The sequence below is a fragment of the Rhinopithecus roxellana genome, chromosome 16, assembly GCF_007565055.1.
Source record: "Rhinopithecus roxellana isolate Shanxi Qingling chromosome 16, ASM756505v1, whole genome shotgun sequence".
Lineage (NCBI taxonomy): Eukaryota > Metazoa > Chordata > Mammalia > Primates > Cercopithecidae > Rhinopithecus > Rhinopithecus roxellana.
In genome coordinates this window covers 97845452-97917540 of record NC_044564.1, presented here as the reverse complement: position 1 = coordinate 97917540, position 72089 = coordinate 97845452, and the positions used below count along the sequence as shown (strand labels likewise).

At 44.0% G+C, this 72089-nt stretch overlaps 1 long non-coding RNA gene and 1 pseudogene across 1 annotated transcript; both read right to left on the bottom strand.

Moving 5' to 3' along the window:
* Window positions 1-17080: 17080 nt before the first annotated feature.
* Window positions 17081-17740, bottom strand: LOC104664367 (annotated as a pseudogene).
* Window positions 17741-32182: 14442 nt separating this feature from the next.
* LOC115893862 lies at window positions 32183-40919 on the bottom strand. The gene is made up of 2 exons (XR_004053885.1): window positions 40526-40919; window positions 32183-32363 (listed from the first exon to the last, which is right to left on the bottom strand). It is a non-coding gene; the product is annotated as an uncharacterized LOC115893862 (long non-coding RNA).
* Between the last annotated feature and the right edge of the window lie 31170 nt (window positions 40920-72089).

The window sequence follows — 72089 nt, the reverse complement described above, 5'->3', positions numbered from 1 at the left end:
GGAAATGGAGGTTGCAGTGAGCTGAGATCACACCACTGCACTCCAGCCTGGGCAACAAGAGCAAAACACCGTCTCAAATAAATAAATAAAAATAAGGAAGATAAGAAATACAGAAGAGTGAGCAAAAGGGACAGACTGGGCATACAGTTCTGTCTCTAAATCTCCTGTTGTCAGAAAAATATATATATATATTTAAATAAATGTATACTATCTATAACAGTTGTAGAAAGCAAGAAAGAGAATCCTCAGTGGACCAGTAACTTTGGAGTTCCTGAAAGATGGAAAGTAGACAGTCTTGGATTGACAGAGGGGCTCACAGTGTCTCCGCCACAGGAGAGATCCACTGTGCAAGGCGGGGCCGGCTCCAGGAGTGCTCCAAGCTCAGAGTCAGCAGAACCCAGGAATACTCAGACCAGTGAGAGAGCCTGGGGCAGTCATGACAGTTAGCAGTTGAGAGGGTTTAGAGCAGCCAAGCTGGCCAGCCCCTCACTGCCCAACTGCCCCCAGCACCGCCACCCCACCCATCACTCACGCTGAACACCCAGCAGAAGTGGAGCTTGCCCACTAGCCGGAGGTGTGTAAGGGAATATTTAAGTCTGAGAGTCAGAACATGCCCTAAAGGAGCGGCCCCCAACCTTTTTGGCACCAAGGACCGGTTTCATGGAAGACAGCTTTTCCATGGAGGGGGTAGGGGGAAGGAATGATTTTGGGATGAAACTGTTCCACCTCAGATCGTCAGGCATTAGATTCTCATAAGGACCGTGCAACCTAGATCCTTGCATGCTCAGTTCACAGTAGGGTTTGTGCTGTTACGGGAATCTAATGCCACCGCTGACCTAATGGGAGGTGGAGCTCAGGTGGTAATGCTCATTCGCCCGCCACTCACCTCCCGTTGTGCAGGCCAGTTAGGACAGGCCACAAACCAGTACAGGTCCCTTGGCCTGGGAGTTAGGGACTCCTGCCCTAGAGTATCTAGTGGCACACTAGGAAATAAGAAAAACATCAAGTTCCATCACAGACCACTAGGAGCATGCCTTCATGGTGAGTATCAGAGGCAAACCCTTGTGGTCAACATCATCCTTCAGAGGCAGTCAGATAGGAATTCCCAAAGCAAAGGTGAGCAGAAAACCAAGAATGCCCAAGTATTTGAGCAAAGTCGACCCCAAAAGAGAAGCATGAGACTTAGCAAAGAGAAGACCTGAGACCCAAGGGAAAATACTTCAAGAGCAAACACAAACCAAAGAAGACCTTAAAGTGTGCAGTTACTATTCCGAGGGAGATGGGAGAAGATAACATATTCATGACTTGAGGACAGGCTGTTACTAAAATGAATCACTAAAAGATCTTGGAAATTTAAAATAATTGTTCAAATTTAAAACTCAGTAGGCTGGCTGAATAGTAGCATAAATACAGCTAAAGAGAAAACTGGAATCAATTTAAAGATATGCAGCCCCTATGCCTCTTTTAGGTGTTTGCTTAGAGAAGCTCTTATGTGTATACGGAAATATGTATAAAAGTGTTCACTGCAGAACTGTTTGAAATAGCAAAAAATTGGAAGCAACCTATCATTCAACAGAGAACGGATAAATAAATCATGGTTTGATCCCATTACAGAATCCTACACAACAGGTAAAATGAATTACCTAGAGCAACATATATCCACAGGGATACATTTTAAAAATATGATGCCTAGTAGGGGGAAATAGGCAATTGCAGAATGACAGATTTTACTTTTTTTTTTTTTTTTTTTTTTGGAGATGGAGTCTTGCTCTGCTGTCTGTTGCCCAGGCTGGAGTGCAGTGGCACGCTTTTGGCTCACTGCAACCTCCGCCTCCTGAGTTCAAGCGATTCTCCTGCCTCAGCCTCCCCAGTAGCTGGGACTACAGATGCATACCACCACACCCGGCTAACTTTTGTAGTTTTAATAGAGATGGGGTTTCACCTTGTTGGCCAGCCTGGTGTCAAACTCCTGACCTCAGGATATCCGTCTGCCTTGGGCTCCCAAAATGCTGGGATCACAGGCATGAGCCACTGTGCCCAGCCCACTATCTACCTTTTTTGTTGTAGTCAGTATAACATGGATGATTATACTTCAATTAAATTTACATTAAAAACCATATATGGAGCCAGGAGCAGTGATGCACCTCTAGTCCCAGCTACTCAGGAGGCTAAGACAGGAGGATCACTTAAGCCCAGAAATTCAAAACCAGCCTGGCAACATAGAAAGACCTGTCTCAAAACAAAAACAAAGATCGGGCGCGGTGGCTCACACCTGTAATCCCAGGCCTTTGGTAGGCCAAGGCAGGCAGATCACCTGAGGTCAGGAATTTGAGACCAGCCTGGCCAACATGTCAAAAACCCATCTCTACTAAAATACAAAAATTGGCTCAGCGTGGTAGCCTGCTCCTGTAATCCCAGCTACTTGGGAGGCTGAAGTGGGAGAATTGTTTGAACCTGGGAGATGGAGGTTGCAGTGAGCTGAGATTGCGCCACTGCACTCCAGCCTGGTTGATAAAGCAAGATTCCATCTCAAAAACAAAAACAAAAACATATATGGAGAGTGCATACCCAAAATATATAAAGAATCTTTACACTGTTGTAAGATGAAGATGGGCAAAAGATTTGAACAGAAATTTCATAAAAGAAGATACATGAATGACAATAATTACATGAAAAGATACTCCACTAGTCCTTAGAGAAATGAAATTAAAATAACAACAAAGTACCACTACACACTAAACTGAAAAATACTGGCAATACCAAGTGTTGGTGAGGATATGGAGCAACTGGAACTCTCATAGATTGCTGGTGGAAATGCAAAATGGCACAGCCACTTTGGAAAAGAGTATGTTATCATCTTATAAAGTTAAACATAAACTTACCCTGTAACACAGCAATTCTACTTCCAAGTATTTACCCAAGAGAAATTAAAATATATGTCCACACAAAGATTGATACACAGATATTTGGCCAGGCACGGTGGCTCATGCTTGTAATCCCAGCACTTTGGGAGGCCAAGGCAGTCAGATCACTTGAGGTCAGGAGTTTGAGACCAGCCTAGCCAACATGGCGAAACCCCATCTCTACTAAAAATACAAAAAAATTAGCCAGATGTGGTGGTGTGAGCCTGTAATCCCAGCTACTTGGGAGGCTGAGGCACAGGAATTGCTTGAGCTCAGGAGGCAGAGGTTGTAGTGCGCCGAGATCACACCACTGCACTCCAGCCTGGGTGAGAGAATAACACTCCATCTTAAAAAAAAAAAAAAAAAAGATACACACAGATATTCATAGTTATATTATTCAGAATAGCCCCAAACTGGAAGCAACTCAAATGTTTGTCAACTAGTAAATGGATAAATTAATCATATTATCCATACTTGGGAATACTACTCAGCAATAAAAAGTATGAACCATTCACAACACATGCAAAAACATGGCTGAATCTCAGAAATATTATGGCAAGTGAAAGAAATCAAACATAAAAGATTGTACTGCATTATTCCATTTACAGAAAATGCCAGAAAAGGCAAAAATATAGTGACAGCACTTGTTGTCTAGGGCCAGGGAAGGGGCAGAGGATCAACTGCAAAGGCACAGTAGGAAACTTTTTTGGGTGGCAGAATTGTTTTATATTTTGATTGTGCTGGTGGTTACAGAATTTCACACAATGACCAAAGTCATCATATGGTACCCTTAAAAAACAAGTGAGTTCTATCGTATACAAATAATACTTAATTTGTAATAAGTGCATCCTATCCTATACAACGATAGAATTCACTTATTTTAAGTGTACCATATGATAAAAAAGGTAATTAGAAATCACAAAGACCAGGTTGGGCATGGAGGCTCACGCCTGTAATCCCAGTACTTTGGGAGGCTGAGGCGGGTAGAACACTACGTCAGGAGTTCAAGAACAGCCTGGCCAACATGGTGAAACCCCATCTCTAATAAAAAATACAAAAATTGGCCGGGCGCGGTGGCAGGTGCTTGTAATCTCAGCTACTCAGGAGGCTGAGGCAGGAAAATTGCTTGAACTTGGAAGGCAGAGGTTGCACTGAGCCGAGATTGTGCCACTGCACCCCAGCCTAGGTGACAGAGTGAGACTCCGTCTCAGAAAAGAAAGAAAGAAAGAAAGAAAGAAAGAAAGAAAGAAAGAAAGAAAGAAAGAAAGAAAGAAAGAAAGAAAGAAAGAAAGAAAGAAAGAAAGAAAGAAAGAAAGAAAGAAAGAAAGATATTTGAAGAGAAAATGACTGAGAATTTTTCAAAACTGCAAAATGGGAGTAACAAAAAAATACAGGAAGTTCAGCAAATCCAGGAGGTTAAAAATAAGGAAAACCACATCTAAAGGCATTATAGATAAATTATTGAAAACAAAAGATAGAGATTATTTTAAAATAGAAAGAGACACAGGTAGGAAAAAGACACATTACCCATCTTCAAAGACAGTAAGATATAAAGCTGACTTTTCAATGGAAATCACAGAAGACAGAACACAGCATAACGAAATTGTTAAAGTATAGAAGGGAAAATTCTAGCAACATAGCATGCTACACACAGCAAAATACTCTTCAAAACTGATGGTGATGTCCTCTTAATGTTTCTCAAAAAATTAAAAAAAAATACTGAAGGTGAAACAATATTTCAAATAAACAAAAGTTGAAAAATTTATTGCCAGAAGCTTCACAGAGTAAAGAAGACTTCTTCAGATTAGGAAAATGAGTCCAGAGGGATGTACAGAACTTCAGGAAAGAATGAAGAAAAATAGATGAATATCAGGGTAAATATTTTTAAACTGTTTGTAACAAGGATTCAAATGTGTTGTGAGGTTTATACATAGATGAAAGTAAAATATATGATAACAATATCACAAAGATCACAAGGAGGTAAACAGAGTTAAATTACTTACTTCAGGAAACTGCATCATTTAGGAAATGGTAAAAGGACTAAGTTAATACCTACAGATGTGGGACAATGTCAAATGGTCTAATATACCTATAATTGGTAACCCAGAAGTAGAAGAGAGAGAAGAAACAGGTCAGAAGAAATATTTGAAGAGACAACGGCTGAGAATTTCCCTAAAATTAATGAAAGGCAACAAATAACAAATCACAGATCCAAGGAGCTCAGATAATGCCAAGGAGGATAATTTTTTAAAGAGAGAGTTACATCATATTCAAACTCCTGAAAATTTAAGAGAAAATTCTTGAATCTTACATGCAGCCAGAAATAAAAGGCACATTACATTCAAAGGTACAAAGATTGGAACTACAGCAGATTTCTCAGTAGAAACTACACAAGTTCAGAAGTTCTTAGAGTAACATCATTAAAGTATAGAAAGATGATATACCTGTCAACCTAGAATTTTCTACCTAGTAAGAATATCTTTCAAAAAACTTAGGAGAAATGAGAACTTTCTAGACAAAGACTGAGAATATTTATTACTGGCAAATCCTCACTGAAGACATGTTAAAAGAACTTTTTTAGGTAGAAGGAGTAAGATATCTGAGATGGTTTGGATACTTTTTCCCTCCAAATCTCGTGTTGAGATATAATCCCCAAGGTTGGAGGTGGGCCTGCTGAGAGGTGTTTGGATTGTCGGGGAGGATCCCTAATGAATGGCTTAGCACCACCCCTTTGGTGATGAGTGAGTTTTCTCTCTGGCAGTTCATGTGAAGTCTGATTGTTTAAAAATGTGGCACCTCCCTCTTCTCCCTCTTGATCCCTCTCTCATCACGTGATTTGCCTGCTCCCTCTTTGCCTTCTGCCATGATTGTAAGCTTACTGAGGGCCTCCCCAGAAGCAGATGCTGGCACTATCCCTCCTGTACAGCCTGCAGCACTGTGAGCCAATTAAATCTATTTTCTTTATACATTATCTAGCCTCAGGTGTTCTTTAACAGCAATGCAAAATGGACTAACACAATACCATCTAGCACCTTGGATCTGTACTAAGAAATGAAGTGATGGAAATAGCCTAAATTAAATTAAATATAAAATTCAATGTATCGTGGGTTTTTAGCATATGTAAAAGTAAAATGTATGTTAAAATAGCACAAAGGATGGGAGAGAGAAATCAGAAGTATACCTTTGTATGATCCTTACACTACACATGAAACAGTATAATATTATTTGAAAGTAGACTGATACCAATCATATGTGTATATTATAAACCACAGGGCAACTACCAAAATATTTTTAAAGATGTATAAATAATAAGCCACTAGTGAGCATCATAAAAAAAATCAATCCAAAAGAAGGGGGAGAAAAGAAGCAGAACAGATGGAACAAATAAAAAACAGCAAGCAAGATGCTATATTTCACTTTGGCCATTTCAATGATTTTATTAAGGCACATAGTCTAAATGCACCAAATAAAGAAAAATATTGTCAGTTTGGATTTAAAAAAAATAGCAAGACCCAACTATATTCTGTCTACAAGAAACCCACTTTAAATATAAAAGCATAGACAGGGTAAAAATAAAAGAGTTAGAAAAGATAGACCTTCCAAACACAAATTAAAAGAAAATTAGAGTGGCTGTATTAATATTAGACAAAATAGACATCAGAACAAGGACTATTACTGTGGATAAAGAAGGAAATTACATAACAATAAAGGAGTCAATTCACCAAGAAGATGTAATAACACGTAACAGCAGAGGTTCAAAAATACATGAAGCAAAATTTGACAGACTTGAAAGGAGAAATTTAAGTCCACAATTATACTTGAATTCAACATTTTCCTCTAGTAATAAAAATAATAAGTAGACAAAACCCAGAAAAATTATAGATAAAACATTGTGAAACTTCACCTAATTAAATTTTAAAGAATACCCTGCCCAGCAACAGAAGAATACAGTATCTGTTCAGGGGTACACATGAGACATTAATCAAGATAGACCATATTCTGGGCCAAAAAATAACTTAAAAAATTTAAAATAATTGAGTTTACACAAAGTGTGTTATCATATATAATGGAATTGAACTGAAGATCAATAATAGGCTAGAAAAAATAAAATAAAATACAAAAAAGAAAAGATCAGTAACAGAAAGATCCATTGGAAAATGGTTGGAAATGAAACCATATGTTTATAGATGACCCCTGGGTCAAAGAATAAGTCACAAGGGAAATAAGAAAATATTTTAAATTGAATGAAAATGAAAATACAACATAACAAAATGAAAATGAAAATACAATATATCAAAATGTATTGGATGCAGCTAAAGCAGTATTTAGAGAAAATGTATAGCATCAAATATTTATATCAGAAAAGAAGAAAGTTTCAAATCAATTATCTAAGTTCCTAAGTCAATAAACCAGAAAGAGGATCAAATTAAACACAAATCAAATAGAAGAAAAGAAATGATAAAGATATGAGCAGAAGTCAATGAAATTGAGAGTAGAAGAGTAATCAAATGAAACTTAGCTTGTCATTGAAAACATTACCAGCATTCATAGATCTCTAATCAACCTGGCCAAGAATAAAGGAAGAGAAAATATAAGTTACAAATATTAGAAATGAAAGCTAGGATGTGACTTTAGATGCTACAGACATTAAAGAAAAAATAAGATAATTTGACAAAGAATTCTATCTTCATAAATTTAACCACTTAGATAAAAGGGGCAAACTCCTTGAAAGGTATTAACTATCAAAGTTCACTAAAGAAGAAATAAATAACCTCATTAGTCCTATATCTATTAAGGAAATTGAATTCATAGTTACAATGTTAAAACTTACAGCAAAGATAACTTCAAACCCAGTTGGCTTCATTGGAGAATTATATCTAATATTTAAGGAAGAACTAACACCAATTATACACAAACTTTTCCATAATATATAAGGATAGGGGCCTAGACAATAGGATCTTGGACATAGAAAGGGGCAAAGGTTTCATGACAAAGATGCCAAAAGCAATTGCAACAAAAGCAAAAATTGACGAATGGGATCTAATTAAACGTAAAAGCTTCTGCACATCAAAATAAACTATCAAAAGAGTAAACAGACAATGTACAGAATAGGAGAAAATATTTTCAAACTAAGCATCTGACAAAGTTCTAATATCCAGCATCTGTAAGGAGCTTAAACAAATTTGCAAGAAAAAAGAACCCCATTAAAAAGTGGGTAAAGAACATGAATAGACACTTTTCTAAAGAAGACATACGTGTAGCCACCAAGAATAAGAAAAAAGCTCAGTATCACCGATCATTAGAGAAATGCAAATCAAAACCACCGTGAGACACCATCTCACACCAGTCAGAGTGGCTATTACTAAAAAGTCAAAAAATAACATGCTGATGAGGTTGTGGAGAAAAGGGAACGCTTATACACTGTTGGTGGGAGTGTAAATTAGTTCAACCATTGTGGAAAGCAGTCTGGCAATTCCTCAGAGACCTAAAAACAGAACAACCATTCAACCGAGTAACCCAGAGGAATATAAGTCATTCTACCATAAAGACATGAATGTTCATTGAAGCACTCTTCACAATAGCAAAACCATGAAATCAACCTAAATGCCCATCAATGACAGACTGGAGAATGAAAATGTGGTACATATACACCATGGAATACTATGCAGCCATAAAAGATAACAAGATCTGTCTTTTGTGGGAATGTGGCTGGAGCTGGAGGCCATTATCCTTAGCAAGCTAACACAGGAACAGAAAACCAATACAGCATGTTCTCACTTATAAGTGGGAACTAAATGACAAGAACTCATGAACACAAGGGAACAATAGACACTGGGTTCTACTTAAGGGTGGAGGGTAGGAGGAGGGAGAGGAGCAGAAAAAATAACTATTGGGTACCAGGCTTAGTATCTGGGTGACAAAATAATCTGTACAACAAACCTCTGTGGCACAAGTTTACCTATATAATAAACCTATATATCATGTACCCCTAAACCTAAAATAAAAGTTAAAAAAAAAAAAAAAAAAAGGAATAGGGACCAGTTCCCAACTCATGTTGTGGAAGACAGCAAGGAAAACTGCAAACTAATACCACTCATGAACTTGGCTGCAAAAATCTTTCATGTAGTACTAGAAAATCAAATCCAACAATATATAAACAGAAGTGTGGCTTAGTGGGATTTCTCATGGAAACACAAGGTCAGTTTAACATTTATGAAACAATCAATTTAGTTTACTAAATTAAAAGACAAAGGAAGAAAAAAACATGATGGTTTCATTATATGAATACATTTTTTGAAATAAAATTCAGCATCTATTTATGATTAAAAAATCTCTCAGCAAACTAACAGAAGTTCCTCAACCTGGCAAAGGGCATCAACAAGGCTCTTACAAGTAACATTGTATTTAATGGTAAAAGACTGAATATTTCCAGGCTAAGATGAGGAACAAGGCAAGCATGTCAACTACTGCTCCTCTACAAGGCAAGGATGTCAACTACTGCCACTCCTAGTCAATGTTGTTCTGGAAGTCCTAGACAGTGCAATGAGGCAAGAAAGAGAAATAAAAGACACACATTTTGGAAAGCAGGAAATAAAACTCTGTTCAGAGAGGACATGATTGTCTAGTAGAAAAATCTCAAAGAATCTAGCAAAAGATACAAGAACTAAAGTGAATGAAGGTATGAAGTTTTCAGGATAAAATGCAATACATTAAAATCAATTGTGTTTCAGTATAATAGCAATGAACAATTGTAAATCGAAGCAAAACGTAGCAATTACAATGGTATCGACAAACATAAAATTCTTTGGTATAAATGTAACAAAATATGTGCAATATATGTATTCTGAAAACTATAAAACACTGATGAAAGAAATCAAAGAAAACATGTATAAATGGAGAGGTATATATTATTCAAATATTGAATAATTCAATATATTTAAGATGTCAATTCTCCTTAAACTGATCTGTAGACTCAACACTATTCCAATTGAAATCTCAACAGAATGAACTGATTGAAATGTTAAGTGGAAAGGCAACAGAACTTAGACATCCAAAGTAATTTTGGAAAAAAAAGTAAAATTGAAGGACTCATATTACGTGGTTTCAAGACTTGGGATCAGTCATATCCCAAACCTCAGCATCATGCAATATATTTGGGTAACTAGCACAAGTACCCCTGAATCTAAAATAAAAGTTGAAATTATTTTTTAAAAAAGTTTCATTATAAAACTCCAGTAATCAAAACAGTTGGTATTAGAGAAATGATAGATATAAAGACCAATGGAACAGAGTAGAGTTTTGAAATAGACCTATCTATACCTGGCCAGTTGATTTCAACAAATATGCAAGGCACTTAAACTGAGAAAGGATAGTCTTTTCAATAAATAGTACTGAAACAATCACATATCCACATGGAAAAGAATGAACCTCCATTCATACCATTCATCATAGTCAAAATGAATCATAGGTGTAAGTGTAAAACCTAATACTATAAAACTTCTAGAAGAAAACTATGCAGAAATCTTTGTTACCTTGGATGAGCAAAGTTCTCTCAGCTATGACAGCAAAAGCATGATCCATGCGAGAAACAAAAAATGATAAATTGAATTTCACCAAAATTAAGAATTCCTCCTTTTTAAAAGACACTATTGGTTTGTTTTTTAGTTTGCTTGTTTGTTGCTGTTTTTTGAGACAGGGTCTCACTCTGTAGCCCAGGCTGGAGTGCAGTAGCAAGATCTTGGCTCACTGCGACCTCTGCCTCCCAGGTTCAAGTAGCTCTTCTGCCTCAGCCTCTGTAGTAGCTGGGACTACAGGTGTGTGCCACCACACTTGGCTAATTTTTGTAGTTTTAGTAGAGACAGGGTTTCACCATGTTGGCCCGGCTGGTCTTGAACTCCTGACCTCAGGTAATCCACCCACCTTGGCCTCTTAAAGTGTTGGGATTACAGGCGTGAGCCACCATGCCCGGCCTAAAGACACTATTGAAAGAATGAAAAGACAAACCACAGACTGAGAGAAAATAGTTTCAACTTGTATATCTAATAAAGGATTTGTATCCAGGATAAGAAGGAACTCCCAAAATTTAGTAATGAGAAAACACACAACGTAATAAAAATATGGTCTCAAGATTTGAATAGATGGGAAAAAATATACCAAACAAATTGTTTCAGTCCTTTATTACTGAATACCAAATAACTCCCAAACATGTAGTAGTATTGTATAGGTCAAGATTTCTGTCAGGGCTAGGCTGGGCTGTCCTTCTGCTCCATGTGGTCTCATCTGGTGACCCTCACATGGTTGTATTCAATGTGTGGCTGGGCTGGAAGGTCCAAGAAGCTTTCCTTACATCTGGCACCTGTTCCAATATGAAGGCTGTCTCCACACCGTGTCCCATCACTCAGTCTTGTGTGAACGTCTGTACTTCGTGGCAGTAGTGTTGCCAAAGCACGATGTTGAAAGCTGCTGGAATTGCTTAAGGGCTAGGCAAGGAATTGGCACCGTGTCACTTCTGCCACTTTCTGTCAGCCAAAGCAAGTCACAAGGCCAGCCTGGATTTCAGGTCAGGGGAATTAGACTCCACTTCTGCAGGCAGATGCACTTATAGGGACAAGAAGAATTGTTGGCAACCATATTTGGAAACTCTACCACACAAATGATAACAATCAGAAGGTAGTATTTGTGCAAACGTAGAAAAATTAATTTAGGTAAAACTTATTAAAGGAGAAAATATGACAAACCACCAGAAGCATAAAACAACTGAACTTCTATGTAATTTAGCATGACTTAAAAATACACAAAGCAAATACTGATTGAAAAGAAATGAGACATAAGTAAATCCACAAAGATGATGGCATGTTTTAGTATCCACCTCTCTCAGAAAATGACATCAAAAATAAATAAATTTAAAATAAGTAAATATAAAGTAAACAAGGATACAGGGAGTTGAATGGCACATTAAAGTTTAATTTATTAGGTAGATGATGGTTATAATTTTCTACCCATCAAACAGAAAATAGATACTCTTTTCAAGTATCCGTGAAACACAAAATGCTGACTGTATTATCCCTTAAAATAAACCTTAACACATATCATAAATTATATAGGTCACTTCCTCTGAGTTTGATGAGATGGAAGTAGAAATAAACAACATCAAAATTAACTCTTAGTCCAGAATTTGTTTTTAAAACTGAAACTGTTTAGAAAACAGTAATATTTAGAAATGAGTGGTAGCATTCCACATCCAGCAAAGTCTGAATAGCTTGTTTTGGATGAGCCCTCCCACTGAGAAAAAACAACCAGAAAATCTGGATTAAAAACTACGTTTGAAGGCATTGGAGAGCTACCAAGACAGTGTAAGTTTGGGGCCAAGATCTGGAGTGGGAGGAAATATAAGATAGGTGAGCCCAGTATTTGGCAGCAAATTTCCACTCAAGGGACTTGCTAATTTAAAAATTGAAGTAACAGTTTGGAGGCCAAGAAGCTGAGCAGAAATTTCTCAGAGCAGCAGTCTCAGAGGCTAGGGGACAAAAATTGGAGTTGAGGATCTGTGAAAGATGGGGAACCAGGTAAACATTCCCAGATTCCTTTGAATGAACCCTGGAAATAGATCAGCCCTCACAAGGATGAAGTCCAACTTTGAATCATCTCAATTCCTCCCCAATTGGAATAAGATGAGCTGCCTCTAGCTTATCCGTCTGCCAAAAGCAAAAGAACATCCTCTCTGGAGAAAGATCACATCATCCAGAGCTTCAAATTATTTCCATAATTTTTTCATACACAATGCCCAGCACTCAATCAGTAAAAACCAGGCCCACAAAAGACAAGCTTTGATTGAAAACCAAGAGAATAAAAAGCAGGTAAAATAGGTTCGACTTTTGCCAACAGCTGAGTAGCTTGAATCTCTATCAAACCAATCCTGCCTCAGATGACAACCATAGACTCTTGCAAAATATGGTAAACAAATATCTGAAAGCCATAGAGAGCAACCAACAAGCAGGCAGAAGCTGGAGGGAAATGACATTTGAAAGAAGGGAAAGGCACTGGGCGATCTGCACATTTCAACAGCTCTTTGCACAAAAGAAAAGTAAAGCATAGTCTGCCCTCTGTGGAGTTACTAAAACTTGGATAGAAAATCCAGTCTTGGCCGGGTGCAGTGGCTCACGCCTGTAATCCCAGCACTTTGGGAGGCCAAGATGGGCGGATCAGTTGAGGTTAGGAGTTCGAGACCAGCCTGGCCAACACAGTGAAACCCTGTCTCTATTAAAAATACAAAAAATTAGTTGGGCGTGGTGGTGGGTGCCTGTAATCCCAGCTACTCAGGAGGCCGAGGCAGGGGAATTGCTTGAACCCAGAAGGTGGAGGTTGCAGTAAGCTGAGACTGTGCCATTGCACTCCAGCCTGGGTGACACAGTGAGACTCCATCGCAAAAAAAAAAAAAAAGAAAACAAGAAAACAAGAAAAAAGAAAATCCAGTCGTACTCACATAAGAATCAAAAGACAGAGTTTCCACTGTAGCTGGAAATTGAGAGAGTAACTCCCAGAAAGGAGAGAACTAGGTAGGGGGAGCCCCAAATTATATGTGCAAACTATGCCCAAGTCCCCAAGTCTCTGGATGCCTCCTGAACTAGCATCCGTTGGGCAGGTCCCAAGCAATGCATCCAAGACTAAAAGAACTGAGCTGACATATCAGCTGCCAACCACCACAGAGGAGACAGAATTGACAGTTTGGTTTCAGCCAAAGCAATTGTTTATTTTAAAAAATACAAAACAACAAAAATAGCACTTTTAAGAGACACATACTAGAATCCAAAGTTTCTACAGCTTATCACTCACAAAGTCCAGGATACAATCCAAAGCTACTTGGTATATAAGAAGCAAGCAAGAAAATATGACCCATTATCAGGAGAAAAAATAATTCATGGAGAATGCCCTTAAGATGACCCAGATGTTGGAATCAGCAGAAAAGTGTTTTAAGACAGTTATTTTAACTATGCTCCATATCATAAGGGAAAATACACTTATAATGAATAAAATACAGAAAATAGGCTGGGTGCAGTGGCTCATGCCTGTAATCCCAACACTTTGGGAGTCCAAGGCAGGTGAATCACTTGAGACCAGGGGCTCAAGACCAGCCTGCCAACATGGCAAAACCCCATCTCTACTAAAAATACAAAAATTAGCTGAGGATGATGGTGCACACTGGTGGCACAGCTACTTGGAAGGCTGAGGCATTTGAATCACTTGAACCTGGGAAGCAGAGGTTGCTGTGAGCCGAGATCACACCACTGCACTCCACACTCCAGCCTGGGTGATACAGCAAAACTCTGTTAAAAAGAAAAAAAAAAAAAAAGGAGAACAAAATAGAAGAATTTACATAATTTACAGATACTGAAAAATACAGTATCTGAAGTAAAAAATGTACTGGGGACTTATTGAAGATGAGAGAAAAGGAGAAAAGTCAGTGAATTTGAAGTCAAATCAATGGGAATTATCCAGGCTGAAGAACAGAGCCTCAGGTACCCAAGAGATCATATCAGAAAGATTAACATTCATGTAAATGGAATACCAGAAGAAGAGGGGTAGGATGAAGGCAGAAAACGTATGTGAAGAAATAATGGTGCCGGGTGTGGTGGTTCATGCCTATAAACCCAGCACTTTGGGAGGTCAAGAAAGGAGGATCACTTGAGCCCAGGAATTCAAGACCAGCCTGGGCAACATGGCAAAACCCCATCACTATCAATCAATCAATAAATAAAAATTAGCTGGGTGTGGTGGTGCATGCCTGTGGTCCCAGCTACTCAGGAGGCTGAGGCAGGAGGATTGCTTGAGCTCAGGAGGTCCAGATTGTAATGAGCCTTGTTTGCACCACTGCATTCCATCCTGGGCAACCAAGCAAGACCCTGGCTCAAATGAAAAAAGAAAGAAGGAATGGCTTAAAATGTACCAAATTTTTTTGAAAAACAAATTTACAGATTCAAGGACCTCAGTAAATACCAAGCAAAATGAATACAATAAACTACTCTCAAGCACATCATTATCAACCTGTTGAGGACCAAAAGTAAAGAGAAAAATCTTAAAAGGAACAAGAAAAACTAATATATTACATATAAGGGAACAATTAGTTTAATGACCACCGAAATTTTTTTTTTTTTTTTTTGAGACAGAATCTTGCTCTGTCACCCAGGCTGGAGTGCAGTGGTGCAATGTTGGCTCACTGCAAGCTCTGCCTCCTGGGTTCACGCCATTCTCCTGCCTCAGCCTCACGAGTAGAGCGTAGCTGGGATTACAGGCACCCACCACCAAGCCTGGCCTTTTTTTTTTTTTTTTTTTTTTTGATATTTTTAGTAGAGACGGGGTTTCACCATGTTGGCCAGACTGGTCTCAGACTTTTGACCTCGTGATCTGCCTGCCTCGGCCTCCCAAAGTGCTGAGATTACAGGTGTGAGCCACTGCGCCTGGCCACTGAATTCTTACTAAAGATTATGGAGGTCAAAAATGCTTAAAAAATTTGCTTAAAGAAAAAATGCTTTAGGCCGGGCGCAGTGGCTCACACCTGTAATTCCAACACTTTGGGGGGCTGAGGTGGGCAGATCACTTGAGGCCAGGAGTTCGAGACCAGCCTGGCCAACATGGTGAAACCCAGTCTCTACTCAAAATACAAAAATTAGCTGGGCTTGGCAGCGGGTGCCTGTAATACCAACTGCTTGGGAGGCTGAGGCAGAAGAATTGCTTGAACCTGGGAGGCAGAGGTTTCAGTGAGCCGAGATCGCACCACTTCCCTCCAGCCTGGGTGACAGAGGGAGACTCTGTCTCAAAAAAAAAAAAAAAAAAAAGAGAAAAAAGCTTTAAAAAATTCTAGCGACCACAATGTAGTGAAAATATCCTTTGATAATAAAGGCAAAATAAAGGTGCGTTCATATTTTTTTCAAAGGGGAGACAATATCACAAATAGGTTTTGTATTGCATGAAATGCTAAAGGAAACTCCTCAAAAAGAAAAAAAAAAAAGTCATAAAATACTAACCCCAAGTCTAACCATATCAATATTTACATTAGTGTGAATGCACTAAACACTATAATTAAAAGTCATATTGCCCTAATGAATAAAAAACAAAACTCATAATATGCCATCTACAAGAGACCCACTTTAAATATAGGTTGAAAGTAAACAGAAAAAAAAAACAGTTATCCCATGCGAAAAGTAAGTATAAGAAAGCTGGAGTGGTTATATTAACATCAAATAGACTTCAAGAAAAAGAATATTTCCAGAGATAAAGGAAGCATTTCATTATTATATGGGAGTAAAAATCATAAATGTGTATGTTCCTAAGAATAGAGGTCCAAAGTACACCAAGCAAAAATTCATAAAATTAAAGGAAAAAGGAGACAATTTTATAATCATACCTGAAGATTTTTACACCCCCTTTCAGCACTTAATAGAACAATTAGACCAAAAATAAACCAATAAAAATGTAGTATATAGGCACTACATCTAACAATTGCAGAATAGACAAAGAACTTTTCAAATGTCCATAGCATATTCACCAGTACATATCATATGCTAGACCGTAAAGCAAAACTCAATGCACTTTAAAGAAATGAAGCTACATGGAATATGTTTTCTGACCACAATAGACATTTTATTGAGAATCAATAAAAATAAGATATCCAGCAATTAAATAATATACTTCTTTTTCTCTCTCTCTCCTTTTTTTTTTTTTTTTTTTGAGATGGAGTTTCACTCTTGTTGCCCAGGCTGGAGTGCAGTGGGGTGATCACGAGATCTCAGCTCACGGCAACCTCTGTCTCCCAAGTTCAAGCGATTCTCCTGCTTCAGCCTCCCGAGTAGCTGGGGTTACAGGCACCCGCCACCACGCCCAGCTAATATTTATTTTTTTAGTAGAGATGGGGTTTCACCAAGTTGGCCAGGCTTATCTCGAACTCCTGACCTCAGGTGATCCACCCACCTCAGCCTCCCAAAGTGCTGGGATTACAGGCCTGAGCCACCGCCACCGCGCCCAGCCCAAACAATGTAACTTCTTCTTTTTTTTTTTTTTTAACTAGGCAAAGAACTTTATTAACCTTTGTTTCAAACTTGATTCCCGGGCTTCTTCGGCTTAATTAGCTGCAAAGAATGAATTGTGTATAAGCAAAAACTAAAAAGATCTGCAGTGTCCAAGGGACTTGGGCTTAAAAATATTAGAGATCTAGATTTTATCAGATCCATAAACAAAAATTTCTTTAAAAGCAGTCATAATATAAAATAGCAGCTCCCAGTAACTTCTTCAAGTTTTATCTTCAGAACTTGACTCAATTCAGTTTGCCTCATTCTTGGAAGCCTCATCAAAATTCTCCACAAGATCTGGAACTTCATCATCATCATCTTCTCCAGTAGCAAGTGGTGCTTTTCCATCTACAGATTGTTTGGGCAGAGCTTCAGCCAGTCTCCTTAATCTAGTCAGACTATCTGCACCAAGCTGGTTTACGGTGCTGGGTAGCGTTTCTGTCAGCTGCTTCGTCTCAGCATGGCCTGTAATGGTGAATGCATTCGCTGCTGGAGATGCCTGAACTTTAGGGTTGTTAAAGTGGATCACTGTTCCTTGGTTTGTAAACATATTCACCTCTTCAATACCAGAGATATTGTTTACCCCTAACTTCTTTAAGGAGAACTGAAGATTTTTATCATCTGCTGTGACTGTTCTATGAACCGCCTTCTTTCTGCGAGCAGTTCCTTTCCCACCAATGCGCACTTGTGCCTGCAGTTTGGCGAGTTTTTCCTGGTTCATGATTGTTTCTTTCATCTTGTTGGAGCGAATAAGGGGCCGCGTGGGGGGCTAGGGTTGGTGCTCAGGGGGTCTGGGGTGGACCAGCTGAGATTAGACGCACGCACGCGGAGACGCAAGAGCTAAAGGGCAACAATATACTTCTAAATAGTCCACGAGTCGAAGAATAAAACCCAAAATAAATTAGGTAATATTTTGTATCGAATGATAAAAAAAAAATGTAACATATAAGGATCTGTGAGGTGCAGCCAAAGCAGCCGTTATGGGGAAAATTATGGTTTAAATACTCATATTAGAAAAGAAGAAAGTTTAAATGTTTGTATTAGAAAAAAAGAAAGATTTAAAATTAATTATTTATGGTTTCACATTAAGAATCTAAGAGGCCGTGTGCGGTGGCTCACGCCTGTAATCCCAGCACTTTGGGAGGCCAAGGCGGGCAGATCACCTGAGGTCAGGAGTTCAAGACCAGCCTGGCCAACATGGTGAAACCCCATCTCTACTAAACATACAAAAATTAGCCAGGCGTGGTGGTGGGCATCTGCAATCCCAGCTACTTTGGGAGGCTGAGGCATGAGAATCACTTGAACCTCAGGAAATGGAGGTTTCAGTGAGCTGAGATTGCACCACTACACTCCAGACTCCAGTCTAGGTGACAGAGCGAGACTCCGTCTAAAAACAAACAAACAAACAAACAAGGAATCTAAGAAAAGTAAACCAAATTAATTAGAGGAAGAAAATAATAAAACTAAAAGTAGAAATCAATGCTACAGAAAAGAGACAAACAACAGAGAAAATTAACAGTGAAGAGTTAAGTCTTTTAAAAGATTGTGTGTTTTAGAGACAGCGTCTTGCTGTCATTCAGGCTGGAGTGCAGTGGGGCAATCATAACTCACTGCAGCCTCAAACTCCTGGGCTCAGGTGACCCTCCTGCCTCAGCCTCCTGAGTAGCTAGGACTATAAGTCCATATCACCACACCTGACTAATTTTTAAATTTTTGTAGCAATGGGATCTCCTTATGTTGCGCAGGCTGGTCTCAAACTCCTGGGCTCAAACTATACCCCTTGATTGGCTTCCCGCAGTGCTGGAATTACAGGCATGAGCCTTCGCGCTGGCCTTAAAAGATTTTTAAAAATTGATAAACCTCTAGTCAGATATCAAGAAAAAAAAAGGAAAACCCCACAAATTATCAAATATCAGGAATGAAAGAGGAGTTAGCACTACAAATATCACAAGCATTGAAGAATAAAAAGTGATAATATTATGAATAACTTTGTCAATAAATTCAACAATTCAAATAAAATGTATGAATTCCCTGAAAGACTAATTATCAAAAATGACCCAAAGTGAGACGGAAGATATAAATATCCGTAAATATTAAAGAAACTGAATTTGTTATTGAAAATCTTTCCACAAGGAAAGTTCCAGGCCCAAATAATTTCACGAGTGAGTCCTAGCTTTCTTTAAGAAAGAAAGAAGACCAACGTCAGGCAACTCTTGCAGAAAACAAAGGGGATAAGAAAACTTTCCAAATTATTTTATGAACCCATCACAATCCAATTACCAAAACCTGACAAACCCATTATGGAAAAAAAAGAGAAAATTGCAGAGCCACGTCTCCCATGAACGTAGACAAAAAAAAAAAAAAAAAAAAAAAAAACAAGGCACAAAACGTTAGCAAATAAAATTCGACGATGTATTTAAAAAGATTAATGCATCATGACCAATTGTGATTTATCTCAGGAATACAAGGTTGGTTCAGCATTCAAAAATCAGTCAATGTAATTCACTGATTAACAGACTAGGAAGGAAAAAAAAACCACATATGATCACTTTCAATAGATGCAGAAAAAGCATTTGACAAAATCCAGCATCCACTCTGGATTTTTAAAAAGAACACTCAAGCCGGGTATGGTGGCTCACACCTGTAATCCCAGCACTTTGGGTGGCTGAGGCCAGAGGATTGTTTGAGGCCGAGAGTTCAAGACCAGCCTGGGCAACATGGCGAGACCCTGTCTCAATTAAAAAAAAAAAAATCAAAATAAAAGAGCACCCTGCAGACTAGAAGTAGAAGTAAACTTTCTTAATCTTATAAAGGGCATCTGAGAAAATCACGCAGCTAACATAATACTTAGGAAAATTAAACACTTTCCCCCTAACGTCAGAAACAAGGCAAGGATGCTGGTATTAACTGAATGTGAATCCTCAACATTCTATGTTGAAGACTAATGCCCAGTACAATGGTATTTAGAGATGGGGGCTTCAGGAGGTAAATAGGTCATAAGGGTAGAGCCCTCATGAACAAGATTAGTGCATTTTTTTTTTTTTTTTTTTTTTTTTTTTTGAGAAGGAGTCTTGCCCTGTCGCCCAGGCTCAAGTGTAGCGGCCGGATCTCAGCTCACTGCAAGCTCCGCCTCCTGGGTTTACGCCATTCTCCTGCCTCAGCCTCCCGAGTAGCTGGGACCACAGGCGCCCGCCACCTCGCCCGGCTAGTTTTTTGTATTTTTTAGTAGAGACGGGGTTTCACCGTGTTTGCCAGGATGGTCTCGATCTCCTGACCTCGTGATCCACCCGTCTCGGCCTCCCAAAGTGCTGGGATTACAGGCTTGAGCCACCGCGCCCGGCAAGATTAGTGCATTTTTAAGAAAAAACATGAGATACCTTGCCTTTTTTTTCCTCCATAAGAATATAAGGACATAAGGACATATGAAGATATCCAGAGGCCAGGTACAGTAGCTCATGCCTGTAATCCCAGCACTTTGGGAGGCTGAGGCAGGAGGATTGCTTGAGCCCAGCAGTCTAAGACCAGCCTGGGCAACATAGTAAAACCTCGTCTCTACAAAAAAAAAAAAAAAAAAAAAATTAGCCAAGCTTAGTGGCATGTTCCTGTAGTCCCAGTTGCTCAGGAGGCTGAGGTGGGAGGTTCACCTGAGCCTGGGAGGTTGAGGCTGCAGTGAGCCATAATCCTGCCTCGATGCTCCAGCCTGGGCAAACACAGTGAGGCCCTGTCTTAGAAAAAAGAAGGGCTGGGTGTGATGGCTCACACCAGTAATCCCAGCACTTTGGGAGGCCAGGGTGGGTAGATCACCGAAGGTCAGGGGTTCGAGACTAGCCTGACCAACATGGTGAAACCCTGTCTCTACTAAATATACAAAAAAATTAGCTGGGCATGGTGGTAGGCCCCTGTAACCCCAGCTACTTGGGAGGCTGAGGCAGGAGAATCACTTGAACCTTGGAGGCAGAGGTTGCAGTGAGCCAAGATCTCACCATTGCACTCCAGCCCTGGGCGACAGAGCAAAACTCCATCTCAAAATAATAAATAAATAAATAAATAAATAAATAAATAAATAAGAAAGAAGAGGAGGAGGAGGAGGAGGAGAAGTGGTCCCTCACCATACACTGGATCTGCTGGCACCTGATCTTGGGCTTACTTGCCTTCAGAATTGTGAGAAAGAAATGCTTGTTATTTGAGCCACCAGTCTATGGTATATTTGCTATATTAGTCCAAACTGACCAAGTTAAGTGCACACTCACCCAATTCTAATCAATAGGGTCCCAAAGAATCTAAGCATTGCAATAAGGCAATAAAAAGAAATACAATCTTCTCTATTTGCAGATGGCATAACGTAATTGTTTAGGTAGAAAATCTCAGGGAAGCTATAACACAACTACTAGAACTAGCACCTGAATTTAATGAGGTCACATACACAAAGGTAGTAAACAAAAATTAATTAGATATTTGTGTACTGGTATGAAACAATTGGAAAATAAAGTCTAAAAAACAAGTCGACTTACAGAAGGATTAAACTACATATAATCATAGGAATAAATTTAACAAAAGTTATATGAGATATCTATACTGAAAACTATGAAACATTTCTGAATGAAATTGAAGAAGACCTAAAGAAATGGAAATATATAAGATGTTCATGAATTGAAAGACACAAAAATATTAAAATATCAATTCTCCCCAAACTCATCTATACATTTAACTTAATCTCAGTTATAATCCCACAAAGATTATTTGGTAGCAATATGTCAACTAATTCAAAAGTTATTTGGAAATGCAAATGACTTAGAATAGGCAAAGCAGTCCAGAAGATAAGTTTGGAAGGCTTTCCTACCTAACCTCAAGTAATTAAGATTATGGTACTGCTATAAGGACTCTACAAAACTTATAAGGACTATAAGGGCAACAATGTATCAATGGAACAAAATAGAGAGCTCAAAAACTTAATTTTAAATAAGAGCACCAAAGTAATCCAATGGGGAAAGGTAAGTCTTGTCAACAAATGGAACTGGGACAACTGGATATCCATATGGAAAAATAAACTTTTACCCATTTCACATCATACACAAAAATTGACCTGAAATACATATTTTTTAAAACCTAAGCAGGCCGGGCGCGGTGGCTCAAGCCTGTAATCCCAGCACTTTGGGAGGCCGAGACGGGCGGATCACGAGATCAGGAGATCGAGACCATCCTGGCTAACATGGTGAAACTCCGTCTCTACTAAAAAAAATACAAAAAAACTAGCCTAGCGAGGTGGCGGGCGCCTGTAGTCCCAGTTACTCGGGAGGCTGAGGCAGGAGAATGGCGTAAACCCGGGAGGCGGAGCTTGCAGTGAGCCGAGATCGCGCCACTGTACTCCAGCCTGGGCGACAGGGCGAGACTCCGCCTCAAAAAAAAAAAAAACCTAACCATAGCTGGGTACAGTGGCTCATACCTGCAATCCCAGCTACTCAGGAGGCTGAAATGGGAAGATTGCTTGAACCTAGGCGTTGGAGACTGCAGTGAGCTATAGTAGTGTTACTGCACTCCAGCCTGGGCAAGAGAGCAAGATCCCATCTCTAAAACAAAAACAAAAAACCCTAAACATGAAACTTAAAACTATAAAGCTTGCAGAGGAAAACACGCAGAGCAACGGAAATTCTCATATATTGTTAGTGGTAGTGTTAAATGTCAAATCAGTTTAGACTTATGGAGGCAGTAAAAAGATCAGAGAAGTGGGAAGGGAGGAATGGGCAGAACACAGAGTATTTTGGGGGCAGTGAAAATGTGCCATATGATACTATAATGGTGGACACATGCCATTATACATTTGTCCAAACCCATAGAATTTACAACACCAAGAATGAACCCTGAGCTAAACTATGGACTGAGTGATACTGATGTCTCAGTACAGGTTCGTTGGTTGTTAACAAATGGACCACTCTGGTAGGGGATGTTGATGGTATGGGGTGTTCTGCATATGAGGGGCAGGGGATATATGGGAAATTTCTATACCGTCCTCTCAATTTTGCTGTGAACCTAAAACTGCTCTAAAAAAAATTAATCTTGACTGGGCACGGTGGCTCACGCCTGTAATCCCAGCACTTTGGGAGGCCAAGGTGGGTGGATCTCCTGAGGTCAGGAGTTTGAGACCTGCCTGGCCAACATGGTGAAACCCCATCTCTACTGAAAATACAAAATTAGCCATGTGTGGTGGAAGACGCCTGTAGTCGCAGCTACTCGGGAGGCTGACACAGGAGAATCACTTGAATCCGGGAGGCGGAAACTGCGGTGAGCATTTTTTCATACATTTGTTGGCTACTTGTAGGCCTTCTTTAAAAAAATGCCTGCTCATGGTCTTTGCCTACTTTTTGATGGAGTCATTTGTTTTTTCTTGTAGAGTTGTTTGAGTTCCTTGTAGATCTGGGCTATTAGTCCTTTGTTGGATGCACAGCTTGCAAATATTTTCTCCCATTCTTTAGGTTGTCTGTTTACTCTGTTTATTATTTGTTTTGCCATGCAGGAGCTTTTTAGTTTAATTGAGCCCCATTTGTCTATTTTGTTTTTGTTTTTTGTGCTTTTGATGTCTTAGTCATAAATCATTTGGCTATGCTAATGTCCAGAAAACTTCCTAGGTTTTCTTCTAGGATTTTTATAGTTTTAGGTCTTACACTTAAGTCTTTAATCAATCTTGAGTTACTTTTTGTATACAGTGAAAGATATGGGTCTAGTTTCATTCTTCTGCATGCAGCTACCCAATTTTCCCAGCACCCTTTATTGAATAGGGTGTCCTTTTCCCCAATGTGTATTTTTGTGGGCTTTGCTGAAAATCAGTTGGTTGTAGGTATGTGGCTTTATTTCTGGGTGCTCTCTTCTGTTACATTGAGCTATGTGGCTATTTTTATACCAGTACCATCCTGTTTTAGTTACTATACCCTTGTCATATAATTTGAGGTCAGGTAACATGATATCTCCAACTTTGTTCTTTTTGCTTAGGACTGCTTTGGCTATTCAGGCTCTTTTTTGGTTCCATATGAATTTTATTTTATTTTATTTTGAAACAGAGTTTTGCTCTGTTTCCCAGGCTGGAGTGCAGTTGCACAATCTAGGCTCACTGCAACCTCTGCCTCCTGGGTTCAAGCGATCCTCCTGCCTCAGCCTCCCAAGTAGCTGGGACTACAGGCGTATGCCACTATATGCAGCTAGTTTTTGTACTTTTAGTAAAGACAGGATTTCACCATGTTGGCCAGGCTGGTCTCAAACTCCTGACCTCAAGTGTTCCACCTGCCTCAGCCTACAAAAGTGCTAGGATTACAGGCATGAACTATGGCACTGGCCTCATATGAATTTTAGAATTGTTTTTTCTTCTGAAAAATGACATTGGCAATTTGATAGGAAGTGCATTGAATCCGAATATTGCTTTGGGCAATATCATCATTTATGATATTGATTCTTCCAATCCACAAGTATGTGGTGTTTTTCCGTTTGTTTGTGTCATCTGTGATTTCTTTCATTAGTATTTTGTTGTTCTCCTTGTAGAGATCTTCACCTCTTTGGTTAAATGTGTTACCAGGGGTATGTGTGTGTGTGTGTGTGTGTGTGTTTTGTAGCTATTATAAATGGGATTGAGGTTTTGATTTGGTTTGCAACTTGTTATTGGTATATAGGAATGCTACTGATCTTTCTGATCTTTGTGTGTTGGTTTTGCATCCTGAAAATTTGCTGAAGACATTTATCAAATCTAGGAATCTTTTGGAGGATTTTTTAGGGTTTTCAAGGTAGAAGACCATACAATCATTCAACAGAGATAATTTGATTTCTTCTTTTCCAATTTGGATGCATCTTATTCTTTTTTTTGGATGAAGTCTCTCACTCTGTCGCTGTGCTTGGGTGCAGTGGCGCAATCTCGGCTCACTGCAAGCTCCACCTCCTGGGTTCACACCATTCTCCTGCTTCAGCCTCCTGAGTAGCTGGGACTACAGGCGCCTGCAACCACGCCTGGCTAGATTTTGTATTTTGGGTAGAGACGGGGTTTTGCCATGTTGACCAGGCTGGTCTCAAACTCCTGACCTCATGTGATCCACCCGCCTGGGCCTCCAAAAGTGCTGGGATTACAGGAGTGAGCCACTGTGCCTGGCGGATGCCTTTTATTCTTTCTCTCGCCTGATTGCTCTAGCTAGAACTTCCAGTACTATGTTGAATGGGAGTTGTGTCTTTTTCCATTTCTTAGGGGGAATGCTTTTAACTTTTTCCCTTTCAGTATGACATTGGCTATGGGTTTATCTTATGTGGCTTTTACTATTTTGAGGTATATTTATTCTATGCCTACTTTGTTGAGGATTTTTATCATGAAGGGATGCGGAATTTTATTGAATGCCTTTTCTGCATCTATTGAGATGATCATATGCTTTTTGTTTTTACTCTACTTATGTGGTGAATCACATTTATTGATTTGCATACGTTGAACCATCCCTGCATCCCTGGAATAAAGCCTGCTTGATCATAGTATATTATCTTTTTGATGTACTATTGAATTGAGTTCACTAGTATTTAGTTGAGGATTTTTGCATCTGTGTTCATCAAGGATATTGGCCTGTGGTTTCCTTTCTTTGTTGTGTTCTTGCCTGGCCTTGGTATCAGGGCAATACTGGCTTTGTAGAATGAGTTAGGGAAGATTCCCTCCTCCTTGATCTTTTGAAACAGTTTCAATAGGGTTGGTACCAGTTCTTTGTACATCTGTTAGAATTTGGCTGTGAAAATGGCTGTCATGAGCTTATTTTTTGTTAGGAAAGTTTTGATTACTGATTTATGGTCCTAAAGTTTTTGCAGGAGGAAATGTATAAGAATAGCCAAGAAACTTTAAAAAGACAACAATAATGAAGATTTTCACTAGAAGCTACCAAAGTACAACATTACAGTTATTAACACTCCATGGTATTGATGGGAGAATGGACCAATGAAAAACATGGAATTTTAAAAATAAATATAAAAATTTAAGAAGAAAAAGTAGAAGAATATTTTTTAAATCTCTTGTCAGAAAAACTTCCATGAGAAATATTTTCATAATTTCATGGCAGCAAAATCTCCTTTAAAAAGACAACAAGCTTATATGAAAAAGATGGACAGATATGACAATACGTAAAAAATTTCTGTATAAAGAAATATCACATAAATAATATTAAGAGGAAACCAACAGAATGAGAGAAGTATTTGTAATGTATATAACAGATAAAAGATCGATACTCAGTATCTATAAAGAGCTACTACAAATCTGTCAGAAACAACTCAATAAAAAAAGGGCAAAAAAAACTGAACAGTAAATTCAAAAAGAAGAAATACAAATAATTATGAACAAATGTAAAATTCACCTAAACTTTAAATAATTATAGAAATTAGAAATTAAAATATTCAATGACATTTTACCTCCAAATTAATAAAACTATAAAATAATGATATCCAGTGATGGAGATAATATGAAAAAAACAAGTCCTTTTATATATGGTTGGCAGATCTGTAAATTTATAAAACATTTTTGGATGATAACTTGGCAGTATCTATCCAAACTTTAAATGTGCCTACTCTTTGAGCAAACTTTTTTCAGGAATCTATTCTGCAGAATCATTGCACAAAGAGTCTGCACTTAAATTTTTATCAATAGAGGAGTAGTTAAATAAATCATAATATAAACTGATGAAATGCTAGATGTCAGTTTAAAAGACTAGGAGAGAACTATGTATTATGATATTGAAAAAATTCTCAAGGTAAAGTGAATGTGAAAAAATGAAGTTGAAAATCTATAAATATGATATAATCACATTTATGTAAAAATAAAAAATATACATTGTGACAGAAATATGTAATTATTTAGCTAGTGTCGTTTTCCTTTCTTCCTTAGTAATAGAAGTACAACATAACTAGCTAAAAGACCACAGATCCCAGCCTCATTTGTAGCTAGGTAGCTATATGACTAAGTTCTGTCCAATAACATATAAACAGAAGTTATTACGACAGTCTTCTGGGAAGGCTCATTAAAAGGAAAACTGATAGCCAAGACATTCTCTCTTTGTCATTCCATCTTTCCTTCTCCCTCCTTTCCTTTTTTTTTTTTAACTTGAGATAGGGTCTCACTCTGTTGCCCAAGCTGGAGGGCAGTGATACAATCACAGCTTATTGCAGCCTTGAATTCCTGGGCTCAAGCAATCCTCCTACTTCAGCCTCCCAAATAGCTAGGATTACAGGTGCGCACCACCGTGCCCAGCTAATTTTTTTGTTGAGGGTAGAGATGGGGGTCTCTCTATGTTGGTCTTGAACTGGTCTTGAACTCCTGGGCTCAAGCAATCCCCTTGTCTCAGCCTTCTAAAGTGCAGGGATTACAGGCAGGAGGCACCACATCTGGCCCTTCCTTCTTTCTTGAATAAGAACATGATGGCTGGAATTCCCACAGCCATCTTGGACCATGGGGTCATAGAAGCCAACGCTAAGAATAGAAGAGCAGAAAGTTCAGAGGAGTCCAGGTCCCTGACAACCATGAAGCTGCTGTGGTACCTGCCTTCAGACTGCTTTTCCATGAGAAAACAATACGCTCCTCTGCTTCTATTTCTACTTCCATCAGTCTCTTTCAAGGCTGAACACAATTTTCATTTAATACATAAGCATGTAAAACTTAAGTACCCAGAATATATACAACCCAAAAGATTGCAGTGATTACCTCTAAGAAGGAGTTGAAGTTGGAGGAGTATAAAGGGAACACTTCAATTTTACTGTCCGTATTTCTATGGTTGAAATATTTGACAACCAAGATGGGATCATTTATTGTTGCATATAATAAACAAATTTGAAATCATTCTGTTAAAAGAAAGAGAAAAAAAAGGAAAGAGACTGGAAGAATATGGCAGGGTGGTAAGAGTGGATACCTCTGGTTGATGGAATTATCAGTTGTTGATGTTTTACTGTATTTTCCAAATAAAAAGATCACTTTAAAATAAGAACAAGATTCATCAAAAGTTATTTTCAAGGAAGAACAGCAGAAGGGAACAGAGGGAGGAGTAAGAAAAGGAGGAGTAAGAAAAGGGAAGACACGAAGCCTGGTGTTCTGAGAGAGACAGAAAAAAGAGAAAGAGCAAAAGACTGTGGAAGTTGAACCTGCAGGCAACAGTGCGGCTCTGTGCTCAGCTGCTTCCTCAAGATCCTGCTGATCGTTGTACCCAGATTCCCATAGGGCCCCAGTCCCTCCATTCTGACCAACAGCCCGGGCTGCCTGTTATAATAGGGAAGCCAAGATGTCAGAGTCTCCGATTACATACAAAGGGAAAATGACTTCAAGATGTGTAGGAGATCCCGGAGACCCATTTCAGCATGATCTGTTCCTCCTTTCTACATAGGGAAGCATCCCTGGTCTTTGACCCTTGAGGGTCTCTCAGTGAATGGGACTGAGAAGGCTGTGGGGGAGTCCTGAACACAGATACCCAGAGGGAACAAGAAATGGGGCTGAGACCCATGAGATCAATGTCTTGTTTTGCCAGGCACAGAGGTCTATATTTGTGTTTGCAGTCTGAGCATCCTGCCAGGAGTCCAGATAGGAGATAGGTGAGATGGTGATTAGGGGTTGGAGCATGCTCTGAATGTAGCCTTTTCTAAATTGGAGCTCCTCAGTATTCAAGGAAAATAGAGAAGAGTAGGCAGGAGGATGCTAGCATTCAGCATGGTCAGTACTGGAAAGACAAATGGAAAAGTAAAGCAGGAGGAAAAGAGATCAAATCAAAGAACCCAAAGGTGCCTAGGTGTTTGCTCCCGGCCTGGGATGGAATTCATATCCTAGGGTTGATCCCTTGATTAACATAAACAGAGGCAAGCAAAGAGGTGTCGCAGTTCTGGTGACTGGGAGAAAAGTCCATCTAGATTGAAATAACACCACTCTTAGGATGCAGACTGTCATAGATAATGGCAGACACCTGGGAGGATATCAAAGCCAAAATAGAAGTCCAAGGTCGCAGCTTGGTGGATTAGGGTTCAGGGAACCAAAGTATTCAACAGAAAAAGTGAGGCACTCAGTCATCTAGTGGAAGATAATAGAGAAAACTGTCAATAAGGGAAGCACAAGTTCAAGCCTGCAGCAAGATATTTGCCAAAAACAAATATGAAGAATTAGGATTTTTGAAGGATAGGATTGCTTTATTCAGCTAAGAATCATGATATTCTAAGGGTTAGACTAGCATTGGCAAATGCCTAGCAACCATTTCACGGCTCACTCATTTTCCACCTATGTAAATTAATTAATTAGTCACTAATCAATCTTGGAACAATTCCCTGTTAAACGTATACAAGATTTCATTGTTCTCCCCAAGAGAGCTCTTTGGGAAGCCACTACCAGTCACTTATAGTTAACATAGGAAGATGAAATCATTTGATACCCTAGGGATATAATACATAATTCTTCCCTGTGGATATGACCTACAGGGTATTTATGAGCTCCCCAGGGTACAGGGATTCTGTCATGAGGAGATCATCCCAGAGACAGCTCCCTCAGAACTCTCCTTGGTGCTGAAAATTGGTCTGCATTTCCCTACAGATCCCGGGATCTTGTCACTTCCCACCCTGCCACCATTGTTGACATGGATCAAACTTTCCATAGTAGCTAGAGATGCACCTTGTAAATAAACAGAACCCAGACTTCTGAGGGATGAAAAGGATTTGGTGGTAAATAATTCTGAAAGGGATGTGTTGGGAGTTAGGAGGTAGGCTCTAACAAGGTCATCACCCAGGTAACTGTGGGAGTCCATATCAGAGAAGCTATGGATGAGCACTAGAATATCCTTCAAATCACGAGAGAAGTTGAAAAGAAAATTCAAGGTTAACAACCTATGTTACAACTAGAAAACAGTGAAGATGGGGCAGGTCTCAGAGATATGAAATCAGAACCAAATTCAGGCACTAGGAAAGGCAAGTGAGACAGAATCACATGGTGCCAAAGACTTAATGTTTGTGTCCCCCAAAATTCATACGTTGAAATTGTAATCCCCAATGTGATGGCATTAAGAGGTGGGGCCCTTGGTAGATGATTAATTCATAAGGATGGAGCCTCATGAATGGGATTAATGCCTCTAAAAAAAGGAGACTCTAGAGAGCCCCATTCGCCTCTTCCACTACGTGAGGAAACAGCTGGAAGATGCCGTCTGTGGAATGGTAGGTATGTCCTCACTAGACACCAACTGTGCTGGTGTCTTGATCTTGGACTTCCTAGACCCCAGAACTGTGAGAAATAAATTTCTGTCATTTATAAGCCACCCAATCTATGGTATTCTTTTATGTAGCCCGAAGGGACTAAGACACATGGACATTGATGAAATTGTACTAGACAGATTTTTCCTTGTTCATGGATACTTATTTCTTCATGGATACTTTTTAACAGGACATTTTGTCTTTTTTAAAAAAAAATAACATATAGTTATTGTAGGAACACTGGGAAGAAAACAAAAGTAGAAATAACGGGAAAGATATTGCCCACAATCCAGAGACAATAACTGTTATCATTTTGGCATATTTCATTTGTCTGTTTTCCTTGAATATTGACACAATTGAGATGATATTTTTACATCCCAATTTTTCACTTAACATTATGTTATTAGCATCTTCTCATGTTTAAAACTCTATATAAAAGTCATTTGTGGCCAGGTGCAGTGACTTGCCCTGTAATCCCAGCACATAGGGAGGTCAAGGTGGGAGGAACGTTTGAGCCCAGGAGTTTGAGACCAGCCTGGACAACATAAAAAGACCCCATCTTTAAACAAATATGTATTTAAACATTATTGGGGAATGGTTGGTCATGCATGCTTGTAGTTCTAGGTACTTGGAAGGCTGAGGCAGAAGCATGGCTTGAGCCCAGGGATTCGTGGTTACAGTGAGCTATGATGGTGCCATTGCATTCCAGCCTGAGCAAGAGTGAAATCCTGTCCCTAAAATAAATGAATAAATGGCCAGGTGTGGTGGCTCATGCCTGTAATCCCAGCACTCTGGGAGGCTAAGACAGACGGATCACCTGAGGTCAGGAGTTCGATACCAGCCTGGCCAATATGGTGAAACCTTATCTCTATTAAAAATACAAGTTAGTCAGGCATGGTGGCATGTGCTTGTAATCCCAACTACTCAGGAGACTGAGGCAGGAGAATTGTTTGAACCCAGGAGGCAGAGGTTGCAGTGAGCTGAGATCATACCACTTCATTCCAGCCTGGGTGACAGAGCAAGACTCTGTCTCAAAATAAACAAAATAAAATAAAAGAATAAATAAGAAACATTTGTAGTGGTTGTATCATATAACATCATATATGGATGAACCATAATCTATTTTTTTTTTTTTTGAGATAGAGTCTCACCCTGTCACCCAGGCTGGAGTGCAGTGACACAATCTCGGCTCACTGCAACCTCTGCTTCCAGGCTCAGGTGGTTCTTGTGTCTTAGCCTCTTGAGTAGCTGGGATTACAGGTGTGTGTCACCACGTCTGGCTACTATTTTGGGGATTTTTTTTTTTTTTTTTTTTTTTTTTTTTTTTTTTAGTACAGACAGGTTTTGCACATTGGCCAGCCTGGACCATAATCTATTAATTGTTCTCTTTTTTTTTTTTTTTTTTTTTTGAGACGGAGTCTGGCTCTGTCGCCCAGGCTGGAGTGCAGTGGCCGGATCTCAGCTCACTGCAAGCTCCGCCTCCCGGGTTCACGCCATTCTCCTGCCTCAGCCTCCCGAGTAGCTGGGACTACAGGCGCCACCACCTCACCCGGCTAGTTTTTTGTATTTTTTTAGTAGAGACGGGGTTTCACCGTGTTAGCCAGGATGGTCTCGATCTCCTGACCTCGTGATCCGCCCGTCTCGGCCTCCCAAAGTGCTGGGATTACAGGCTTGAGCCACCGTGCCCGGCCTTGTCCTCTTTTATTGTATATATTTTTGGGCTGCTTCTATTCTTGATTTTTTATGAAAATCACATCAATGGTATGTAATTGAATATACTTGTGCCAATATTTCTATTTTCTTAAACTCCAAGAAATACAATCACAAACTAAACTTTTAAAGCTCCTGACACATCTTGTTCGATTGTCTTTGAGAGATATTGTACCCATTTACCCTCTCTCCAATGTAGCAGAGAGCCTGGATTATCACTTCCATACCAACGACATCAGTTAGGATATAGGCTAAACTGTCATAGCAAAAAGATCAGAAAACACAGTTACTCAAGCAAGCTGGACATTTCTTTTTTTTTTTTTCACATAAGAATCTAAAGGTAAGAAGCCCCAAGCTGAGGAGGCAGTTCTCATTGAAAACATTCTGGGACTGTAGTTCCTTCATCTTCATCTGCCATCCCCTGGGGGACTGTCTCCAACTCTGTGATCAAAGGCCCTCCAGGTCCTCATTTGATTTTATTCTGCAAGAAAGGAGAGGGAAAGGCGGTAGAGAGCAGATGATTTTGTTTGGGGCAAGTGAACTGGATATTAGCCTCTCCAGATCCATGCTCTGTTCTGCTCTGTGCCTTGGAGCTGACCTCTATAGATTTCCTTGTCCTTTGGCTTACAGCTTAGTTCAGCCAATGGAAGACTGCAGTAGGAGATCAGAGGATGTAGTCAAAAGATCAGGGTACCGAGTGCTCTGGCTCACTCCTTGCTGGGAGTTGCCTGTGTCCCTTTATTGAAAGCCACAGCTCCTGGCCAGACACAGTGGCTCATGCCTGTGATCCTAACACTTTGGGAGACTGAGGTGGGTGGATCACCTGAGGTCAGGAGTTCGAGACCAGCCTGGCCAACATGCTGAAACCCTGTCTTTACTAAAAACACAAAAAATAGCCAGGTGTGATGGCGGGCAACTGTAATCTCAGCTACTCGGGAGGCTGAGGCAGGAGAATCTCTTGAATCCGGTGGGTGGAGGTTGCAGTGAGCTGAGATCACACCACTTCACTCCAGCCTGGGTGAAAGAGCAAAACTCTGTCTCAAAAAAAAAAGAAAAAGAAAAGAAAAGAAAGCCACAGCTCCTGTCAGATAGTCTGCACCGTGCCATTCTCTCTGAGCTTCTATTTGCTTCTTTCTCCAGTCTCTAAGGCCTAGAGAAGATAAGAGCTCCCTGTTGTTGCTCGCCTAGGGGTACTGCATCACCTCCTGTTACTTTTCCTAAACCTGCCTGCAGTGACTTTTGACAACAGCTGCTCATAGTCTGACCAAACTTCACAAGGTAAAGAGCACAGCCTTCTAGAAGACTCAGACATCAGCTGCAAATTTGGGGTTTCCCAGACTACCCCCACTTCTAACCAGCTGACTACAAATCCAGGGATCCTCACTACTCCCTCAGGTTCAGTCATTCTAGAATAATGTAACTGTGCAAGGGGTTCACCTTCCCCGCTGCCTAGACAGAGCTGATTTTTCAAGACACGGGAATTGTAATAGAGGAAGAATAATTCACACAGAGCTGGCTGTGTGGGAAACTGGAGTTTTCTTATTACTCAAATCAGTCTCCCTGAACAATCAGGGAGCAGAGTTTTTAAGGACAACTTGGTGGGTAGGGGGAAGTCAGTGAGCCAGGAGTGCTGATTGGTCAGAGATGAAATCACAGAAAGTCGAAGCTGCCTTTTTATGCTGAGTCAGTTCCTGGGTAAGGACCATAAGATCAGATGAGCCAGTTGATTGTTCTGGGTGGGGCCGGCTGATTCATCAAGTACAGGGTCTGCAAAATATCTCAAGCCCTGATCTTAGGAGTAGTCCAGGGAGGGTTATAATCTTGTAGCCTCCAGTTGCATAACTCCTAAATCGTGATTTCTAATGTTGTGTCCTACAAATGCAATCTAGTTCCCAAGCAAGAAGGTCTGCTTTGGGAAAGGGCTGTTAATGTCTTTGTTTTAACTACAAACTGGGTTTCTCTCAAAGATAGTTCAGCCTACACCCAGAAATGAGCAAGGACTGTTTGGAGGTTAGAAGCAAGATGGGGTGCCGGGTGCAGTGGCTCACGCCTGTGATCCCAGCACTTTGGGAGGCCAAGGCGGGTGGACCACCTGAGGTCAGGAGTTCAAGACCAGCCCGGACAACATGTCAAAACCCATCTCTACTAAAAATACAAAACATTAGCCAGGCATGTCGGTGCGCATCTGCAGTCTCAGCTACTTGGGATGCTGAGGCAGGAGAATCTCTTGAACCCGGGAGGCGGAGGTTGCAGTGAGTCGAGATCACGCCATTGCACTCCAGCCTGGGTGACGGAGAGAAATTCTGTCTCAAAAAAGAAAAAAAAAAAGAAAGAAAGAAAGAAAGAAAGAAAAAGAAAAAGAGAAAGAAACAAGATGGATTCGGTTAAGTTAGGTCTCTTTCACTGTCTCAGTCATAATTTTGCAAAGGCAGTTTCAATAACTCGTAGAATTCAGGATAGCATCATACATATGGTTAGCAGGAAGATACAAATCAGAATCAGCCAAAGGAAAAGCTGCATAGGGCAACGTCTGGAAGCATCCCAAACATCAAGCTTCCATCATCCTCAGGGAGCCGCTACCCTCCCAGCACATCAATATGCATAGTATGGACAACCAGGGAAGCTCACTTAAATGACAGTATCCAGACTTTCTATTGGAGCTTTATTTCATAGGCTGATTAAATCATGGCCATGAGGTTGAACTCAACCTTTATACCCTAGCTGTCCCCAGAGGTAGGGCTGATATCAGGTGACTCAAAGTCCCAGCTGTCTTATCACATGGTTGGACATTCTGGCATAGTCAGTCTCCACCCTGACCCTAGCATAAACTTCCTAGGAACCATGGTCACCTAAACCATCAGGTGTGACCCATGGGGGACATCATGAATAACAAAGATACTTTTTTTACTCAGGAAGTTCCAGGGGTTTGAAGATTACCTCCCGGGAACCAGGAATGAGGCCAACAAATTCTTTTTGTTTGTTTTGAGAAAGAATCTTGTGACCAGGCGAGGTGACTCATGCCTGTAATCCCAGCACTTTGGGCGACTGAGGCAGGCAGATCACTTGAAGCCAGGAGTTTGAGACCAGCCTGGCCAACATGGTGAAGCCTGTCTCTACTAAAAATACAAAAATTTGCCTGGCATGGTGGCACACACCTGTAATCCCAGCTACTCGGGAGGCTGAGGTAGGAGAATCATTTCCACTCAGGAGGCAAAGGTTGCAGTGAGCTGAGATAGTGCCACTGCACTCCAGTCTGGGTGACAGAGTGAGACTCAGTCTCAAAAAAAAAAAAAAAAAAACCAAAAAAAAAAAAAACTCTCCCTCTCGAGAGAGGGAGAAAGGTTCTTGCTTTGTCACTCAGGCTGGAGTACAGTGGTGCAATCATGACTCACTGCAGCCTTGACCTCCTGGGCCAGCAAATTATTTATTATATACTGTCCACACTGTCTCACGCATCTATGTGAAGAGACCACCAAACAGGATTTGTGTGAGCAACAGGGCTGTTTATTTCACCTGGGTGCAGGTGGGCTGAGCCCGAAAAAAGAGTCAGCCAAGGGTAGTGGGATTATCATTAGTTCTTACAGGTTTTGGGATAGGCAGTGGAGTTAAGAGCAGTATTTTGTGGCCAGGGAGTGGATCTCGCAATGTATATTCTCAAGGGTGGGGAGAATTACAAAGAACCTTCTTAAGGATGGGGGAGATTACAAAGTATGTTGGTCAGTTAGGGTGGGGCAGAAACAAATCACGAGTGGAATGTCATCACTTCACTTCTTTTGTGCATCTTCAGTTGCTTCAGGCCATCTGGATGTCTACGTGCAGGTCACAGTGGATAGGATGGCTTAGCTTGGGCTCAGAGGCCTGACAACCACTCCTGGCACATTCCATTGGTGAGATCTTAGTCATATTACCATATCTGCTACAGAGTAGTTTGGGAAATACAGTCTGTATCTAAGCATTCTTATGCCATCAGAAATTCTGTTACTATGGAAGATAGAATGTATTTTGAGGGAATAAACGGCAGTGTGAGTTGGGTGCTGTGGCACATGCCTGTAGTCCTAGCTACTCAGGAGACTGAGGTGGGAGGACTACTTGAACCCAGAGTCTAGCCTGGGCAACACAGCTAGATCCCATCTCTTAAAACAACAATGATGATAATAGTAATAGCAATCTGCCACACTGTGCTAGGCACTAACATTTTAAATTCATCACCAGTTTGATAGGCAAAAGATAGTATTTTGACATATCACTTTTGCCATCTTTTTTTTTTTAAGACAGAGTCTCACTGTGTCGTCCAGGCTGGAGTGCAGTGGTACTGTCTTGGCTCACTGCAACCACCACCTAATCCAGCTAATTCCTGTATTTTTAATAGAGTCAGGGTTTCACCGTGTTGGCCAGGTTGGTCTCGAACTCCTGACCTCAGATGATCTGCCCTGTTCAGCCTCCCAAAGCGCTGGGATTACAGGCATGAGCCACCATGCCCGACCTACTTTGCCTTTTTTGACTACTAGAAATAAACATCCCTTTGTAACTGGAAAGGGCTTCTAATGTAGACCCCAAGAGAGGGTTTTTGAAACTTGCACAGGAAAGAATTTGGGGTGAGTCCATAGAGTAAAGCGAAAGCAAGTTTATTAAGAAAGTAAAGGAAAGGCCAGGTGTGGTGGCTCACACCCGTAATCCCAACACTTTGGGAGGCCGAGGTGGGCGGATCACCTGGGGTCAGAAGTTCGAGACCAGCCTGGCCAGCATGGCGAAACCCTGTCTCTACTAAAAATACAAAAATTAGCTGGGTGTGGTGGTGAGTGCCTGTAACCCCAGCTACTCCGGAGGTTAATGCTGGAAAATTGCTTGAATCCGGGAGGCAGAGGTTGCAGTGAGCTGAGATGGTGCCATTGCACTCCAGCCTGGGCGACAAGAGCAAAACTCTGTCTCAAAAAAAAAAAGAAAAAGAAAAAGAAAATAAAGGAATAAAAGGATGGCGATTCCACTGGCAGAGTAGCAGCATGGGCTTCTCAACTGTGTATACTCATAGTTATTTCTTGATTATATGCTAAATAAGGGGTGGATTATTCATGAGTTTTCCTGGAAAGGGGCAGGCAATTCACGGAACCAAGGGTTCCTCCCCCTTTAAGACCATATAGGGTAACTTCCTGACGTCACCGTGGCATCTGTAAACTGTCATGGCGTTGGTAGGAATCTGTTAGTCTGTGAATGCATTATAATTAGTGTATAATGAGTACTGATAACAACCAGAGGTCATTTTCGTTGCTATCTTGGTTTTGGTGGGTTTTGGCCAGCTTCTTTACCACAACCTGTTTTATCAGCAAGGGCTTTATGACCTTCTGCCAACTAACTAACCTCCTGGGAATGCAGTCCAGGAGGTCTCAGCCTTATTTTACCCAGCCCCTATTCAAGATGGAGTCACTCTGGTTCGAATGCCTCTCACATTTTCATTTTTTTCTCTTGGTCATTTGTCTTTATTTTACTGTGATTTTTTTTTTTTATCAGGTTTTTGGTTCACTTTTCCATTGGCTTTCTAAAGTGTTTTATTGATCCAATGATCTCTTCTAGGTTTCAAGATAGCAACTGTTTTCTGTCAAAGCAACATAGAACAACATTAACAAAAAAAAGGCCAGGTGCGGCGACTCATGCCTATGTAATCCCAGCACTTTGGGAGGCCGAGGCCGGCGGATCACCTGAGGCCAGGAGTTCAAGACCAGCTTGGCCAACACGGCAAAACCCCATCTCTACTAAAAGTACAAAAAATTAGCCAGGCGTGGTGGTGGGCTCCTGTAATCCCAGCTACTTGGAAGGCTGGGAGGCAGGAGAATTGCTTGAACCCGGGAGGCAGAGGCTGCAGTGAGCAGAGATCACGCCATTGCACTCCACCCTAGGCAGCAAGAGCAAAACTCCATCTCAAAAAAAGGATGAGTTCATGTCCTTTGTAGGGACATGGATGCAGCTGGAAACCATCATTCTCAGCAAACTATCGCAAGAACAGAAAACCAAACACTGCATGTTCTCATTCATAGGTGGGAATTGAACAATGAGAACACTTGGACACAGGAAGGGGAACATCACACGTCGGGGCCTGTTGTGGGGTGGGAGGAGAGGGGAGGGATAGCATTAGGAGATTTACCTAATATAAATGACGAGTTAATGGGTGCAGCACACCAACATGCCACATGTATACATATGTAACAAACCTGCACGTTGTGCACATGTACCCTAGAACTTAAAGTATAATAAAAAATAAGTTAAAAAAAGAAAGAAAGAAAATAAAAGAAATAGAAAAAAAAAAAAAGGCTCATGCCTGTAATCCCAGTACTTTGGGAGGCTGAGGTGGGTGGATCACTTGAGCCCAGGAGTTTGAGACCAGTCTGGGCAACAGAGCGAAAACACATCTCTACAAAAAACACAAAAATTAGCTGGGCATGGTGGCACACACCTGTAAGTCTCAGCTACTTGGAAGGTTGAGGTGGGAGGACCGCTTGAGCCTGGGAACCGGAGGTTGCAGTGAGCCAAGATTGTGCCACTGCACTCCAGCCTGGGCAACAGAATGACACTTTGTCTCAAAAGAACAAAACACATAGCTGAGGGCGGTGGCTCATTCCTGTAATCCCAGCACTTTGGGAGGCCGAGGCAGATGGATCACTTGAGGTCAGGAGTTCGAGATCAGCCTGGCAAACATGGTGAAACCCAGTCTCCACTAAAAATACAAAAATCAGCTGGGTTTGGTGGCAGGCACCTGTAATCCCAGCCATTCAGGAGACTGAGGCAGGAGAATTGCTTGAACCCAGGAGGTGGAGGGTTTTTTTTTTTTGAGGCAGTGTCTCCCTCTGTCGCCCAGGCTGGAGTCCAATGGTGTGATCTTGGCTCACTGCAACCTCCGCCTCCTGGGTTCAAGCGATTCTACCGCCTCAGCCTCCTGAGTAGCTGGGATTGCAGGCGCGCGTCACCATGCCAGGCTAATTTTGGTATTTTTAGTAGAGACAGGGCTTCACCATGTTGGTTAGGTTGGTCTCGAACTCCTGACCTCGTGATCCGCCCACCTTGGCCTCCCAAAGTGCTGGGATTACAGGCGTGAGCCACGGCGCCCAGCCTAATGCGGGAGGCGGAGGTTGCAGTGACCCAAGATTGTACCACTGCACTCCAGCCTGGGCGACAAGAGTGAGACTCCATCTCAAAAACAGAAAAACGCAAACAGCAAAAACAAAAAAACTAGTTCAAAAATGAAACACAAAAACTAAAAAAAAAAAAAAAAAAAAAAGCACTTAAAAAGACCAACTTCCCTGAGCCTCATGTTGTCAGGCCACTCTCCTCTGCCCATTTACTCCAGGTGGCCTCACAGGTGATGCTTCTTGGTCTCTTTCCTCTAGTTCTAGGTCTACCCCAGGCAACTTTATGTGCCGTCATCTGGGAGCAGTTAAAAGTAAGTATATGTCTATGGTCTCCGACAAATGATGAGTCCCCTTTCTCAGGTTCAAATCCTGTGTTCAGGGGGCAGGAGATAGGTACCTTACTGGCAGCCTATTTTCCAAGAACTCCCTGACCCTAGATGTCTGGTGAGTTTCGGCCCCTTCTGTTGCAATCTGTCAGCTGCCCACTTCTGGAGGATTCTGGTTAGCTCAGTCAGCAGGCTGTGACTTCACCAGATACCATCCTTCATGTCTTAGTTTGAGCTTTCTCCAAAACAGAGCCTGAGACAAGGACTTGGGGACTGGGAGTTTAGTAACACCAGGAAACTGGAGCAAGGGAGAAGGAGGAATGAGCCAGGGGAGGAGCAGTGCCAAGAAAGGGTGTGTTAGGGTGTGTTATTGGACTGGGCAAATGAGGGTTGACTTTAGCTGGGGACTCTCCAAGGAACTTTATTTCATTTTTTTGTCATTTTTTTTTTCCTTTTTGTGGAGAACAGGGTCTCACTATATTGCCCAGGCAGGTCTCGAACTCCTGGGCTCAAGCTATTCTCCTACCTCCGCCTCCCTAAGAGCTGGGATTACAGGCATGAGCCACCGCACCTGGCCCAAGGAACTTTATAGAACGCACTTGAGAACCGTGTCTTGCTGGATCAGAAAACAAGAGCCCAAAATGAAGGCCTCAGAAGCAAAAGTTTTTTTTCTTTTCTTTCTTTCTTTCTTTTTTTTATTTTTTTGAGACAGAGTCTTACTTTATCTCCCAGGCTGGTATGCAGTGGCACCATCTTGGTGGCTCACTGCACCTTCCACCTACCAGGTTCAAGCAGTTCTCATGCCTCAGCCTCCTGAGTTGCTGGGATTACAGATGTCACCACTATGCCTGGTTATTTTTTGTATTTTTAGTAGAGATGGGGTTTCACCATGTTGGCCAGGCTGGTCTTGAACTCCTGACCTGAGGTGATCCGCCTGCCTTGGCCTCCCAAAGTGCTGGGATTACAGGCCTAAGCACCCCCGGCAAAATTTTTTCTCTGGCTTTCTCCTGCCCTTCTGTCTCTGAGTCCCATTCTCCCCCAAGGCTAGCCATAGAAACTAGAATCCTTCTTCCCTAAGGCAGTTTATAGAAACCAGAACCCCCTTTTCCCGAAACCAACCATAAAACCTTAAAAAATTACTCCAACTTTCCATCTGCTTTCTATGTAAAAACTGGTCATAAAGAAATGATCTGACTTACCTTGTTTGGCTTGTAGGTCATAAGATCCCCATTCCAGAGGGGGTCCTGTCCCATACTCAGAAGGAAGGAACGCTGTTCAGAAAGGGCAAGAAGAATCTGGACAGACAGGCTGTTCAGAGACGGCAAGAGGAATCTAGACAGACAGGCGCTGCTGGATTTCCCCACTGCATCTGTTAGCATTTGATCAATCCCCTTTTGTCCAATCATATTTCTACACGGCTGTCCATACTTGGCTAAATTTAAACATAAAAATGGACAGTTTCCCCTGTAGACTAGGGTCTTCATTCTGAAGGCTCCAGGTACCTGTGACTAACATTTGTGTGCCTTATCTCCAATTAATCTAACTTATCTGAGTTGATTTTTCAGTGAACCTTCAAAGCGGGAAGGGGAAATCTTCCCTTGGCCTCCACAGTCTCTAAAGGACAGCTGACAGAAACAGACATTTGTCCACTGGTTCCCCAACAACCTCCCAACACCTTTGTTGGCTGAAAGTTGACCACAAGACAGTCAACTCTCCGGACTTTCCAGCTGCCTTGGAAAAACCCTAAGTGTCCACCCCAGCTGCAGTCGAAATTAGAGGTGGGTTAAGCAGATCTGGTGTGTGCCAGAAATAGCACTGGTTGCATTGTACTTTTTAAAATATGTAAATACCTCAACCACATACTAACAAAAACATATGTGTTGTGTTTGGGGTAGATTCATGCCCGAAGCAGTCTGGGACCTCAGAAATATGGTGCGTGGGGAAGGAAGGGCTAGAAGCTGGCCCACACGGGAAGAAGTCTGCAGGGGGCAAGAGTGTGTCAGACTCAGATGGGGATGGGACACAGAGTGTGAAGAAATGGAGTGGCTTGGCCGGCAGTGGCCCTGGCTGCAAGGCAGCTGAGGATGCTGACCTAGCTTTAAAGGGCTGGGCAGGCTGACCTGAAGCGGAGACAACAATGTTCCCAACCCAGGGGAATCAGGGAAGGCGAGGGCCACCTGTCCCATGAGAACAAGGCATCCACAAACATACAAAAAATACAAGCAAGGATGTTCATCTTAGTGGTAACTATTCTAGTGATTCAGAACTGTAAGCTGGGCATTGATTACAAATCATGGTGTGACCATTAAAAAGAGTCATTTGCAGGAATGACAGAAGACAGAGGGCATATGGAACTGCACTGGGTGAAATCCATGCTGTGGGAAAGTCTACCATCAAGTGGCATTGACCAGTGTTCCTCTACAGGCTGCTTTTTTTTTTTGAGACTGAATCTCTGTCACCCAGGTTGAAGTGCAATGGTGTGATCTCAGCTCACTGCAACCTCTGCCTCCTGGGTTCAAGCAATTCTCCTGCCTCCGTCTCTTGAGTAGCTGGAATTACAGACTCCCACCATCATGCCCAGCTAATTTTTGTATTCTTAGTAGAGACGGGGTTTTACCATTTTGGCCAGGCTGATCTTGAACTCCTAACCTCAGGTGATCCACCCGCCTCGGCCTCCCAAAGTGTTGGGATTACAGGCGTGAGCCACTGCTCCCGGCTACAGGCTGCTTTTAAGGAAAAGAACAAGATGGAGGGAGAACCTGTAGACTAAAATAATTAAAAGACACCCCAATTTTTTTAAATGGCCAGAACTAAACTGCAGTGTCTAAGTATGTCCACTTGATTGATAAAGCTACAAAGAAATGCAAAGAAGCAATTGGCACAAACGTCAGGATAGTGGGTTATTTTTTGGGGAGTGAATGGGGAGCTGTGGTGACCAGGCAGGAAACAGGGAAGTCTTCAGGAGGCTGTGGAAGTTCTCAATCTTGAACCAGTTAGTGGTTACAAGGGTGTTTGTTTATTACGGTTCGTAAAGCTATACACTTATTTTAGAAGATGAAATAAAAATAGGGAAAGATGTTGTAGAAGAATGTTAAATAACATGAAAAATGCTTGCCCATATCATTATGGGAAAAGGCAGATTGAAAATCATTAAGTATACTATGATGCCACTTTGTGGGTGGATGGATGGATGGATGGATGGATGGATGGATGGATGGATGGATGGACGGATAGCTAGGTAAGTAGGTAAATGGATAGATGAATGGATGGATGGATGAATGAATGGATAGATGGATGGATGGGTAGACGGATAGACAGATAGACAGGTAGGTAGGTAGATGGATGGATGAATGGATGATCAAAAGGATGGATGGATAGATGATACAGAGATAGATAGATACAGACAGATAGATAGAGATAGATAGACAGAGATAGATAGATAGATAGATAGATAGATAGATAGATAGATAGATAGATAGATAGATGTAAAAAATGATCATGGAGGAAAATACACCAAGGTGTTACTAGTAGTTAATGTTTGGAAGTAGGCTTTTTCTGACTTTTGTTTTCTTTTACCATTCTGTGCCATGTGAGTCTTGTACAGTGAATATTTTTGTTTCTCATGAATCACTTAAATAAATGTTACTTTTATTTATTTTAATCTTCAAAAAGTGGCATTTGGGACTGGGCATGGCAGCTCACACCTGTAATCCCAGCACTTGGGGGGTGGATCACCTGAAGCTAGGAGTTTGAGACCAGCCTGGCTAACATGGTGAAACCCCATCTCTACTAAAAATACAAAATTAGCCAGGCACTGTGGCACATGCCTGTAGTCCCAGCTACTTGGGAGGCTGAGGCAGGAGGACTGCAACCTCCGTCAAGAGGTTGCAGCGAGCCAAGATCGCCCCACTGCATTCCAACCTGGGTGACAGAGTGAGACTCAGTGTCAAAGAAAAAAAAAGAAAGAAAGAAAAGAAAGAAAGAAAGAAAGAAAGAAAGAGGAAAGAAGAAAGAAAAAAGAAGGAAAGAGAAAGAAAGAGAGAAAGAGAAAGAGAGAGGAAAGAAGAAAGAAAAATGAAAGAAAGAAAGAAAGAAGGCAAGAAAGAAAAACAAAGGCAGAAAAGCACTTGGAGCACTCGGAAGAAAGCAGCAGGTGCACAGCCTTCTTCACTCTTACAGCCATTCTTCCCTAACACACTGAAAAGGCTTTCACACCCCCTAATACTCCCAGAATTAGCTAAGAGTAGACCCCTCATTTTTAAAAGGTCTGACTTTTTTGGTAGTGGTATTAATGTTGATTCAGGAGAGAACATTGAAATAAATAGCTCATGGAAAATACCATGGTACTCTAAGAGTTTCTGGCCCTGGCAGGGTCCGAGGTGCATTTGACACAGGTTGATGCCAGGATCCAGCAGACGCCTGGGAGTGTCCCTGAGGCTGGATCAAGAACCTGGCTGGGTGTGGTGAGACTGGGTCCACCCTTTGACTCTGCCAGGGACGCAGGACTCCTTGGGGACTCTGGTCAGAGGAGGCCTTTGCTGGTCAGAGTAGTGAAGGAAGTGGGCGGGTTTCCTCCCTAGCTGAGAGGAGATAGAGATGGGGTGTGCCTCAGGAGCCACAGCCTCATCACCCCCAGGACAGCCCACCTTCCTGCCCTGCACATCCTCTGAGGCCCCCGGGCTGAGTGAACAGCACTGCCAGCCCAGGACCCCAGGCCAGAATTGGGACACATCCTTGACTCGCCCCTCTCCCCTCTTTCCCAGCATCCCATCCATGCCACGCCCATCTCTCAGGGTCTCCCATTTGTCTCCATCCCAAGCTGCTTGTTGTTGTTATTTGTTTTTGAGACAGAGTCTCGCTCTGTCACCCAGGCTGGAGTGCAGTTACGTGATCTCGGCTCACTGAAACCTCTGCCTCCTGGGCTCAAGTGATCCTCCTGTCTTTGCCTCCTGAGTAGCTGGGACCATACCATGAGCCACCACATCTGGCTAACTTTTTTGATCTTTTTTTTTTTTTTTTTTTTTTTTGAGACGGAGTCTCACTTTGTCGCCCAGGCTGGAGGGCAGTGGCGCAATCTCGACTCACTGTCAGCTCGAGCTCCGCCTCCCAGGTTCACACCATTCTCCTGCCTCAGCCTCCCAAGTAGATGTGACTACAGGCACCCGCCACCATGCCCGGCTGATTTTTTGTATTTTCAGTAGACACGGGGTTTCACCATTTTGGCCAGGACGGTCTCAATCTCTTGACCTCATGAACCACCCTCCTCGGCCTCCCAAAGTGCTGGGATTACAGGCGTGAGCCACCGCACTCGGCCTTTGATTTTTTTTTTTTTAGAGATGGGGTCCCACTATGTTGCCCAGGCTGGTCTCGGACTCCGGGCCTCAGGCAATCCTCCAGCCTCAGCCTGCCAAAGTGCTGAGATTACAGGCATGAGCCACTGCGCCCAACCTCCAAGTTACTTTTCCTGTCCAGCTCTCAGCCCTCGCTGATGCTCACTGCTGTGGCTGCTCCACAATGGACAACACATGCCCCCTAGGGATCCCGATAGAGTGCATACTCGCCGCCTCCAGGCACGGTGCTGAGCACTTTGCCCATATCAATGCCTTTCATTCTCACAACCACACGAGGCAGATGCTATTAGGACTCCATTTTCCAGAGGAAGACCTTGAGGCTCAGGGCTCACCTGTCAATTGCCCGATGTCACAGTGACATTAGTGATGAAGACAGGACTCAAACACAGACAGCCTGGATCCAGAGCCCAAAGGCTCCACCCCAGGTTTGGAGACAGAAAATGAGAGATCTGGAATCAGACAGATCTCTCACAGCAGCTGCCTGCAAGCTGCATGGCCTTAGGACATTCATTCACCCCATATCTCTCTCTCTCTCTCTCTCTCTCTCTCTCTCTCTCTCTCTCTCTCTCTCTCTCTCGACTGAGTCTTGCTCTGTCCCCCAGTCTGGAGTGCAGTGGTGCAACCTCGGCTCACTGCAACCTCCGCCTCCCAGGTTCCAGCGATTCTCGTGCCTCAGCCTTTCCAGTAGCTGGGATTACAGGTGTGTGCCACCATGTCCGGCTAATTTTTGTATTTTTAGTAGAGATGGGGTTTTACCATGTTGGCCAGGCTGGGTTCGAACTCCTGACCTCAAGTGATCCGCCCGCCTTGGCCTCCCAAAGTGCTGGGATTACAGGCATGCGCCACCGTGTCTGGCCTCACCCCATCTCTCGAGTCTCAGTATGCGTGGTGTCGGTGCCGATCTTGCCTTGGGTTGCGGAGAAGGGAGGAGGAAACTGTGCACATAAAGGGCTTCCACCGTGCTTGGCACAGGATGGCGCTCAGTGAGTGTGAGCTACTATCTCATCGATGACTACCCCTCCCACCTCCGTCTCCACTCCCATGTACCACCCAGCAGGCTGAGTCATCTTCCTAAAATGCCATCTTGGTCCCTTAATTATTCCCTGATGAAAACCTTCCACATCTCTCCAAGGTGCCTCATTGCTTTCAAGATAAAATGCTTTCTCTTGACCGCGGGATTCCGGGCCTTCCTGACATGACCAGCTCATTCCCTGCCCTCTCCTCTCATGCCTCACCCCCTCTCCTCCTGCTCCTGGTCCTCACTTGCCTTTCTCTGATGAACCAGGCCCCTCAATGCCCTTGTCTCTGCACACGCTGTTCCCATGCCCCGGGAAGCAATCCTCCACCATGCCCAGTAGGCTATCTGCTGCTCATACCTCCTCAAGTTCAAGGTCGCCACCTTTGTTGCTTCTCTTCTCTCCCTGCAGTCGGATCAGCCAACACGCTCCCCTTCACTCCTGCCTTTACTAATAGTAAAGAATGTCTTTACTATTCTTCTTGCCATGTCAGCTGCAGTTGGGGTTTCTGTGTCTGCTACTAGAATATAAGCTTCTTGGCTAGGCGTGGTGGCTCACACCTGTAATCCCAGCACTTTGAGGGGCCGAGGCAGGTGGATCACTTGGGGCCAGGAGTTTGAGACCAGCCTGTCCAACATGGTGAACCCCCATCTCTATTAAAAATACAAAAATTAGGCCAGGCACGGTGGTGCATGCTTGTAATCCCAGCTACTTGGGAGGCTGAGGCAGGAGAATTGCTTGAACCCGGGAGGTAGAAGTTGCAATGAGCTGAGATCACGCCACTGCACTCCAGCCTGGGCAACAGAGCAAGACTCCATCTCAAAAAAAAAAAAAAAAAAAAAAAGAATATAAACTCTTTGAGGCTGAGACCATATGCAAATGAGATTGGAAGTCTCAAGTAGCCCTAATCCCAGAGTCTCTAGATGCTCTCTAGCATTTCTGTCTGCCTGGAAGGCCTGGGGACAGAAAAGCACGTGCTCAGGGAGGAAGCTGTGGCACCGAGGTTGGGAATGCCCTTCATTGGAAGACACCTCTGAGCAGCATCTGTCTCGCTCACAAAGCCCCTTTCTCTCAGAACTGCTTTTCCACCCAGATGCAAACCATCTCCCCTGGACACAGCTGATGAGACTATAGGTGGTGGCCCCAAATGACCTGGTCTCAGCATAGAATCACAAAGACACAAAACCCAGCCATGACACAGTAATTTTAAAAGAATCTCAGGGCAGACGCGGTGGCTCACGCCTGTAATCTCAGCACATTGGGAGGCTGAGGCAGGTGGATCATTTGAGGTCAGGAATTTGAGAACAGCCCGGCCAACATGGTGAAACCCTGTCTCCACTAAAAAAAAAAAAAATTAGCCGGGCATGATAGAGCGTGTCTGGAATCCCAGCTACTTGGGAGGCTGAGTCAGGGGAATCGCTTGAACCCAGGGGCGGAGGTTGCAGTGAGCCAAGTGCACATCACTGCACTCCAGCCTGGGCAACAGAGTGAAACTCTGTCTCAGACAAAACAAAACAAAACTAAACTAAACTAAACTAAACTAAACTAAACTTAACTATACTCAGCCTTTACTTGAATTTCGAGACTGTTGACAAGGGGTCCAGGTTAGAACTCACCACGGTGTCTTCCCCCGCTCCCCTCTGCTTCCCCATCTCTCACCCCACATCTGCCCACCGCCTTTCACACACGGAATCCCCACGTTCCCCCTTCCCTTATTGTTTTGCTCTTCCTTCTTCCTTTATCTCAGTTCTTCATCGCATTGATCTTAGCCTCTCTCCTCTTGCCCTCACCTTCCCTCCCTCTCTGGGCTCCTGCCTCTCTATGCCTTTCTTCCAGTTTATCACAACTTAGGAGGTGGGAGCCCGGGTAGCAAAGGGTGGATGGAGTTGGGGGCAGGGTAGGGAATGTACAAGATGTTGGCACATGAATAAATATGGCGCCCAATCTGCACATAGGTGACTGGTCCAGGAGCACCCAGCACCGCCTTCTATTACTCTTATTCCCAAGTCTCGCACACAACTTGCATATTATTACTATATTTATCCTCCGCTCTTGCAGCAATCCTGTGTCACCTGCATAGACTCCAGCACGCGGAATGACCCCGGAGGTACGTGTACACACAAGCACATGCACCTGGGCACACATGTCCACACATGGACAGTGTCCAGCAGCACACAGGCGTGAGCCCCATGAGAAAAGCTTCACTAGTGCAGACAAGGGAAAGGAGCGCCACCCCGCAGCTCCCCAGTGTGGTCCTCCATGACTCCTGGCCTCCCCTATCCTTCCGCACCACAGCCTGCCCTTGCTGGAGCCCCTCCACACTCTCCCTCCTGCATAGTCTTTCTTTGTGCCCTTTCCTGAACGCAGTTCTGCCACCAGGCTGTGCAGGGACCTTGTTATTTTCACAGCTTTAGGGAGCAAACTCTCGGAGAGAAGGGATGGCTTTGCTAAGAGGGTAGGTGCTAATGCCCTGCATCACTGCCAGCCCAGCTCCCAAGGGGCAAGGTTTCCCCGGCTCAGCTGCGATGGTGGCTCTATTCAGCCAGGACCAGCCTGGGGGCTGCCCAAGGGACCTTCCTGGCAAGTTGGCTCAGTGCCACTGCCCAGTCTCCCCTCATGGATGGGAACACCCTGGGCTGGCTCTGGGCTCTGAACCCAGAAAAGCCCACAGACCAGCACCCAGGGGGAGGGGATTCTACATCAGCGATGGGGGCAGATCCTGAAATTCTTGTTTGACATCTCCCTTTAGGGCAGGCAGCTTCAGGGCTTTGTTCATCTGTAAAGATCAGAGGACTTGCAGGGTGGGCCACGGGACCAAGGGGCCTACCCAGGAGGCTGGAGGGAGAGGGACTAGTCCTGGAGCTCTTGGCACCAGAGAGAGGGAGCGAGAGGGAGGACGTGGGGCTTGGGGAGAAAATGACAGAAGCAGAGCATGTCTTATGATGGTGGAGTTGCTGTCGGGTGCAGAGGCCAGGGAAGACCACCTCCTAGACCCACGTTCATCTTGCCCCCGCTTTTTTTTTTTTTTTTTTTTGAGATAAGGTGTCACTCTGTCTCCCAGGCTGGAGTGCAGTGGCATGATCTCAACTCACTGCAACCTCTGCCTCCCTGGTTCAAGCGATTCTCCTGCCTCGGCCTCCTAAAGTGCTGGGATTACAGGTGTGAGCCACTGCGCCCAGCACATCTTGCCCTCTTGTTCCTTCCTCCGTCATCTCCCACCTATAAACTTGCCAAGATAGCCAAAGGGTTCCTCCGACACCTCGCACTAACTTCCATCCACTCTATGTTCTTCCTGGCTGTCTGACATCTGGCTGGAAAGACCCAATGTGACATCAGATGTTCCCCCTCCAGGGTACCTTTCTTGCTTTCTCACCTCACAGCCTCCCGGGCCTCTGGGCCTCTGCCAAGAGTTGTTGACAAGATTAGGCACCTTGGAGTCCTTGTCTATGCCAGGAGTGTCTCCGGGGAAAGCCAGGGGGCACCTTTTCTGGCACAGGGCCTGGGGAGCAGCCTCCAAGGGCTCCCCCAACACGCCCACCCTCTTTCTGCTGCAGAGCAGGAATGTTGATTTCAGCACAAATAACTCATTATTTTGCTTTCCAGACCAGAAAGGCCCAAATGTGGAGTTAATTCCCCATTCTGACTTAAGGCTAGTGCCAGTCAGAACTGGGAGTTTGCTTAATACCCACTAGGCGCCATTGTTTCCATCACAGGGTTAGTTAGTCCCCAAGAGCCTCGAGCCCAGGGAGGCTGCTCTGGGAGGAAAGTCCAGAGACCCAGATTTTGAATCTTCATTTGCCAACGACCATCTGCGTGAGCTTCACTAGACAAGGCCCTTTCTCTCTCCGGACCTGTTTTTCCATCTGCAAAATGAGCAGGTGAACCTGGATGATCACCAAAGTCCTTTCTGGCTGGCTCAAAGTTTCCATGCCATTCTGTGGTGCTCACATTGTGTAACACCCAACGACAGTCTAGCATGATGTTCTAAGTCACTCCATGACATTCACAGCTATCTGCAGCACTCTCTGATGACATCGTCGGAAGGTAGTCCTTGACATTCCATGACATTTACAGCTATGTGCAGCATTCTATGACATCCATTGACATTTACAAGAATTCACAATACCCTGTGACATTCTTTGTGACATTCCAGAGCATTTTATGGCATTCCTGGACATTCTATAGCACTCTGGCATTATAGTCACGATATTCTGTGGCATTCTGTGACATTCTAAATTTATACCACGTAGATTTGTCTCTCTTCCAAGGGGCCTCCCTGGTATCACTGGAGACGCCACATCCCCGCCCTAGGACGCCTCACCCTAAAGCTCGTCCTGCCCACACTGTGTGACCACTCTGTGGTCAGAAGTTCTTGAACTTGGGCCTCTAGAGCCAAGTGGCCACTCCAGGATCTTGATCCGGGCTTTGGGGTTAGGATGGAGGGAAACTCTCCCATAACAGCGGTCTCCCCAGGGTGTTTTGCACGTAAAGAAATCAGTTTTCCCCTCCCCAACTGCCGCCAGAGTATTCCAATAAATGGCTGTTACCTTCAGGATAAGGGTTTCCCTTGGCATAGTGTTGAGTTTAAGCATACCAGATATTTGACAAATTTCGACCTACAGGAACAGCAATTTTATTTTATTTCATTTTTTACTTTTTTTTTGAGATGGAATCTCACTCTGTCACCCAGGCTGGAGTGCAGTGGGGTGATATCAGCTCGTTGCAGCCACCACCTCCCCAGGTTCAAGCGATTCTCCTGCTTCAGCCTCCCAAGTAGCTGGGATTACAGGCACGTGCCACCACACCCAGCTAATTTTTAGTAGAGCCAGGGTTTCACCATGTTGGCCCGGCTGGTCTCGAATTCCTGACCTCAAGTGATCCACTTGCCTTGGCCTCCCGAAGTGCTGGGATTACAGGCTTGAGCCACTGTGCCTGGCCATGGGAACAGCAATGTTATGTGGTTCAATCTAATATAGCAGAAAGAATGTGGGAATTTCTTTCTGCTGTATTAGGTTGAACCATATACAATTTGGGAATCAGATGGCCCTGGGGCAAATACTGGTACTGTCATTTGTTAGCTGTGAAACTTGGGGCAACCTCAACCAGCCTCACTTTCCTCATCCATCAATGGAGATAATCACTGGTTATTTTTCAAGGGGTTGCAGAGAACTCAGGGAAATGCCAGGGGTGAAGAGGAATGCCTAGAGTCTGAAACAGAATAAGAAGGCTCCGGGTCTTTCTTCCTCCTTTTCCCCTTTTCCCTTCCCTTTTTCCCCTTCTCTTCCCTCCTTTTTCCCCATTCTCCCTTTCCCTAGAACAACAGAGAAACAATCCATGAGCAAAATGGCGCCAGCTGAAAAAGAGAGCCTGGACATGGGTCTTGGCTGCTTCCTCCTCGCCGTTCACCCTGGAGGATGCAGTTCTGTTCTGTGGGCCTCAGCGTTCCCATCTGTAGAATGGGCTGGAAGACCATGAGATCAACTAGGAAGGCCCTTCCAGCTCTGATGGCCTGAGCTTCCCCAGCTGGGGGAGCAGGAGGATGACAGAACAAGGAATCTTGAGGTCTGGTCGGGCAAGAATTGGGGAGCAAGGGGTCACCATAGATAGTCTTTGAGGACAGGGCACTAGAAAGTGGCTTAAAGTCAGTGGAGGAGGCAAGACCTGAAGAAGCGCTTCTTTCTAAGCATTGAGGGATGATGACTTGGTTGTAATGCTGCTGCTCCACAGAGTTTTAGAACGACCCCGCAGATCTCCGCTAACGGGGGTGGGCAGATGCCCCACCTGTGGGCCGCATCCTCTCCAGCCCTCCAGGCCCCTGCGGGAAGGACCCAGGCTGCTGTGGAAACCTTAAGAGACTGCGCCCCCTGGTGTCAGAATGCAGTCATTGCAGCACGTGGCTTCCAGCCTGGGGAGGCAGCTTCTCACCTGCAGACCAGGACTCTACCATAGCCAGCAAGTTTCTTTCCAAGAGGAGGCTGGGGAGCAGCGCTTGGGAAGAAGGTGGCTTAAGTTGGCGCAAGCCTGTAGGACTGAAGGCTGGTAAGGACCCTTCATTAACCTCTTGAGCAAACATTTATTGAGCACCTACTATGTGCCCAGCAGTGTGTTGGGCCCTTGGATCCAGCTTTGAATAAGACAAAGCTCTTGCTTGGCAAGAAGTCCACACAATCCAGGACTCTCGGACTGGCTGAGGACCTACTATGTGCCCAGGTCTTATCTGCCAGACTCTTCAAAACAACCATGGAGGTGAGAATTATCATCTCCATTTTATTTATTTATTTTATTTTTTGAGACTGAGTCTCACTCTGTTGCCCAGGCTCGAGAACAGTGGTGCGATCTCTTCTCACTGCACCTCTGTCTCCCAGGTTCAAGCAATTCTCCTGCCTCAGCCTCCCCAAGTAGCTGGGGTTACAGGTGCTCGCCACCATGCCCAGATAATTTTTGTATTTTTGGTAGAGACGGGGTTTCACCATGTTGCCCAGGCTGGTCTCAAACTCCTGACCTCAGGTGATCCACCCACCTTGGCCTCCCAAAGTGCTGGGATTACAGGTGTAAGCCACCGCGACTGGCCTCATCTCCATTTTACAGGTGGGGAAACTGAGGCCTGAGTCCACACAAGTGTAAGGGGCAGAGCTGGGATCTGGACCATCAGACTTGGATCTGGGCCATCTAGAGTATCCCATCACACAAGGTTCATGTAGCAGAAAGCATCTGCCCCTCCAAGCAAGTCACTCGCCTCCTCTGGGACATGGAGCCAGTGAGGTGCCTGGAGGATTACACAAGGTAGGGGGTGTCCTGATGCCCTTGCCCTGTGCCCAGGGAGACCTCCTTCCAAAGAGTGGGGGTTGCTCCCCGGAAGTGGGCATCCTGGGGCTCCGGGCATTGTTCTCATTGTCTAGCCCTCCTCTTTGTCTCAGGAGCATCCTGGGCTTGCTTCTCCCCAGGCAGAGCCGAGGGCCAGCTGCCTGGAGAGCAGGGCCTGCCGGCCGCAGGCTCATTAGGGCCCTTGCAGACGCCCCTCTCCCGGGACTCCCCACCCAGGGTCTGAGGGGGAGTTTGACAGGAGTCTAAAAATAGCTGCTGTTTTGTTCCTTTGCTGGAGGGGAGGGGCTGGCAGAGGGATTCGGGCTCCTCTTAACAACCAACCCACCAAGAACAAAGGCTTTTCTTTGCATTGACTCTGCTTCCAGCAGCAGCAGGCCCTGGCTCCAGCCTCATCCTTGGGGCTCGCGTGGAACCCAAGCCACTCCTGAAGAGCCAGCTTGAGGGCAAAGGCAGGTCCAGGCCTCTGACCAGGGCAGCCCCAGCCCAGGCTGACCGGCTGGCACATGGTGGACAGTGGGGTCTGTAGGCAGGGCTCTGCAGGGGAGGGGTCTACATGTGACACTGTGTGTGATGTTAGACCCCCTGGCAAGACTGATGGAGCGTGGGACGGCAAATGACCGTGCATGGCTGGTTGTAGGCAGGTGACCCTGTGGGACTGTGTGTGACTGTGCCTGGGACACTGTGTGGCTGTGTGAAGGCGACACCATCAGGGACTGTGTGGACCCTGCTGTGGAAATTGCATGACTGTGCCTGTGACACTGTGCAATGGGACTGGGCATGAGCAGGTGAGATCGTGAACGACTGCGTGGCTGTGCAGGTGACAGCATGAGTGAGTGTTGGCTGTTCATAGTGAGACTTGCTAATGGACAGGTGATGTTGTACCTGTTGGATTGACATGGGGTGATGGGGCTGACGGTACAGGGGACACTCTGTGTGACTCTGTGACTGTACTGGTAACACTGGGAGGTGGGGCTAACCGTGCAGATGACATCACAAGTGGCCCTGGGACTGTGTGCAGGTGATCATGACTAAACAAATGTCAGAAAACTGGCAGCTCCCAGAGCCCGTCAGGCGCCTGGAACAGCTTCCGGCCCTCTTCTCACCTCCCCTTCTCTGGGGCAGCTCATGGGGCCCTCCCTTGGATGGCTCCACCTGCCTCGCCTGCCGCTCACCTGCCACCTGTGTCTCTAGGCGTCCCTCTCTGCATCATCGGGTTCAGGGGACAAGGCCTCCCACCACCCAGCACGGGAGCTGCACTTGGGAGAACAACTGGAGCAAAAGCAAACGCACCACACTCCTGCTGGGACCTGCCCTGGAGAAAGGAGGCCAGAGGGGAGCCCGGGGGTGGCTGGGAGGGCTGCAGCTGGATCTGTAATGTTTGGTTCATTTTTAAAAGGGAGAACACATGCCTGTATATTTGCTGTGAATCTAGGTGGAATGATTCTGTGTGATTATTATACTATTCTCTTGATTTTTCTGAATTTCTGATCTTTCAAAATAATGAACAAAAGCAAAACATGCTGATGATAGAATTTGTTATACACAAAAGTTAACATTGACTTCATGTCAGGTGCTGTGCTCAATGATTTACACGGGTTATTTCACTGAATATTTACCATTGCTCTAGGAAGGAGGTCCTATTGCCATCCCCCATTGTATGGATGGGGAAACTGAGGCTCAGAGGGATTTATTAACTTGCCCTCCAACACACAGCTGGTAAGTGGTGGATCCAGGATTCCTAATCCAGACCTGCCTACCAACGATAATTTTCAGACATATTCCTCCACCACCTGATACTTCCTCCTTCTCTCTCCTCCTTCAATGCTTTTAGCAAAAAAAAGAGAGATAAATACAGTTTTAAAAATAAAAATAAAACCAATAGAGTAAAACATCTCTCTCCAGGAATCCTCTCTGCTGGATTCCTCACAGCATGGTGTCTGGGATCCAAAAGTGAGCATCGTAAGAGAACCATTTGATAACCACTGTTATCAAATGATCATAGATCCTTTCAGATGTTTTCTATTTACATGTGTGTGTGTGTGTGTAGCTCGCAGGATCACAAATGTTATTCACATTACGATTTGGAAATGTGGATAAATGTTGTTTCTTTATTTTGCCTTCTTGAGCCCCACAACCACTGGTCAGTGGGAACAATAGAACACTTTCCCCTGTGTGTGGATTCCATTTGTCCAATCCAATCATCAAATTTGTCCTTCTTGTAGTTCCTGATCTCTCCAGATAGCTCCCTTGTCTCACTTCTCTCCAGTGGTTGTGCCTGGATGCTCAGGGGGAAGTGTGGCTTAGGTGGCTGTGTTCGTCCATTCTTATGCTGCTGTGAAGAAATACTCAAGACTGGATAATTTATAAAGAAAAGAGATTTAATTGACTCACAGTTCTGCATGGCTGGGAGGCCTCAGGAAACTTACAATCCTGGTGGAAAATACGTCTTCACAGGGTGGCAGGAGAGAGAGTGAGTGCCAAGTGAAGGGGGTAAAAGCCACTTATAAACCATCACCCCCATGATTCAATTATCTTCCACTGTCTCCCTCCTATGACACTTGGGGGTTATGGGAACTACAATTCAAGATGAGATTTGAGTGGGGACACAACCAAAACATATCAGTGGCCTTGTGTAGGAGAGGAAGAGTTGGGGCCATAAGCTCAGAGCCACCATCTGCCTTCTCTGGCCTCTGGGACTGTGTCCCTCTCCCTGGTTGCCATATGCCCTACAAGTGTTCAGACTGAAGGCTAAGGCTACTGTAATTTCTCATCCTCCATTCAGGCCATAGCCCAAAAGTCCCACCCAGCTTCCCTCTGGCCTGAGGTCATCCTCTCTTGCCTCACAGTGGCCCTGGCTCTTACCACCACCTCTACACCACATAGGAAAGCCTCAAGTCTCCCAAAGTGCTGGAATTATGGGCGTGAGCCACTGTGCCTGGCCTACTTCATTTTTTTTTTTAATAGTGCTACAGTATACCAGAGTATAGATATACCAAAATTTAGTATCCATATTTCCTCTGAAAGCTTTGAGTCTCCCTCTGCTGGCTGCCACTGCTACTAGGGGGCTGAACTAAGTGCCCCATGTGTTAATAATCAACCCTCATAATAAATCAACCCAAAATGTAATGGCTTCAAACAGCAGTCATCATGTAATATCTCTCCTGATTCCTCTGAGCTGGGAATTTGGTGAGGGGAGTTGGCTGGGCAGTTCTGGCAGAGTTGTTCCTGAGATTTTCGTAAAATGTCAGCAGGGCTGCAAATGATCTGCAGGCTGGACTGGGCTGGAGGATTCATTTTAAGTTGGCTCCCTTATATTTCTGGCAAGCAAGCATGGACTCTTAGCTCCTCTCTGTGGGGGCCTCTCCACAGAGCAACTTGAGCTTCCTCACAGCATGGCGTCTGGGATCCAAAAGTGAGCATCCTAAGAGAACCAGGCAGAAGCTACGTTATCCTTATGACATTGTCTTGAGGTCACATAACATCACTTCTGCCATATTCTGACCACAAGGGTGAACCCTGACTCAGTGTAAAAGAGGACTGTCAAGAACTGTCTAGGGTGTGAGATTTTGCCATACTTGCAAGCTAACAAGTTAGCCTGCCACAGCTTCATGGATGCTGGTAGAAGACATGTGGCTCCCGGGTCTGACACAAAGGACAGTTCATGGTTCACAGCAATAGCAGCAGCCAGAGTATCAGCATTTTCTCATTGATTTCCAAGCCTAAATTCCCGGAGATCAACATGAAGAGCCCTAGAAATCCTGGGTACACACAGTGGACTGTGTTACAGGAGAGGAACCCCAAGTTTAGGAAGCCCAAGCCTTCTCTAATGGGCAGTGAGCATGCCTGTTTTTGGCTTTAGAGGGAGAGACTCTGGCTATCTTCCAAGGCTGTTTGCATCAGAAAGAAATTGTCCAAAGATGCCACAAAACATGGGCTGTGGTAGCCAGACTCCAAGATGGCCATTATTGGTCACCTTCTTGGGTAGTCCCTGTTGCAACACAACTTCCATGAAGCTTGCTATAGATTTAATTGTGTCCCCCTAAATTCATATGTCGGAGTCCTAACTCCCAATGTGACTGTATTTGAAGGCAGGGCTTTCTGGAGGTAATTAAGGTTAAATGAGGTCAGAAGGCTGGGGCCCTAATCCAACCAGATTAGTGGCCTTATAAGAAGAAGCAGCAATCTCCCCCTCATTCTCTCTTCCCACCATGTGAGGACCCAGTGAGAAGGTGGCCATCTGCAAGCCAGGAAGAGAGCCCTCATCAGCAACCAAATTGTCTGGCACCTTGACCTTGAACTGACAGCCTCCAGCATTGTGAGAAATAAAGTTCTGTTGTTTATGCCACCCAGTCTATGACAATTTGCTATGGCAGCTTGAACTGATTAAGACCTCTCATATTCTGGCATGATTTGTGAGCAAGGCATGACTGCCCTTTGCTCTGGACTATCTTTTCAAGGCAGATGGATGGTTCCCTGACCCATTATTGCATACTCAGAAAATATTTTTATAACCACATCAATACTTTTCAAAATATTAAGCCCATTCACACACAGTTTTTTTTCAGAAACAAAAATGGGGTTGTCTAACACATTGCTTTCTCTTTTCTTTTCTTGTCTTTTTTTTTTTTTTTTTTTTTTTTGAGACAGAACCTCACTCTGTTGCCTAAGCTGGAGTGACTTGGCACGATCTCAGCTCACTACAACCTCCGCCTCCCGGGTTCAAGCAATTCTCCTGCCTCAGCCTCCCAAGTAGCTGGGATTACAGGCACCTACCACCACTCCCAGCTAATTTTTGTATTTTTAGTAGAGACGAGGTTTCACCGTGTTGGCCAGGCTGGTCTCGAACTCCTGACCTTAGGTGATCCACCCGCCTCGGCCTCCCAAAGTGCTGGGATTACAGACATGAGCCACCATGCCCAGCCTCTTTTTTTTTTTTTAACCTGCTACCTTAAACTATTAAGGGTTAATAACGTATTGTTTTCAATTTTTCTTTTTATATTAGAAAATGTGTTATGAATTGTGTAGATTCTCTGTCCATACTACAGATCTACTTCATTCTCTTTCTTTCTTTCTTTCTTTCTTTCTTTCTTTCTTTCTTTCTTTCTTTCTTTCTTTTTTTTTTTTTTTAGACAGAGTCTCACTCTGTCACCCAGCCTGGAGAGCAGTGGTGCAATCTTGGCTCATTGCAACCTCTGCCTCCCGGGTTCAAGCAATTCTCTTGCCTCAGCCTCCCAAGTAGCTGGGATTGCAGGTATCTGTCACCATGCCCAGCTAATTTTTGTATTTTTAGTAGAGATGGGGTTTTGCCATCTTGGCCAGGCTGGTCTTGAACTCCTGACCTCAGGTGATCTACCTGCCTCAGCCTCCCAAAGTGCTGGGATTACAGGCCGCCTGGCCTACTTCATTTTTTAAAATAGTGCTATAGTATTCCAGAGTATAGATATACCAAAATTTAGTCATCCTTATTTCCCCTAAATAACATTTGTTTCTAAATATTATGTTGGTGCAAAAGTAATTGCGGTTTTTGTCATTACTTTGGCACCAACGTAATATTTTTTTACATTACTGATTCTTTAGAGAATGACCTTACAGACATATCTTTGCGTGCATGTGCTAGTGACTGTGCAAATAGATTTTCACAAGTGAAATTGCTTTGGTATAGGATGTGCACTGTAATCCCCAAATCTATCAAGTTTGATAAGTATTATTAAACGGCCCCCTCCCCTCCAATATCAATTTATATTCCCTCCCACAGCATGTGAGTGTGCTCAGTTCCCCACACCCTCTTTGTCATTGAATATTACATTTTTTGGTTTAATAAACCTGTTGGGCAAAAAGTGATTGTATCACTTTTTTTGTTTGTTTGTTTTTTGTTTTTGTTTTGTTTTGTTTTTTTGAGATGGAGTCTCACTATGTCGCCCAGGCTGGAGTGCAGTAGCGCGATCTCGGCTCACTACAAGCTCCACCTCCCGGGTTCACACCATTCTCCTGCCTCAGCCTCCCGAGTAGCTGGGACTACAGGCGCCCGCCAGCACGCCTGGCTAATTTTTTGTATTTTTTTTTTTAGTAGAGACGAGGTTTCACTGTGTTAGCCAGGATGGTCTCGATCTCCTGACCTCCTGATCTGCCCGCCTCGGCCTCCCAAAGTGCTGGGATTACAGGCGTGAGCCACCGCGCCCAGCCTGTATCACAGGTTTTAATTTTCATTGTTACTTGACAGTTTAAGCTTTCTTCATCTATTTACTGGCTTTTGGTGATATTTCTTTTTGAAATACTTGACAATATGTCTAGCCCATTTACTATCAGGTTGTTATTATTTTCTTATTTGTTTGCAGGAACTCTTTCCATGTCATAGATCTCACTCTTAGTCTGTAATATAAATTATAGATAATTATTTCTAGTAAATTTGTGTGTCTTTTTTTTTTTTTTTTTTTGAGGCAGAGTCTCGCTCTATCAGCCAGGCTGGAGTGCAGTGGTGCGATCTTGGCTTACTGAAACCTCTACCTCCTGGGTTCCCGCCAGTCTTCTGCCTCAGCCTCCTGAGTAGCTGGAACTACCTGCGCCTGCCATCACGCCAGGCTAATTTTTTGTATTTTTTTTTTTAGTAGAGACGGGGTTTCACCGCATTAGCCGGGATGATCTCAAACTCCTGACCTCGTGATCTGCCCACCTCGGCCTCCCAAACTGCTGGGATTACAGGCATGAGCCACCGTGCCCAGCCAATTTGTGTGTCTTTTAAATTTATTTGATTCCTTTCGCTGCACAGAAATCTTTCATTTTATAGAGTTGGTTTATAGAGTTGGAATTGGATTTTCTTCCCCTTCCTTCCTTCCTTCCTTCCTGCCTTTCTTTCTTTCTTTCTTTCTTTCTTTCTTTCTTTCTTTCTTTCTTTCTTTCTTTCTTTCTTTCTTTCTTTCTTTCTTTCTTTCTTTCTTTCTCTCTCTCTTTCTCTCTCTCTCTCTTTTTTCTTTTTTTTTTTTTGACAGAGTCTCGCTCTGTCACCTAGGTTGGAGTACAGTGGTGTGATCTCAGCTCACTGCAACCTCTGCCTCTTGGGTTCAAGTGATTCTCCCACCTTAGCCTCCTGAATAGCGGGGATTACAGGTGTGTATCACTGTGCCCAACTACTTTTTTTTGTATTCTTAGCAGAAACGGGGTTTTGCCATTTTGTCCAGGCTGGTCTTGAACTCCTGTCCTCAAGCAATCCACCCACCTCAGCCTCCCAAAGTGCTGGGATTACAGATATGAACCACCGTTTCTGGCCGAGTTGGATTTTCTGGATAACTTCTGAGTTCTTGCAAAAGCCTGTTATGAAGCATAGATAATAACCCTTTTAGTAAAGGTGGGTCTTGCTATCTGAGCATCATCTGAAGGTGCAAGTGGTTTGAGGTCCTGAGACTGCAGCCGAAGGAGGCCACCTGGCGTGGGGGAGGACAGCATCTCAGAGGGTAATGATGGAGGCAGCAGGGGCCCCAGTGATATTTTTTGAACAAAACAAGCTGAACTCTTGGGAGCAGTTCCCTTTGGAGGGGCAAAGCTTCTTAAGGAGCCCCATGGGGGAGCCTGAGAGGAGCTGCCCTGTGATAGTTGGCTGTCTGGGAGCCTGTAGGAGGAGCTGCCTGTACCGATAACTATCAGTCTCTGCCCTCGGTCTGGCTTCGGCAGCATGCATTCACAGCCACACGCAGCCATTCCTACCCAGAAGCATGCACATGTGAAATGCACAAAACAATGCACACACCCACATGGGCATACGTGCATACACACATGCCCATATTCTCAAATGGTTACACATGCACGTTTACGGATGCCCACATGGACAAGGCACCTGCACATGTATGCACAAATACACTCAGATATGTGTGCAGGCCCATTCAAGCGATGCAGTATGAACACGTACCCAAATGTGCACACTGGCTGTCTCAGCCAGGACCCCAGCAGGGAAAGATCAGCACAAACAAGGTGAGGAAAACGTTATCAAGGGGCCATTTACAAAGGCGAGGGCAAGGCTAAGGGAGACCCCCAAAGCCACAGTGAAGCACCTGGGGGCTAGCCATAGCAGAGAGTGCTCGGCCTGAAGGGTGCAGGGGAGTGAGCAATTGCAGGAGCTGGTAAGAGCTGTGGCTTTGCAGAGAGAGATGCCACCTGGACCACATCCCCATGGGGAAGGAGCCAACCTGTCCCATCCCTCCCTGCCCTCTGATCTCCTGGCCAAGCCTCCCATTGGTTGAACCCAGACAACAAGGAGCCTGGCTGATGTGCTGCACAGCGTCAGCCTCCTTGGGGCACAGAGCAGGGCAGAGGGTAGATCTGGGGGGCAGACAGAGAAGATACCCCTGCACTTATGGCGATCCCCATCAGTGCACGGTGACGCAGGCACCCCGAGAGAGATGCCTGATGCACACATACCCACGTGTGCACTGAATCCCCTGCGTGCCATTGAAAGCTGTGTGCATACAACCGCAAAAGCCCAGTGGCCCATGTATGCTTAAGAGGAAGGCTGAAATCAACACCCTCCACTGGCAAAGGCTGGGCCTGAGATGAGCCCCCTCCCCCTGGCCACCTCCTCGCATGCCCCCCAACACCCCCAGAGCCCTTTGTTAATCTTGGCAAAGACCACATCCCAGCGAAACAACGGGCTGGCCAGGCCTGCACAAATCACTGGCTGTTTGGGAACGTTTCAGAGGCCTGCCTGAGTGACAGCTGAATTGAATCCAGATTGGGCGAGGCAGGCACTCCTGGAGGCAGAGCTGGGAGGTCTCCATCTCTGACTGACTCTCACCCCACACAGGCCCCTCCTGATCCCACTGACTCCCCTAAAGGGGCATCCAGCTTAAGCTAGAGCAGCTGAGTCCCTTTCACTCCATTCAAAGCCTTGCCCCCTACCCCCATCTAGTGCACCCCCAAATTCTATCCATTGTACTTTCTAAGCCCACTGCTGCCAACATCCCAGTCTGGGTTGCCTCTTCTTTGGCCTGGAGGCCTGCGGGAGTCCCAGGGAGCTGCCACTCTCAGTCAAAGGGATCTTTCTGAAATGTAAATCAAATCATTTTCTTCTGCTTCAGAGCTTTCAATGGCTTTCCAAACACTCCTCCAGATAAAGTCCCAGCTTATCCCCCAGAATCTTGCACCATCTGGTCCCTGACCCCATCCCCAGCTTCCCTGCCCACCAGCCACCCTCTCCATTCCAAGCTTTCAGTCCTCTAGGTGCCCCCAGGCATTTGCAAGTGTTGCTCTCTCTGCTGATAAGCCTTTTCCCCAATGCTTCATCTACTGACTCTTTGCAAACTAGAGCTCCTCAAACTTACTGTAGGGTAGGACCAGGTTGTTTTTTAATTCCAGTCCATTGTGGATCTATGTTTTTGCGGAACAGCAATAAAAATGAGGTACTCAAACAAGAAATTAAAAAATGAAGTGAGGTATAATCTTGGATAATAGCTGAGCAGTTTCTTATAAACATTCACTTACCATATGACCCAGCAAGAGAAATGAAAACACACATCCATGCAAAAGCCTGTGTATGAATATTTTCAGTGGTTTTCTCTATAATTGCCAAAACCTAGAAACAACTCAACTGTCCTTCAATGGCAAATGGATAAGCAAACTGTGGTACATCCATACAAGGGAATACTATTCAGCATTGAAAAGGAAAGAATTGTTGATATATGCAACATGGATGGCTCTCAAACACATTATGCTAGGTGAAGGCAGTGAGACTCAAGAGATTATATTCTGTATGATGACATTTTGGGAAAAAGAAAAACAAAAAACTATAGGGACAGAAAACAGATCGGTGGTTGCCAGGGGCTAATTTGAGGGGAGGGAGGAAATGATGGCAAAAGAGCATGAAGAACTTTGAGAAGCATGGAGTTGTTCTGTGTCTTGGTTGTGCTGGGGGTCACATGACTGTACAAGGTTGTCAACATTGATAGAACTACACACTCCAAAGGGTGAGTTTTACTGCGTGTAAATTATATGCCAATAAATCTGACTTTAAAAAATACAGATGAAATTCCCTTTTTAATTGTGGTAGTATATGCAAACATAAATTTTCCATTTATTCTAACCTTTATTTTAGGTTCAAGGGTATGTGTAAAGATTTATTACATAGGTAAACTCTTGTCGTGGGGGTTTGTTGTACAGATTATTTCATCACCCAGGTATTAAGCTCAGTACCCAATAGTTATCTTTCCTGTTCCTCTCCCTCCTCCCACCCTCCCGCCTAGAGTAGACTCCAGTGTCTGTTGTTCCATTCTTTGTATTCACGTGTTCTCATCATTTAGCTCCCATTTACAAGTGAGAACATGTGGTATTTGGTTTTCTGTTCCTGTGTCAGTTTGCTAAAGATAATGGCCTCCAGCTCCATCCATGTTCTGGCAAAATACATGATCTCATTCTTTTTTATGGCTGCATAGTGTTCCATGATGTATATGTATCACATTTTCTCTCTCCAATCTGTCACTGATGGGCATTTAGGTTGACTCCATGGCCTTGCTATTGTGAACAGTGTTGCAATGAACATACGCATGCATGTGTCTTTATGGTGGAACAATTTATATTCCTCTGGTTATATACCCAGTGATGAGATTACTGGGTCGAGTGGTAGTTCCACTTTCAGCTCTTTGAGGAATCGCCGTACTGCTTTCCACCATGGCCTCCTGGGTTCAAGCGATTCTCTTGCCTCAGCCTCCCAAGTGGTTGGGACTACAGGCATGCACCACCATGTCCAGCTAATTTTTTGTATTTTTAGTAGAGAAGGGGTTTCACCATGTTGGTCAGGCTGGTCTCAAACTCCTGACCTCATGATCCACCCACCTCGACCTCCCAAAGTGCTGGGATTACAGGCATGAACCATTGTGCACAGCCCAACCCCTTTTAAGTGGACAATTAAGTGGCCTTAAGTACATTCACATTGTTTTGCAACCATCACCCATCTTTTTCCATCATCTTAAACTGAAACTCTGTCCCTATTAAACACTAATTCCCCATGGCCCTCTCCCTCCAGCCCCTCGTAACCATCCTCTACTTTCTGTCTCCATGGATTTGACTGTTCTAGGTACTTCATGTGGATGTAACCATATAGTATGCCCTTTTGTGACTGGCTTCTTTCACTTAACTTCATGTTTTCAAGGTCCATCCCTGTTGTAGCATGTGACAATACTTTGTTCTTTCCTAAGGCTGAATAATGTTCCATTGTACACATATGCCACATTTGGTTTATGCATTCATCTGCCAAGGGACATTTGAGTTGTTTCTGCCATTTGACTATTGTGAATAATACTGCTATGAATACTGGTGTATGAATACAGGCCCCATATTTTTTAAAGTATTAGATTCAACAAACGTGAAATCACCTTGCCAATTTTCTAAGCACTTACTCTTAATTTTGCTGTCCATCTCCCTGGTCTGACTTTTGAGTAACAGCTGGCCTGGTCCCTGGGCTGGCCAGAATCTACCTTTCCTGAGCCCACAGACTGGATTTACTCCCTTCTCCCATCTCACCCTACACTTCCCTGGGCTGCACCACACCCTGCTGTGTGGCCTGCTTGGAATCTGGAGCTCCCAGGGGTTGGCCTAGCTCAGCGTCTCCTCTGTTTGCAACCTTGGGGTTGGGATCAGGCTCAGGTAAGGGGCTTAGAGAACATGCAACTGAGTGCAGTCCTCCTGTGTCCAATGGGACAGTCAGGGAGGAGGGCTTGAACCCACATCTGTGTGACTCCAAATCCCTGCAACCAAGTGCAATCCTCTCGCATCCAACGGGACAGTCGGGGAGGAGGACTGGAACCCACATCTGTATGACTCCAAATCCCTGCTCCTCGCTGAAAGGTACATGCAGTAGCCATAGCCCCCTTGTCCCCTGGCTTCTGAGTTAGAGGCAGGATGCAGGGCCTGCCTCTCTCTAGCCGTCATGCTCAGGATTCTTGCAGAAGTTTCCACCCTCTTCCAAGGTCAAGATAGTCACCCAGTCAAGAAGAACTAAGTGTTACTCACCTTGTGTTGGCTCTTGGGCTGAGAGCTGGGGATACACAAGTGAGCCATGGATGATCATGGGTGCTAATATGTGTGTTCGTATATATGTGCATGCATGTGTACCACATATATGTTAACTGGGTGGGGAGGCTCTTGCTCTGTGTGTGTCTGTGTTCCAGATAAGTCCAAATTTGATTTTTTTTTGAGAGAATAATTGTCTCTTTTCAAAGACCAAGAATCAGCAGAGGAGGTTTTAAAGTGTTGTGAGCTTCAATCTCATTCGTCATGGCTACCCAGGACCCTGAACTTCCAGAGGATGGTGAAAAGTTAAAAAAAAAAAAAAAAAAAAAAAAAAAAAAAAAAAAAAAAGCTGAAATAAAGACATGCCCATGCTGACACACATGTGCTTGTGCATAAACACACCAGACTATGCACTTAACCCCAGATTGGCTCATAAAAACATCTTAGATAGACATATAAACCCATAGACAACCACATACCCATGTACCCACACACACAAAACTAATCATAAATGCCGATATTTATTGTTTCTGATAGATCAGCCACTGTGTTAAGTATGCTAAATACAGTACATTGTTCTATTTAATCCTTTTACAAAAATCAATAAAGATGGGCATTATAATTTTCATCCCCATTTTACAGATGGGGAAAATAAGGCTTAGCGAAGTGAAGTGACTTGCCCAAGGCCAAAGAGCTGGGAAGTGGCTGAGCTGAGATTTGAACCCCAGTGGATGTAAGCAGAAGGCCAGAGTGCATACACTATTTGTTAACACACAATTGCATACATCACATGCCTATGAATTTACACAGCAATCACATTGATATACACATATAGTCACATGGACTCACAGGGACACCTCCCACTGGCATACTTGTGCACAGAGACATAAAGACACACATATACACATAAACACATAGTCTGATATTACCAGACTCAGAGACACATGTAGTAATGTAGACCACATGCAGTTGCATACACTGGGTTGACTGATACGAATGTGCAGAGCTAGGTCCTAGACTTAGATCTGAGTCTTGGCACAGACTTCCCTCCCCTCTCTGCCTGCCCTGTCCCTTCTCAGCAGGCAAGAGCTTGGGGTTGGGCAGTGCTGTGTTGATCACTGCCAGCTGATGGCTCAGATCCTCCAGGGACAGGCTGCTGCCTCCCGCTCCCATGCAGCAGGTAAATGGAGCCACCCTCGGGGTTGGCATCACAAAGCGCCACACCTGGGCCCCTTCCAGGAGAGGCTGAGCTCAGGAAGCCTCCAGGTGTCCAGCACAGTAGTGTTCCCTAGCTCTGGTTCATGCCTCCTGCTGCTCCTAGCTCCCTCTCCAGCCACAGGTGTGGATTATGGAGGCTGTGGGCCACCCCCAACTACCTCTCCTGCCTCATCTTCCATTTATCCCCCAACCCAAGACATCCCATGCCGCAATGCACATGGAGCACAGAGCAACAATCCCTACTTCTCCAGCCTAGGGGTTAAGGAAGGCTTCCTGAGGGAAGGGGTGTCTCCACTGGGCTCTTAACCTGAAGGTTGAACAGGAATTATTCAGACAATTCAGAGAAGAAGAGAGCTGTAGCCAGAGGGCAGCATGTGCAAAGTCCCAGAAGTGAGAGACAATAACATCTTCGGGGACTTGCAATTGATTTGTTTTGATCGAAGGGGAACAAACAGGATTGTAGAGTGATCACTCTTGGTTAGGGGCTGCTTTGTGCTCTGCAAGACTGGGCCTTTCTAGCAGCGGGTAGGGGTGAGCTCAGAACTACAGAGGCCCAGTACAGCTGCCACAACAGCCACCAGATCATGAAGCACAGCCACCGATACCATCTTGGACCTCAAGACACTGGCTCACTACTCTGGGGGCCCTGGGCAGCCCAGGGCTTGTTTGGCCAACTCACTGGCCAAGCTTGCCCTCATGAGCCAGGCCAGTGGCACTGCAGGGTGGATATTCCTAATCCCATTCTTCAAATGAGGAAATCAAGATTTGCAGAGGTGACTTTTTAAAGCAAGGATATGATTTGTCCAGAGCTGGCCACGCAAAAAAAACTTCCTCGGAGAGTAACTGGAAAAGCAGCCTGGCAGGATGGTCCCAGGACCTGGGAGAGGTAGGGTGAGCTAGAGAGACTGAGGGGACTAGGAAAGGGAGACTCAAGGACTTTGAGGACAGATTCCCTTGGGTGAGAGTGAATCTCTGCTCCTCTGATCTCCATGGCACTCTTCACTTTGCTTCATGCCACTCTCAGCTCCAACCTCCTCTCGGAGAGCCCAGAGTCTCCCATGTCCATGTAGACAGCCCCAAATAAATCTCAGAATCCCAGAAAATGCCACTGAGTTTTATGAGTCCAAAATAATTTCTCTGTGAGGCAGGTTTATGGCTTCAAGCACGGTGACTCCACCCTTAATGAAACAGAAGGAACTCCCTGCTGGGCTTCTGCCCAGTCTCCAGCTCAGGCCTTCACCTGAGCCCTAGATCCTTGGCCCTCCAAGGGGCGACAGACCTCTGGTCGGGAGAGAATGAGTGCAGGATCAGGGATTATACAGACCACGTTTTCATCCTAGCTCTGCCCCATTACCAGCTCTGTGGCCTTGGATAAGTCCTTTCCCCTATCTGGGTCTTCACATGTCAGAATCGGATGATGTAACCACCTCAAGGCAGTAATAAGGTTGTAATAAAGTTACAAGGTTGTAATAAAGACTAAATGAGAAAACGGATGGAAATGGCCAAGCACCATGCTTGGCTCTTAGTAAACGTTCTAAAAACGGATAGTGATTTTTAGGTAGTTCCATATTTTCTGTGGGAAAAAATATGAATTCTTTAGTTTGCAATTCAAGGATCCTCTAAATGGGGCCTCAGCCCCGCTCTTCAGACTCATCTTGCCCACAGCAGGGGCTGGGCTCAGCAGTGAACCCAGGGAGCAGGTGCTGCTAGACATCAATTGGGCAGCACCCCTGGAGGAGAGGGATGGAGGCCACTGATGCCCCATAACCTGTGCTGCTCCAAAAGGGCTCCAGGATGGGGAACCAGAGCTTGTGGGTGGAGACTTCTCTGGCTCCATCTTAGGTGACCTGTGAGACACCTCCTCCTCTTTCTCAGCTAGGGCTGCCACCATCTCCCCCAACCAAAGCCTTGGCCATGCTTTGAAGGCAGGCATGTGGCTGGAAGTGAACAATACACTTCATTTTCCAGTTTCCTACTCCCAGTGCTGACAGAGGCCTACAAATCAGCCTGTCACAGGACTTAGCTCAATATCACTTATGTTTGACTATTGTCCTAGAAAAATCCTTGGTGGATTCCTCGCCCTGCTGAGAATGTGAGGTGGGACAACTTTGAAGACATGTAGAGACAGCATGGAAGAAGAGCTAGATCGCTAGCCAGATAATTCCAGGTTCAAGTTCCAGCTCTACTGCCATGTGCACTTGGACAAGATGCTCTCTATCACCGATCTTCAGTCTCTGCATCTGTAAAATGGGTGGATTAGTCCGTTTTCATGCTGCTGATAAAGACATACCAGATACTGGGTAATTTATAAAGGAAAGAGGTTTAATTGACTCACAGTTCCACGTGGGTGGGGAGGCCTCACAATTATGGCAGAAGGCAAGGGAGAGCAAAGTGATGTCTTACATGGTGGCAGGCAAAGAAAGAGAGCTTGTATAGGGAAACTCCCCTTTATAAAACTATCAGATCTCGTGAGACTCGTTCGCTATCATGAGAACAGCACAGGAAAGACCTGCCCCCATGATTCAATTACCTCCCACTGGGTCCCTCCCATGACACATGGGAATTACGGGAGCTACAATTCAAGATGAGATTTGAGTGGAGACACAGCCAAACCATATCAGTGGGGTAAAGGATGACTATGCTGCAAACTCATCGGGCACACTAAATGAGATGATATATGCACAGCATTGGAATGGTGCCTGGCATACAGCAGACACACTTGATCAATGTCTGCCTCTCCCGGCTGTTAGCACTAGCACCCAGGACAGCTCCCTGGTCCCTGCCTGGCTGCTGTCCGCGGTGCTGATAAAATATTACAATCTCTACCATTCTCCCCTGTGCCCGCAAGTTCATCGGCCTCTGTGACATTCTCAGAGGTGTCAGAGATCAAGGGGGTGGTGTGCGTGCTACTTTCACAATTTTCTGTTAGACATTTTTCAATAGGCTCAAAATATAGTTGTAGAATGAAGGCTATCATTCCCGTGGTGGGTAGATTTTGTTTCTTTTTCCTGTATATTTCATTGAATGCCCTTTGTGTTGGGTCCAAGATCCCAAGCTTAATAAGTATAGTTATACTAAAAACAAGGACAAAACGCAATAATATTTATTGACAACTTGTTGTTAACCAAGCCCTCCCATCACTCCAGTCTCATAAACCATTGTCCAGAAATCTAAGCTTTGTCAACAGCACGTTAAACATCCTTGCTTCCTCTTCTTCCTTTTCATTTCTGGTAATCTGTAGCAGGAAGGGATAGGATAAGCAGCAGGGTTCTCACATCTCTTAGCTCCTACCTTTTACTCCAGGAAGGGAGGTGGTCAGAACTGCCATGATTCTCAGCACTTCTTCCAGCAGGACGAGTCAGGTACACACACAGAAGAAAAGGAGCATGGAACTTAGAGTTGGATTTGAAACTCAGTTGGACTTGAATTCCTGTATTTGAATCCCAGCTCTGTCACTCACTAGTTCAGTGACTTCAGCAACTTCTTTTGAGACAGAGTCTCGCTGTGTCACCCAGGCTGCAGTGCAATGGTGCAATCTCAGCTCACTGTAACCTCCGCCTCCTGGGTTCAAGCAATTCTCCTGCCTCAGCCTCCCAAGTAATTGGGATTGCAGGCGCATGCCACCACACCCAGCTAATTTTTTTTTTTTTTTTTTTGTATTTTAGTAGAGACAGAGTTTCACCATGTTTCCCAGGCTGGTTTTGAACTTCTGAGCTCAGGCAATGCACCTGCTTTGGCCTCCCAAAGTGCTAGGATTACACATGTGAGACATTGCACCTGGCCAAGCCTCATTTTCTCGCCTATACAGTGAGGTTAATAATTGTACCTCATCTATAGGGCTATCAGGAGAACCAAAGGAGAGGTTGCTCCTGAAGTGTCAACAATATCCCAGTAAATGCTCCATAAAGTGGTAGCTATTATCATTTCAGGCATCATTTCAGCCTCTCAAAAGGGAGACACCTCTCAAAAGGGAGACGTTTTGTGTCTTCCTATGAAGTCAGCTGCAGGCTCCTTAACTCTGGGGGCTCTCCCATGAGGCCCGGTTTCTCTCCCACTCCCATGGGCTGTTGTATCTCAGCAACTCTGGTTCGATTTGAGGCCAGCTCTTCTGAATCTCATAGAGTTTGGGTTTCAATGCTGGATCAGTGCTGACTCGCTGCGGCTCTTTCAGCATGTCATTGAACCTGTCTAGCCTTAGTTTTCTCATCAGTAAAATGGTGATGATAGTATCCCCATCCTCATGAAGCTGTTGCAAGGAGAAAGGTCTTAGCACAGATGCCATGGCAAGTGTCCATCACTGATTAGCCATTATTGTGGTTCTCAGTTTCCTGGTTTTTATTTCCACTATCCTTTCCTGATTTTTGTTTCCACTGTCCTTTTCTAAGGATGCTCTGCCCCCTCTCTGACAAGTTGGAGATTAGAGGGTCATACCTCAAGCTACTGTCACCTCTTTGGAAGCAGAGTAAACACCTGTGTTTGGAGCCCACCTAGTGTACCTCATGTATAGGGGGAAAACATACAGGGAGCATGTCCTGTGTTTGCTGGTGCCAGGCCTCTGGGAGTCTTTAGCTCATATCTTAGGTTGGGATCCTCAGTGGAATGTTCAGCCTCTGTGGTTGTCCTTGTGTGTGTGTATGTGTGTGTGTGTGTGTGTACGTGTGTAAGATTGTGTGCATGTATTCCTGTGAGTGTGGGAATAGGTGTGTCACATGACTGTGACTTTCATGAAAGTGAACATGTAACTGGGTATGTAAGAATTTGTGCAAATTAGAAATGGTGGCGTGTGTATGGCTGTGTATGTGTGTGGCAAGGGTGCAGCTGTTGGACAGGATGTCAACTCTTCAGCCATCTGCAGGTGTGGGGGTCCTGAGCAATTCAAGAGGTTGCTGACTTCTAGCACCTGACACTCTGAGCAGTACCTTCCACCTGTTGTTTTAGGAATAACCATGCTTCAGTGATTCCAAATCCTGCTTGCTCAGAATTTTCCACAATCTGACTCAGGTGAGGGATTATGAAAAAGTTGGCCAAGCATACCAATAATACTGAAAAGATGATTAATTTTTCAAACAAAAAGTTTTCCAGGACTCTAAAAACCACTCGGTTTGGACCCCCTCATTTATAGCGAGTGCACAGAGTACCCAATCACCAGTGATTTTTGTTTGTTTGTTTGAGATGAGGTTTTACTCTTGTTGCCCAGGCTGGAGTGCAATGGCGTGATCTCGGCTCACTGCAACCTCTGCCTCCTGGGTTCAAGCGATTCTCCTGCCTTAGCCTCCCTAGTAACTGGGATTATAGGCATGCACCACCATGCCCGGCTAATTTTGTATTTTTGGTACAGAGGGGTTTTCTCCATTTTGGTCAGGCTGGTCTCGAACTCCCAACCTCAGGTGATCTGCCCCCGTCGGCCTCTCAAAGTGCTGGGATTACAGACATGAACCACTGCACTGGGCCACCAGTGATTCTTATCTGTTCATTAAAGCAACTCTCCTAAGGAGCTGTGTCTCAACAATAGAGGACTAGTCATTATTTTGCATTAATTTGAAAGCAATAAAATTTTTGCAATGTTCCATAATTCTGACTTATCACTAATTCACAAACACCACCCCCATAACAAATCAGGAAAGTTCTATTATTTAGCAGCAATATGTACTACACTCAAGGGAAATAATTTCTATGTCACCATTTAGAATTCTATAACAATAACATAACATCATATACTCCCTTCATCAGAACAGAGCAGAGTTTTTTCAAAGCAAGTAACCACCCATTGTTTTATCTGGTTCCCATAACAGGGCAGGGGCTATGATGTCCATTTTCCTTAGGGAAATGAATGCTTATAGTGAAGTGAGCTGCAAACCAGGCTCACAAAGCCAGCTGGCCAAGGTGCCCAGAATGAACTCCAATGGGTCTCTGTGACCTCTGTTTCCCAAGACACAGTGAGTTGCCTCTAGAAAAAGCCAGAAGGGGCCAAGCACAGTGGCTCATGCCTGTAATCCTAGTACTTTGGGAGGGCGAAGTGGGTGGATTGCCTGAGTTCAGGAGTTCAAGACCAGACTGGGCAATATGGTGAAACCCCATCTCTACTAAAATACAAAAAAATTACCCAGACGTGGTGGCATGTATCTGTAGTCCCAGCTACTTGGGAGGCTGAGGCAGGAGAATCGCTTGAACCCAGGAGGCGGAGGTTGCAGTGAGCGAAGATCACTTCACTGCACTCCAGCACAAGACTCTGTCAAAAGAAAGAAAGAGAGAGAGAGACAGAGAAAGAGAAAAGAAGAAAGAAAGAAAGAAAGAAAGAAAGAAAGAGAGAGAGAGAGAGAGAGAGAGAGAGAGAGAGGAAGGAAGGAAGGAAGGAAGGAAGG